The sequence below is a fragment of the Electrona antarctica genome (assembly GCF_951216825.1).
Source record: "Electrona antarctica genome assembly, chromosome: 1".
NCBI lineage: Eukaryota > Metazoa > Chordata > Actinopteri > Myctophiformes > Myctophidae > Electrona > Electrona antarctica.
The window spans coordinates 41774806-41839543 of NC_136806.1; the positions used below are offsets into that span (position 1 = coordinate 41774806).

At 43.7% G+C, this 64738-nt stretch overlaps 1 protein-coding gene across 4 annotated transcripts; it reads right to left on the minus strand.

Annotated features, from left to right (window-relative positions):
* Window positions 1-827: 827 nt before the first annotated feature.
* Window positions 828-20068, minus strand: synpo (synaptopodin). Of its 4 annotated transcripts, none has more exons than XM_079509847.1 (4): window positions 20056-20068; window positions 14433-15905; window positions 7380-9508; window positions 828-4106 (listed from the first exon to the last, which is right to left on the minus strand). In XM_079509847.1, exons 2-4 carry the CDS (start codon window positions 14626-14628, stop codon window positions 3276-3278), a joined length of 3156 nt encoding a protein of 1051 aa, XP_079365973.1. In that variant the 5' UTR covers window positions 14629-15905; window positions 20056-20068; the 3' UTR covers window positions 828-3275. The 4 variants fall into 4 exon arrangements, 3 of the variants coding, with proteins under 3 accessions (XP_079365973.1, XP_079365974.1, XP_079365972.1); XM_079509848.1 differs by lacking the exon at window positions 20056-20068 and adding an exon at window positions 16375-16442 and having other exon boundaries at window positions 828-4103; XM_079509846.1 differs by lacking the exon at window positions 20056-20068 and adding an exon at window positions 16375-16442.
* Window positions 20069-64738: the final 44670 nt, after the last annotated feature.

Consider the following 64738-nt stretch of genomic DNA (forward strand, 5'->3'; position numbering starts at 1 on the left):
AGGGTTACACAGATGCAGGAGTACATATCTACTATACACATTATGACATATGAAGACCCCAGGGTCGTAATACAAGCATAATCTAAGTCGATTTCATCATGAAGGACCAATTTGCAAATCATAATTGGTCATGGGCTGGACTTCACAAGAAAAGGATATGAGTAAATATGAATTTTGTAAAAAAACAAACAACCATTATATGTATTAGTATTCTATAATTTAAGGTACAGAATTACCACATTACAAATTAGTATTGACTAATCATATTTGTTTCACACTAAGCCAGTTACATTTCTATATCAGAATAATGTATCTCATCACACTTTGGAAAGGAACGGACGAAGAGAACAAAATCAGTATCACCATCTTGAGTTTGTTTTGCAATAGGTATGGCAGAGGTTATGATGGTGGCCCCTGACAAGGTCAATTATTCATTCAACAGGTTAATATATGGTTTTAGAATATAATTATATTGAATTCACATGCCGGATGATTTTAAATTTTAGTTCTGTTTGTTTTAAATTGTCCGTTATACAGGCTTGCAGTGGCACAGAATAGAGGGTATGCACGTGACATCATCATCATACCCAGAAGTTATGCGGGAACGTACTGAGTGGCAAATAAATACTTTCTGGCCTCACTTTATGCATGCGCATATATCTCTATATAATCCAACTACAAGAGATTGGAAGCTGCTCACTAGTTGCAAGCTGCTTATTGCAAACTTTTATTAGTGCTCTACTCCAATCTCTTGTAATTTGTCCTGTGTTTAAAACATCACAAGAGAAAATAAAGTAACAAACCACAGCCACTACAAGTCATTTTAATTAGTGTGTCATCACTTTCTTTTTTATTTAGTGTTCAGATTCTGGCATCACACAGTTATGATTTGGTACAGAGTTGGGGCATGCAGTATCCAATACTAACTAACATGATCTCCTTCAGATAGGTCAGCTGATCACCGACCACAACATAACCCAGTTTGAAACCAATCCATGACAGTGACAGGGTTATTCCTGCACAAGGTACAAACTGAACACAGTCCATGCAGCGGGTGTCCTTGTCACTCAAAACATGCATACATGTAAATACAATTCTGCTGATGCCTTTAGTCGTGTCAAAGAACAGGTGAATGGTGCTGCATTGTGGGAAATGGAGCTGGTGCAAAATGACCTTCAGTGAACCTTTACTTAAAACAGAAAGTTATCTGTACATTTGGAGGCAGCTCAGTCACGTTCGTGGCTATCACCTTTATGTCAACATGCTAGCATTGCATTCTGCTGAATGTGTGGTCTGATGTCTAGTAGGATTTCTATATTGGACCCAGCCTAGTGAATGACACCTATTTTTGGTTGTTCAGGTCAGAAACAATGCTTAGTTTGCCACAAAAAAATGAATGAAAAGTGCAAATCAAGTAAAAATAATAAAAAAGTAATACGTTTAGGAGCATGTGCATGTGCATTACAGATACTGTATGTAAGTATGTGATATACATACCGTCCTTACAAACTTTCCCCATTTTATACCATCCTTAAAGCTTTAGCTATCTTTAACAACATTCTGCTGACCTCCTTGCTAAACGTTCTCTAACACTCTACATCTAAAACTAATCCAACACAGTAAAATGAAATCCCAAAATCCAAATGGACCCACCCGTTCCACTTGTATACTCTTTAAAGTTAAATTAACACTAAGGATTTTTACTGTGAAGCTCACATTTCAAAATGCTGTACTGGTGTAGCCTACAGTACACAATCCTTGTTAATACGTCATTGGTGCAAGACATTAGCAATATTTTAAGCAAACACTGTTCAACTTCAGCAAAGCTATGTTGAAGCACAGTTCAGTGCACAGTATGAATATCCGAATCAATTTGCAATTTAGATTTCATCTTTTGACCCACAAAACAATTACAATTGTATAGCGATTGCATTACAATACCGTCAGGTTTTCTCCTGAAACCTTGGTACAGTGTTTAATTGAATAGATGACTTTACTCATTTTCTCATTCATCTCCCCTCTTCTCAACCAACTTCTATCTTTCTCTAAAGCAATACATTCATTAGAACCAAATGCAGTACATAAACAACATATATACATTGTGATTATTGGATTATTGCACTGTGATATTAGGCATCAGAAGCCCCCCCCCCCCTCCTCATTGATTAAAAAGAATAAAACTGTGATGAATGTTTTAACTATTTATGATATCACCAATTATGGCCGTTCAACACCAGGAATTAAAAAGGTTAAGGAATGTGAAAGTAAATCGTACTCTATTCTAAGTCATCTTTCATTATGAATGCACCACATACTCTGTTCTCATCTACTAATACAGTACTATGTCAATTTACAAAAGAATAACTTTATGAAAGCACAGTCCAGTAAGCTATGTATTTACACAGCCCTAATTCCCTTACAGGCATCATAATTAATAATCTCTTACCCATTTTGACTTGTGTCAGTCCAGCAAACATCTTGTCAATTTCTGACCTTTTCTAAAAATTAAAAAAGCAAAACTCCGCTATCTGAATAAAATAATTGAAGAAGTGACTGTGACAGTCAGCTCACTATGGGGTAAAAAAAGAAAATCTAACACTGTTGTCGAAGAAAGTAATTAAAATATCTTTGGTACTGGTACATTTCTTTTTGGTATGTTAAGAAGCCTAAAAGCTACGGCAACTGCATTATATAGAACTGCTTGTCTTAATAGGTCTATGAGAGAAACAAAATGACTGCCGAAGCAGAAAACCCGCAACACTCCAATATAGAAGGGTGAATTCTTGTAGGTGCAAGGCTCAAAGATACTCAATTAAAAGAAGGAATGCCAGCACTCATTGAATGTCCTTTTTCACATGTTTATTTACCTCTGGCGAGCCAACGTACGCGTTTCGGCCAGATGGGCCTTCCTCAACGCTGAGGAAGGCCGAAACGCATACGTTGGCTCGTCAGAGGTAAATAAACATGTGAAAAAGGACATTCAATGAGTGCTGGCAATTGGCATTCCTTCCATACAATTAATATAATATATCAAATTCTGTTATTCACAAGGTTATCAAAAGTTACAGACAGGCATTTTGATACCTTATAATCCCTTAATTTCCTTTCATGTGATCGAAAGTAGTTTAAAATATAATTCTTATCAAATTCCGTCTGTGTTTTGGTTTTTGGTCCGATATCCCCCCATATACATTTCTTAGGGGTGTACAAACCCAAAGATCATCTTTTCATTTGTTTGCCTTTCGACTTTGGTCAGTGAGGGCTGAACTTCTTTCCTACAAGTCTGTAGAGACGCTGCCCCTCTTCACCCTCAAGCTGCCGCCCCACGCGCGAGGACAAGTGTTGTAGGTGCGCAGGCTGGGTGACCTCAGGCCCGAGTCCTCAGATTCCACAGAGGCGTCAGAATCGGTAAGGGAGCGGGTGTTGTAGAGCCTCACTGGGGAACAGATTCTCTGTGTCGGGGTGGGGGGCGGGCTGGTGAAAGTCGGCGATTGGGCCCCCAAGGCCCGTGACTGAAAGGGGCTGATGGATGACTTGTTGTAGTCATAGCCGTGGTGGGAGCTGCCAAGAGGTGAGATGGGCAAACTGTGCCCGCTAAGAGCACCAGGGGAAGGGCTGTTTTTGCGCTTGGCTGCGTTGATGATGTTCTTGGCCAGGAGGCGATGGTTGGCCTTTGAGTTCAGGTTACTAACGATGGGGGACATGCAGCGACTCTCCCTGACCGGAGAGACAGGGGAGGCAGCAGTGGATGTATACAGGGGTTTAGTGGGGGAAAACGGCTGGTTTGTTTGGCAGACCATGGGGGACTGGCACCGTGAACCCCAGGGAGGAGAGACAGGGGAGGCCGTTGTAAATGTTTTGGACGAGACAGTGGAAGGCTGGGTGGTCTGGCTAATCATCGGGGACTGACATCTTGAACCCCAGGGAGGGGACAAAGGGGATGTGACAGAGGGTTTAGAGGGGGGCTGGTTGGTCTGCAGGCTGGGGGACCAGGTACCAGGGGTGGAGCCCTCTGGGGTGCTGAAACGCCTGGTGAGACTGGGCATCCTGGTTGGTGTGGGAGTCTGGTTGGCAGGTGCAGTAGGAGAGAGCTCCTTTTTCATCTGCTGGGAAATGACAAAATATTGTGCATTTAGTCTTTTGTCCTATCCAAGACAGAGTTATGGTATTGTTTGTAAAGCAGTGCTCCAAAAATAAGTTTAAAGCACAGAATATCATCATATTAGAATAGAAAAACCTTAACATAGCATGTTTCTTTCTGTTGTTAGTGTGTTGTTGACTCTTGATAACCTGAGTGGAGCCTTTTCACAGCAGCCATATTTATGCAGAAATAGTTGAAGGTAATAACTTTAATTGAAGGTGTTTCATTTAGGTGTGCACAGTATGTGAGCCTGAAGCATGAAGTTACAGCACTCAGTAGCACATAATGACAGCTGAGCTACACCAGGATTTTCAAAGCGCGTTTGCGCGTAAATGCACAAACACACACACACACACTTATAGATCCATCTTCAAGTGTGCGTATGCGGGGCTTGCGTGTGCACGTTTTACGCGCACACGCTTGGTGTAGCTCGGCCTTTAAACACATTCAATATTAACGGTGGTATGTATCTGTCGAACGGTTATGTTAAAAAGGAAAAAAGAAAAGGTCCACCCCATGCCATAATGTAAATCTTAATTTCAATTTCACCCAACATAATATTCAAAATTGCATGCATAGTGACTAGCAGTGGACAACCAGGTCATCCCTATGTGAACCCCCCACCTCCCTCCTATCTGTGCTTCTTCAACGAGTCTGGACATCTCTAGACAGGTCTGGTCTTCAGTCCATCTTAAGTTACGGTCATTTGGTCTGACTGGGATGACTAACCTTTACAGGGATATGAGGTTACGCTGCGAAGGCCTTTCACCTCAGGCATGTATTACTTCAGGCATGTACTACTTATGAAAAACAACATTACCTCTGATAATGCTAAAGCCAAGGTTATACTACTGTATACAGAGAACCGTTTTTTTGTAGTTGACATAATTGTACGTTCAGTAGAGATACATATTTTACTCATTATTGATTTCTTATATTGTATACTATTGGTTACATCACAAAGAAGCAGACATTCCCTTGATAAATCAGGGCCAGGTCAAGGGCCAACCCATTTGTCTGAAAGTCTGAGCCCCTAGGGCCCCTTGAGTAAAACCAAGACTATTCCTGTAAAGGGGAATGTCTGAAAGTACAACACACAAGATATTTTTGTCAAACCTAAGCAGAAATCGGTACTTGTCACATAGGCTATATTATATAAAGAGTAAGACTAATTTCTTGTTTCATGCTTCCAATTTACTTGGCAGAGGCTTAAAACTAAGCTGTTACTGTTCCAGTGAAATGAAATGTGTGAGTGCAGACTGCAGATTTCAGAAAGGCAAGAGTGAAACATGAAAACACAGGACAGGCAAGGAGACGCAAGGAATCAAATTAGCAACAGGGCAGCCAAGAGTAGATAGGAGGTCACAGCAGGGTGTAAGGATAAAGCTTTAATCAGATGAAAGACATATAATCAAACCCAACACCTCAACCAACAGAGAGGCACAATCAGCAGTGAAAAGTGCATCAGCATACATGAAAAGAGAAAGAGACAGATACCCTGTGATCGTAAGCAGAGATTTGATGCTAGCTTTTGATGTCTTGCCGTGTAAGAGCTAGATGTTCAGTTACATGAATTTATAGAAAAAGGAAAAAAATTAAGCATCAAAGAATCCAAGCACAAGCTATATATTTTAGTAGAAGATGTTGGTAAATTACCCTGAAGAAAAGGAGTCATAAAAGGAGTTATTTCACTGCAACTTTCATGTCTGGTGAGCTCATATTAAATTTCAAATCATAGATCATAAAACAGACGCCAGAACATCTGCTAAAGTGCTTTGAAAGCAGCATTATTCTGATGCCCACAGGATTTGGAGAAAATACTGGAAAAAAGTGTGAATCTCTTCTTCATCTCTACTGACAGTAAATGTTTTATAACGGACATAAAATGTAGGTTGACACTATTGTAATGGCCCTGTTGAGTTGGACATAGACGGACTACATACAAGAAAACATCCACCTTACTTCAAGTCACATTTATACACTGATACAGTGATGCCAATAGCCTGCATCCGGCATCCTTAGACTCACTAAATTGAGAAAGGACGCAATCATGTCACCCTTCGGGGTCCAAGGATGCAATACTGTACTGAGTACTGTACTCTAACGTTGTTGAAGTAGGACTCATAAAATGTCCCTGGGACCTATCTAAAAGACCATTACATTGAAAACCTATTTATATCACTGCTGATATTAAATCAATGTGGGATTTCAAAGCATTACTTTATAATACTTGAAAATAAAAATGTGCATATTCAGTAAACATGTAGTGACCATACTTCCTTAACCACATTAACCCTTATTAACCCGTATTTTAGGCAATTAAAAAAAAGAGCTTAAGTGGTCGAATAATTTAATCTAATAATTTTGATATATTATATATTTAGATTTTTTATTTTTATTTTTTTTCATCAAACTGTTCCCACACATAAATCCTAAACTGCAAACCTCTCAAATCAAACTGGCCCAGGTGGGTCTTACACCCAGAACTCACCCTATAGCTCATTATGCTAGGGTGGGATGGCTCAGGGTAGAGGACATAGTAAAGTTACTTGCAATGGGCCTGGTCTTCAAGATACATGAGAAAACAAGGATACCCATGTACCTGTCTGACTAGACTACTTCAATAGCATAAAATACACACACAGGCACAACACCAGAAGGAGCCCCAGTGATCTCACTGAACCCAGTTTCCGCACAAAAATGAGGTCAAATTCGTTCTAATGCTATTCCGCCAGAATCATAAAAAAGTGTGACTCCTTAACCTCCTTCAGATCCGCTCTAAAATAGCACCTACAAGTGGCTGCAAATTGTAACTGGCCCTGTAACAAGTAACCCCCCCAAAAAAGCGAACAGAAACAAGCTCTGAGAGCTTATCTGGGTTATCCTTTTAGCATTCTTTTGTATAAATTTGTGCCACCGCACATCTTTTTGCATTTTTGCAGAGCAACACGATCATATGATAAAATATAAATTAGCCCTATGAACCATTTGATGTCAATCCAAGGACTCCTTAAAATTACATTTAAATAATATGCAACTGTCTAATTACAAATACACTACAGGCACAAACAACATAAACAGGATAAAGTGCAGTATATTCTAAATGCTAGGCCCACTAAAAGAAGTTACTTTTTATGTGAGTATGTTTATACACATTTTCAGTAAGATATGTTGACTCTGACGAGCCCTGTTGATGTAAACAGATGATTTAATAGTAGTAGAAAGAGGGCCTCCACACCTGGGGTTCAATCCCTGCCCTTTTAGCAGAAAACGTGGGTCTTGGTGCTTGAACTCCTGACCGTGGAGAGGCAACCCGTTCTGGAGAGAAGGCCGACACTGGAGAAGTAATCCTGTGCTGTCCCATGGCTGAGGCTGACCTGTAGCTTGTAGGAGAATCCATTCTTCCTATAGGGCTGAGTGGGGGCTGGGAAGACATGCATTGGGCCGGCCTGTAGCTGGCAAAGGAACTGAATTGGCCTGGGCCATTAGGCAAAGAGGTCTGTCTGGAGTAAGACTGCGATGAGACCACAGGCTTGGGAGGTGGTGCTCCTCTGGGTAAGGAGTTAATAGGATCCTTGATAGGGTTCAAGATGAAGAGGGAAGCGTTTAGTTGATATGGCTGGTGCCTGGAGAGGTCCATCTCTATTTTGGTGCAGCCGTTCTCCAGGGGAGGTGGTTCTGGTAGGTTAGGTGGTTCTGGCGGAGCCTTCTTAACAGGCTTTCTCTGGACAGACTGCTGGGCCTTCAGGTTCTGCGAGAGCTGAGCACACACGTCAGAGTTTTTAGCGATGGCTTTGACCCTGCCAGGCATATTTGATGGGAACACCCAAGATGGCGGCAGAGACATGGTGGGAGATGGGGACCGCATCTTTTCTGCTTTGTGAATCTCAAACTGTTCCATCCTTGACTGACGCTTAGCAAACAGCTCTGCACCCTTCCCTGAGGCGTTGGTAAGTGACTGCTCCGGTTTATGATCGACCCTCGCTCGGGTCCTGGAGGTCTTCAGGCAGGAGGCCCACTCTGGAGATGTCGCCTGCTCCGTCTTCTCCTCTTCAGCCAGGAAGTTGGAGGCTTCGGCCCCAAGAGCTAGAAGCTCCTCCTCAGACACCGGCTCGGGCACAGATCTATGTCCGTGTTTCTTCCTCTCATCTGCCCCCTGAACCAGGGATAGCAGCTCAGGGTTGGGGGATACAACTGTCTTCTCTTTGAATGTGAACATAGCCTTTCTGTTTGAACGTCTGGCAGCGCCCTCTTCAAGTATTCCTGTTTTGATTGGCATTTTAGGCTTGTCCTCTTCAACAGGCCGAGGAACAAATTTGGAGGGTCTAGGGGCTGTCGGTGGGCCGTAATGGGGCACTGGTGGGTTGGGGGGACTTTGATGGGACATATGTGAAACTGTACTGGGGAACTGGGACAACAGAGGTGGAGATGCAGGGGACATGATAGGAGACATAGGAGGTGGACTGGAGTAGCCCTGCGGGGGCTGATTGGTGAAGGCTGGTAGAGGAGGGGTGGGGTATGACGGAGGAGGCGGTGGGGGTGAGAACGCCACAGGTCGAGGGGCTGTGAATGTTGGGAGAGGTGGGGTGGAGTAGTTAGTGACTGGAGGAACCTCCATGACCGGACTGACAAGCTCCGGAGACTGCACCGCTGCAGGAGCGAAGAATGGCCGGGCGGTTCTGTTGGCGATGGCAGCTGCCGGCTTGGAAATAGACACAGAGACCTTCTCAGGGCTGACACTACTGTAGCAACCGTTAAGAAGCGTTCCATTAGGAACTGGCTCGGTGTGCACCTCCTCTAACCCAGCCGGAACACAGTTTGCACTTTCAGGAGTAATCTCATCCCGAACTGTGTCCTCCAGATCTCTGAGGGCTTCTTGTCTTTCTTCCTCCATTCTTGCCTTCATCATCTCCTCCTCATCCTCATCCTCCAACTCCTCTTTCTCACTGACAGGTTGGAAATGTCTCTCCTGGATGACTTGGTCATCAAGGTCATCCACCGTGTGGAAGTGCTCAGCTGGTTCCTCCATGATGTCACCTCCCTGTGTTCTCCCAGTGGGCGACCAGAGAGCCTTGGTTGCAATGTTCTTACAGTTCAGTTCTCTGTCCTTGTCCTCACTGCTCTTCTCTGCCCATGTCAGTTTATTGGAGGAAGGGCTGGCTTTCACATTCTCTGCTTTATCCTTGCCTGACCCCTCTCTGCAGCTTTCTAGCGTAAAGGCGTTGACTCTCTGCTTGCGTCGGTTAAAGAGCTGGACGCCTCTGGAGTTGGAGTTGGAAGGAATGGTGAGTTGAGCTGCAATGATCTGACTCCTGACACGAGCCTCCTTTAGTTCCTTCTCAGACAAACTGGCGCTTCTGGTCAAACCTAAAGTGCAACACAGAGAAAGAGAGGAAATCCTTGTGAGTTAAATGTCCTCGTCCACTGTGTTTATGACAAAATAGCGAATAATGCATTATGGGAATTGTAGAAACCCCAATATGCTGGAACAGACTGAACATGTCCCGTTCATGTGGGTTGTGTCGATAACATTGTCATATTGAATGTCAACAGCATGATTGTGCTAGCCTGGCTAATAAGCCAGACCGAATCAGCCGTTGGCAAAAGTGTGATTTGAGTCTGGCTTATTAGCCAGGCTATGATTGTGCACCTTTAAAGGAGTGTACAAGATATCAGAGCTTCTAAATACTTTTTCCCTGTCTTTCATTCTGTGGAGGAGATTTTACCGAATTATATTTATTATAAATATATATATAGAGCTTATGCACTATATCCTTTTAAATAAAGGACCCTCAACATATCCTAAAAGAGCTCAGCACACAATGCCTCATTGCCTGTAAATGTACAAACAGTGTGAACCAACAAGGACAAATTCTTAACAAGTCTGGGAAGGAATATGCTGTTTAAAAACCCACATAATCGGTTCTGCACCATATGTTTTTGATTGTTCCTTCCTGTGCTGTACATATTCCACCCAGCGAGAAAGAATACAGCTTGCTTACACATTTTATTCAGCAGACCAGAGAAGTAGACAAAGACATATTTCTAGACTAGACTGAGCGCCGTTTTCAAATAAACATTTTCGGAAGTGAACATAAAAAAAATATCTAAAAGAAAATAGAGCAGTTTGACTAATGCTGACTAATACAAGAGACTGAACCAGTCTACTTCTATCATTTTTGGTCAAATGCAATGTTGACTTTGCAATTTTGCTCATCATTTCAAAAGTATGTGATAAAACAAACACATTTCTGTTGAAAATGACTATAGCTTATTGTACGTGCTTCTGGGATCCATTCTAGAAAGCAGAAGTATTTCCTTCCATCTGCACTGCTCCCTCCCAGAGCATTCCTCAACTGCCGAGAAAATTCCCTGCTTGAGTTTCCAACATGCCTTTGGTAATGTCTTCAAGGCTGCAGCTCAGCTCCTTAATAATGAAGGCTTTATCACAATCTACACAGTGTCCAAAAGGCACATCTGTTGACAGCCCAACGCCACTGAAATACAGTCAAGAAATACTTCCAACTGTAAACAATAAAACAGTTTCCAAGACGGTTTCAAATTTTGTAAACTGCATCTGATTAATAACTCATTCATGTCATGCCCTGGCATACTGCTCATCAGCGAGACATGGTCAGTGAGCTTTGTGAAAGGTATTTCAGTTTGTCACAGAGCAACTGATTGAAGTGACGGTTACATCTGACAGCTGAGCTATAGTTACAGGAGTACTGTTCTGGGAGCGAAGGATAAGAATAAAAAGAGTCCAGGGTGTCTTTGTATAGTAACTCAAATACATCTCTCTGATTGGCTCAGGCATTATTCCCTTTACATTTATGATAATCCAGACTACTAGATTGTATGTAATTGTGTGGCAATGAAAACTAATTGCAGGTAAATCAATCACTTGTAAGGCTTTCCCATTGTGAACACGATGAGAGCAGATTTTCCTGGCTCTCTGTCGTTGCGCTAAGCATGATCACTGCTCCAGCCAACCTGGAATAATGTGCATCTGTCTTTCATTATACAGGCAAAATCTCCCCTTAATTGAATTAACTCACAGAAAGGTGGCCTCCTGTCTGTGGTTGAGAGTTACATCTATTCAGAGCCACACAGTACAAGCAGCTTTTGTTTATTTTTTCATCTTTAACTTAGTAGATGGCTAAAGAGGGATAAAGCCATGCTGATTTTATAAACATCCAGAATGTAACTCAAGCAAAGAATTAGACCACATTTTGGGTAATCAGGGTCGCATGTCCGAGGAAATGCATCAATGTCAACTGGTACCCACCATGCCAAATGAATCAGTCCCTGAATAACTTTCTGAGTCTATCTGAGATCTGCCTGGCCTCTCACTCACTCATGCACTCATCACACTGTCACACACGCACGCACGCGTACGCACGCGCACACACACACACACACACACACACACACACACACACACACACACACACACACACAGAATAGGAACGTTCACAAGCAACAAAAAAACCTAGTTGACAAGCAATCTGAAAACATTGAAAGACATTTTATCATATTTATGGGGTATTACCTCTCAACACTTTTAGCAACGCGCGCGCTACCTGCGGGTTCCCAGAGTAAAAGTCTTTTGTTTGATATTTTTTCCCTGAGTGAGAGCTATAACATTCCTGTATGTGCAGTCCTGGAATAACACTTAGCCTATATGACATGTCATCAGAACTATGTTTACTGTAACCGCTACCTCTTCTGGATGCCAGATGACATCTTATCAGGTATCATGCCTGTGCTGCACATACATTCCTTCATCGATTAATATCACTATGACTGAAAAAGTGAGAACAGCAGTCGCAGTCAAAACCGGTTTTCAATTAACCAGTTCTTTTTTTTTTCTTTAGCATTATTAATTCGAAGAAGTCATACTTTAACTTGAAGATAACACGGTTCGTCACAGAAGCAACCGAGTTGGCACTGCGCGTTTAAAAGTTGTGGCTAAAAGCTGATAGGCTATTAAAAAATGTGTAGGTAGAGAAATATTGAAAAATGTGTCGTCCTTATTTTTCCATAATATCCCAGGCAAACCTAGCATTTTTAAGATGATAAAAACGTTCAAGTTTAAGTTATGCACGTTCCACGGCGTCCTGCATTCCTTACCTTTCTTTTCTTTCTCTCTTTTTCTTTTTTTAATTCGGACATTTCTGAGCTCCTCTCTTTTGTAGCTGTTCCGCTAACTTTTCCAATTTAACTGCGTGTGATACCGACCCTCCACACCCCCTTCTGTAGCCAGAGACAGGATCGGATTTCTTTTTCCTTGCAAAATACTGGTCCACAAGTTCACAACCCGCGCATTGAGCGCAAACGCAACTCCAGTCGAAAGCTCGGCGGCGCAGGGATGGTGGGTGAGTGTCCAGTCAGTGTAGGCTACAACTTCATTTCACTTTTAAGAACTAATCCAACTCCAGTAGAGATCCCCGCCTCTTAATGTCTGCATTGATGTGTCAGCAGTTGCACACAGCGCAGGGATTCTAGCGCTATGTTTTCACAGTGCTGGACCTGCTGTAGCCTACAGTACATGTAGGCTACAATCAAAGGATAATATTATTGACCGACCCATAACGGGAAACCCAGACAGGTCTACTCAAACTTATGCAAAACCTTATGGATTAATGTCGTCTCAAGAGACCTAGCACCTGACCCCTTGTCTGGACGTCAATGTCAGTATGTGTGTGTGTGTGTGTGTGTGTGTGTGTGTGTGTGTGTGTGTGTGTGTGTGTGTGAGTCAGTGTGTGTGTGTGTGTGTGTGTGTGTGTGTGTGTGTATGTGTGTGTGTGTGTGTGTGTGTGTGCACTTGCTGTGAATGCATGCTTGTGGCCATGTGCATGGCTGTGTGTGTGTGTGTGTGTGTGTGCGCGCGTGTGTGCGCGCGTGTGGTTAGCTTCGGGCCAAGTGATGCTGCCTCTGCTCTGCCCCCTGTGAACCCCAGGGGAAGGGGGCTCTAACCCGCCAGGGAAGCGCAGGCATTTCCTGTCCTCCAGCAGAGACATAACCTGGTGAAATTGATGCAAGAGGCTCTGAATCAATCACTCCCCCCCCCCATCCCCCCCGACCCCATTCGCTTGCCCCTCCCTGGATCAGACGCTGACTGAGCCCCCGCCCTCCCCTCCCCCCACACCTCTGCCTTCCAAAACAGGAGGGTTGAGTCAGGGGCCAGCCTTCGCATTTGTATATCAAAGGTCAGATTACCACGTCGGATGTTATCTTTCTCTGTGACGGCAGCGAGATGACAGTGCGGCCCCCGTGGGTGATGTGTGAAGCGGTATGGAAAGAGGGGGATTAACAGAGGTCCTGGGGGTCTTGCTGGATTGAAAGTGACCTAACCTCCCTCTGAATCCCATGGGGGAAACCATAAACCAGCTCAGGGGCTTAAATGAAGCTTTTTCTCATGCTGTCAGCTCTATGTCTCACTTTACTTTTGGAAACGGTGTAGTCATGGGACCACAATGTTTAGAGTTTTTATTCGTATTGTTCTCTATATTTCACCAAGAGTTGGCTCCTGACCCATATCAATTAAAATTGTTTTGCTATTTTTTTATTATTTATTTTTTGTTTTGCAAACAGTTTACCGGTTGCGACAGACGACCATAACAATTATTTTATGGGTCTGAGCTTTCTTTCTATGCAGCACAATGTCTTGTTAGTCTCTTTGATTAGCACATATGTTCTGACAGTATTTTCTCAGCCCCGGGGTTAATTGTCTTGCCAGTTTATTGTTTTATGTTTTTTTTTCCACATTAGAATTTAACAGTCTAACAACGTGCAGCCTGTTAACTCCACTTTTTCATATTTAAGGACTGACAGCTGTGAAAGTACAGAGAAGGATCTGAAGGACTTATTATGGATTCTTTCCTATAGTAGCTTTTCCCACAAGTTAGTCCATTATGGTCAGTGGCTATGTTGCATATGGAGATTGCCCTTTAAGTATGGTACATGATTGCATTTCCATCTATGTTGGGGAGAGCCAGCGTTTTTTACAGCACGGAAACAGATGTCTGAAGTTGCTCTGAAAAGCCAGGAATGTCTGTTTTCTCTATTTGTTGTCCACTTGGTTTCTCCCCTATTTCAATAATATTTTTTCAAGCATGATGATATACTACCAATACAGTAGGCCAATGAAGCAGCAGTGCTCAAAATAGCCATTTGGAAGTCTCCCTATTATGACTATGTCATCCTGTTAAACAACAATACAGTAGCAGTCAGATTCTTCAAATAAAGAAAACTATCATGAAGACCAATAACCAAACAGCACACTTACTTGTTTTGCGACCAATGTGATTGGTGCTCGATAAAACAGTTGGTTGCCCCTTCAGTCCCTTATTCTCCCATGATGCATTGCACTGCACGCTGGGGGTATCCATGTCCTGCGTTGCCTGGAGAGGCTTTCTCACCCCTCCTGGACTCCAGCTCATGCCCCTCCTGACAGACACATGTCCCTTTTCCACAACATCCATCTCTGGTACGAGTACAGTTTCCTCTGAGTCCGGAGTCTGGATGAATCAACAGCACTCCAACAGTGGGTTCTGGAGTCCGAGGTCTGGGAGGAATCAACAGCACCTCACCAGTGGGTTCTGGAGCTTTAGTTCCAATGAGCTCAATCCTCTTCTCTGCTGATCAAATGAAAACCTCCCCATGCACCCAGCTGAAGCAGGGGGTGGTCGTGTGCTGCACTTACAGTCCTCACAGGCAGGGATCGAATAACTTGGGACGTACAAGAAAATACACACGAAACAAAGTCTTTCAGCTTTCCCGCTTGCTGCTTCCGGTCATGGCTCTCGTTTCAGCAGTAATCCCTCCAAACGTTATTCCGGAGTGAGTCCAGGGTTGAAGAGAGAAGTTCACTTTTACTTTTGGTCTTCGCAGAGTATTATTCACAATTTAACAGGACCTCCCAGGAGAGGCAGCTCCAAAAAAGCTCCCTGGATGAGTTCCCATGGACATTTGCCAAGAAAATTTCACAATTGCGTCGTGCTCTGCTGCAGATCCCAGAAAAGGAGGCTGAAGAATCCTCCAGTTCTTCCTACTTCTAGCTCTTTCTTTCTTTCCAGCCCAGACGTTGCTCTTCCTTTTCTTCTATTTCCGTCCTCAAAACATGTCTGTTGTCTGCATCACAATCTCTCTCCCTCACACATAATCTTTCTATTGGAGGAGCTCTGCTCTTTATCTTGGGAGGCCATAACTCTACAGCGCTGCAGAGGAGGGCGCTTGTATTTGGTGGCTTCCTGCTGCAAAGGCCGACGCAACAAATAACATTTCACTCTGAAAAGGTCATTTCTGAGACTTTTTTGTATTCAGAGCTCCAATTAGATTTGCTTTATTATTTTTTCGTCTACGCCTTTATACATGTCTCGGCCAGATGGTTTCCTGTGCATTTTAATGTAAATGAAGGCCAGAAACTCCCCCAGTCAACACCTTGATGAATGTCTTTCTTAGATTTGATAAGATGTTGAGATATTGCCCTAATGTCAGCCTATTGGAACAGAGTCCCCCTAGTCCACTTCATTATTCCTCATTCAACCACTCCTCAAGTCAAGCTGTCAGTCTGTTTGTTTTGGTATTGCAGTGATGGATTTGATGCCTGTGTTATAGCAAGTACATTGTACAGTATAGCAAGTCTGCCAGATGGTTCTTTCAGCTCATTGGGAGTGTGTAGGATGTAGATAACAGGACTACAGATGTAGAAGATAATATTATGACTACAGATCCCACAAGGTGTCCTGTCCACAGCCACCTGAAACACAACAAGGAAAAACTAATTAGGACAAGAAATAAGTCAATGAAAAAAAGAATCTCGTACATTTTATGGACTTTATTTACCAAAATGTGGCCTTTACCAAAACAGGAGCATTTTCATATTTCTAAACCCACATCTTTGGCAAGCCACTAGAGCAAGAATCCTCCTGATTTTCCCATGATTTTCCTGTTGTGTAACACCATAATAACTTTAAAACCATTGCTTTGTACAGGATTAAAAGTATTACCAATGATATTCCCAAGGAAGCTGTCTAAAGTAGCATGACGTTAATGCTAAAACAAAGCCAGCCTTTTTATTTATTTATTTTTGCCACAGTTTAGGAGTGGACGCGTCTCTTTGGGGACAATGGGTTTAAAGGTCCTTGTTGATATATTGTGCTCTGCCGAACTAATGTCTTTTAATGAGAGAATGTGTTTGCTGCCAAATACCGTAAATCTCAACCTACTTCCATATTTTGCAGACCCACGCTCTGTCTTCAGAGCTGATGTACTGCGTTCTCACATTGAGCTGCCACCAGGCTAAAGGGGCGTGGAAGGAAACCAACAGAACAGACGCCTTCATAAAATGTCTGAACATGATAAACTCTGTGTTCTTTTCAGAGGGGGAAGGAAGGTCACAATTCATTAAGCGGTACACGTCGGAAATCTCTCTTAAACCTGCCAAAAATCGGCTTCATCTCTGCCTCAGGGCCTGTATGTGATACATTGCATCCAAGAGCTGGCAAACTGATAGTTAGATTAAAGATTTCCGTGATGTATAGAGTTAAAAAAATAACAATATAGAGATTTCCAACTCTTAATTACAGTACCGTGCACTGTATCCATCACACCCTCTGTCTCATCCACCCATAAAGCATCTACTGACATTAAAGCCCACCGGCGCTGGTCTGTAATGATAAACCAACGTTAATGCATCCGCGTCCGTGATCAGACTTGTCTTTCCTTGACACCGATCAGGGTCGTGTTTGCTGTGAGTGACTCACCTAAACAGTTCTCAGCAGAGGGAGGGATCTGCAGGGAACTCCCAAAAACACACTATTAAAGGGGAACGTTGGCAATTTTAGACATCACAATCTGTTCACCTGTCATGTGATGAGTGTTACATAGCGTGTGGAAAAACGTTTATTTTTGTGCTGTAAGTGTTCTGTGTCGAAGCGCGAATGGTGGAAAGTCTGAGGAAATTACCTGAGTGACATCACTCGAAAACATTGGTTCTTTTCAAGCGCTTACCGGACGCAAAAGCTGAGTCATGGCAATATACAGAACTACTGTTAGTGACCCCCACTGACCCTGCAAGCAGACAATCAGCCCAAACAAACAACACTGCCCCCAACGCACGCACTCACGCATTTTGGCCTACTGGTACGATCCTGCCTAGTGGAGAAGAAATGAAGGCCACCATTGTTTAGACACGCTGACAAGGGTGCTTTGATTTCCCCAGATGTGTGAAAAACAGCTATGCTGGGGTAAGTCTGGATCAGATTTTGTAATTTATGGCGCGTTTCTTAGATTGAGTTTGGGACTTCGCTGTGTAGCTCATTCTGACAGCTACAGCAGTTTCTGATTGGTAGTTCTGTTTTATTTCCCGCCATATTGATTCGATTTCCTCAGTCCTCAGTCAGTTTTTGTGTAAATATGGAATGTGAGCAGAGGTGAACACATGCTGAGAGCATGTTGGGACTGCAACACAATGATCTGTTTTTGGTCTGATTAGCATCTTTGATCTAGTCTGTAAATATGTTGTAATTGCTCAGACAAAGAACATGTGTAGCCTGTCCTAAAATTGACATCAGCAGAGCAACGGACCCGAATCTGGTTCTGAGCTCAACACAGACCCAGGGAACCCTTGAATCCATCATCTGCCAACATCAATCTCCTTCTTATTCATCCCAGGTTGTTGCAACCCAGTCTGGACATCTTTCTTGTATCTCACTGATTCCATCCTATACCTGATGCTCTCTCTCGCTCGCTCTCTCTCTCTCTCTCTCTCTCTCTCTCTCTCTCTCTCTCTCTCTCTCTCTCTCTCGTACCTGAGATCTGATGTCATCCACCCACCTTCTCTTCTGCTCTCCAATTACCTCCAAGTATAAAAGAATCAAGGTATTCTACTGTACCCATCTGTGTGACCCCCCCCGCCCCCCAGCCCAGCTCCTCCACACACCCACCATACACACTTTTAGTTTTCCTGTGACACCCATTGACCTCCATGACTGGAGTCAAGCCTATCATTTACAGTCTGCCCCTTAGCACTATGTCAGCATGTAATCACACAGTTCCTGGTGCATCTTCAACCAAAAACGGATTTATGGCTAAGCAGAACATCTGTCCATCAGGTCTCTGTCTGCACTGGATCTGCGGTGGTGTACACTTACAAAAGAACAGGCATTCGGCTGCGTGTGTCTGTCAAACTGTGTCTGCAATCACTCCCGTGTCCCTGGTGGCTGTTCTCTTGCTACACTTTACGAGACGTCTGTGTCAATAGAAGGCGTGTAGAAAGCATGTCAGCCCCCTAATAACGCATAAATCTCATGCCGCCTTTAGTCGGGGTGCATTTTTGCCGACAGTCACATTCAGGGAGCGTACATGTGTCGAGGAATGCCAGATGTGCGACCGTCAGGTGAGTGCGCATTCCTCTTGGGATTTCAAGTGTATCAGTTACCTATAGCCTATAATGAGGCGTCTGGTGAGGAGGACACTGACGGACACGTCTTTTTGACAGCACCCCTCAGGGCAGAACCACGCTGTGTCTATAATCTCCAGCCCTCACCTGGATCCATTACAGTAGGACTTGCACAAATCATTCAGGCACAAACGCAGACAGCCTTTGGTGGGGCCTTGATCTCACTCACTCACTCACTCAACTCAGTCGCTCACCCAGACAAAAGGACCATTCAAAGGCCCTTTGAGCATTCCAAAATAATTTTGGGTAGTGCTCTGAAATTGACATTCCTGCTCCATAATTCTTTAGCAGGCTGATAGTCAGCATGCCTTGGCTTGAGCCGGGTGAGGACTGACATCCTAAGCATCGTCAGTCAATGACTCCTGCAAAAGCCAGTAATGTCCCAATGTCCCTCCCTCCTTCCCTATCCCTCTCTCCACTTCCTTCTTTTCTTCAGGTTCTCTCTGGTTGTTCAAAACCCTGCATCATAAATGATAAATGATGCAGAAGAAAACCTTCTAATGGTCACTTGTGAGCTCATACACACATGATCAGATTTACAGGTTAAAGACAAATACCATTAATAGATGTGGATAAACCACCAAGAGGGAGGAACTTCTTAAAACACTTAGACACATCTGTCTATCAAATGATTTGCAAAAAAGTCTCAGTAACATAATTATTTTAACATTAAACCATTACATTAAACAGGGTCCGGCATACAGTTTCAAAGCAATCTTCAGTTACACCAAAACGAAGGCAGTATCATTGACTAATTTATGGGGTACCATATGGCTGAACAAAACCCACCGCCGTCCCCCTGTAAAACAGTTAATGGACCTCACCTGTTGTGTTAACAGGAAGCAATTACTTATATATGTAAGTCAATACAGACTCGAGCCGGGCCTTTCACTGGATACACCTTCTAAAGTTACAGTGTGCAGTTCAAGTCCTCACCCAGGTTACACATAGACAGCATGCTCTGCACAGCTCAGGACAATAGGCTGCTAGGCTACCAGTGACCACTAATGTAGTACTGTAGCAGTCAACCCTATTCAGCAAGTCTGCAACTTCCACTGAGGTACAAGAAAAAACCCTCAAAATAAACAACAGCTATAGATGTTTGTCATCCACTCAAACAAAAGAGTTTCTCTCTCAAAGTTGCCTTCCTCTTCCGTTTCAAATCCACCGCATCCCCGGCTCCCCCCAAACAAAGATAAAGTACTGTACCCCGCACAGATAGATAAGATAATTAACTGCAGGTGAGAGAGAGAGACTGGGACAGTAACAGGCTAACAGCATCAAACAAACCTTCACTCGTCTGCTCGTGTGTGTGTGTGTGTGTGTGTGTGTGTGTGTGTGTGTGTGTGTGTGTGTGTGTGTGTGTGCGTTCATGCATGCGTGCGTGGCGTGCGTGTGTGTTTACGGTATGTATGTATTTGTGTGTTAGTATGGTCATGCTGCTCACCTGGACTCTGGTGGGGAAGGCTGTGTGAGGCAGTTAGTTTGCACTGCCCCTTTTCACTTCCTCAGGCTCTGGACCCACCTCCCCCTTCTACCTCTCTCTCTCTCTCTCCCTTAGTCCCTTCCTCTCTCTCTCGCTCTCTCTCTCTCTCTCTCTCCTTTCCTCTCTCTCTAGTCTCTCTCTCTCTCTGCCTGAATTGAAGCAGACAGGGTGGGTGGGGGGAGTGGCGGGGGGGTTGAGAACAGGGTAACTGCTGCAGTTGGAACACAAGGCTCTTTGTCTGGGACCTTTCATATGGTTTCCTTCAAGCTTGCATACTGAACGCATTATTCTATAATATATTTTCATATTCAACACAGGGATGTCGGAGGACCTGTGGGCCAATCTCCCTGCAACCAAACCCCCACCCCACCATCCCCCAACCCTTTTTCTTCTCTTCCTCGACCTGTTTTCCCGCCGTGCACACGGGGGCAGACAAATCCAAACAAAGTGTGAGATATATGCAGGAAAATGACACTAGTGGGCCAGAGCCGAGACTATTTGTTTATGCTGAGCCTGTGCCTGACTGTTATGAGTTATAAAACAAACCAAGGAGAACAGAACAGCATTTCCTCTTGAGATTTAGGACAAGGAAACGTAAAACTGGGGACATAAAGACCCTGCAGAACATTTTAGCAGGATTGGAGGGGACAGTAACTCATATGTATGCAGTGCAATAGGGGAACTACTGTACCACTTCCTCCATATCTCTGAGCCTCGACTTATTCATAACCTCCCATACATGGACGGTATATTTTGGATACCTTATTAGTCAAATGGGGGGAATTCGGTTTCATCTTCATCCAATTGCTGGCTGCTCAGATGGTTATTCATTTAAGTTATTTATTCTCAAAATTACACTGAGTAATTAAACAAATTTTCAGTGTCGTCGAGTAATACAATATCATATAAAAAAAACATCTCAATACATCAGAAGATCAGGAAAAGGAAAACAAAAGGTATACATGTGAATTACATAGGTTACAAATAGAAGCTAAGACAAATTTCAAAACGATCTAAAAACAGTTACATATTGTGGGGATCTGTATGCTCATTGCTCACCAAGGTTTTAAAACGACTCAGGGGTACCAATGTGGTCAATTTTAATGTAGTTTGCAGGTCATTAACTTTAACTAAGAGTTAACTTTTGGTACCTTGAATTTGGGAAAATGACTTGATCTGGTGTGGTAGGGTTCAGATCGAGTCCCATTTCAGAAATGATGAGATGTATTTAGGACAATCTCCAAGCATGGCTTTATACAAGAACAGGTGCCAATGCAGTTGGCGTCTCTATGGCAGGGAGGACCATCCAACCTTGTTATATAAGATACAATGGGGAGTACCATAGCTATTACCCGTAATAAATCAAATCGATGAGTGATAAACAGAGTCTAGGGATTTAAGAGTGGATACTGCTGCATGTCTATAGATTATGTCCCCATAAAAGTTATGATCTTGTCCATTCGGTATAAGAGCAATTGTCCAAATCTTCACCAGTTTCAAACCTTTAACAGAGAAGTGTTAGGGACACTGCACAATTCCAATGATTTAAGAATAAAACATTCTTTTAAAATCCCTTCAACTGGATCCTGAAGGCCCTCAGTGAGATGGAGGCTGACAGTTTGGCTTGGTCCGCCCGGGTACAGGCATATGTTCCGACATACTAACAGTCCGACAGTCATTAGTCCGACACGCTACCCCTAACCCAACCCTAACCGCAAACACGACGCATCCTGGTTGACAATGCATGCGGACAAACTTGCTCTGCTAATTTGGCTCCAGAAATAAGTTATTTCTTTGGCTTAAAAAATAAATAAAAGTGAAAATCTTATGTCTGCCATGCAAGAACAACATTTTATTCACCATGGGTAGGATAAGTTCACTTTACTCAACGCTGCATTTCTCCAGCTTGTGGTAGACTACTCTGCACGGGAGATGTAAGTCACACAAAGTTTAACCAAAAGCCCAACAATGCCTCTCCGATTCCCTCCAGAAGGAGAACATTTGAACATTTTCCCTCAGGATATGACAAACTACCAAGAAATGAAGGTGGCGGTGATGTTTTGGTGTGGCGTCAAATGTTGTCAAAACCACTCAGCGCCATACTTCACCTGACCGATGTAATGGTCCTGCCAAGCTGCCGCAATGATCCATTACGAGCTGCTTTAAGTACCTCCACCCTCCCCCACGCCTATCTTATGCCTCTTCCTCCACCCTCCACATCTCCCTACTCCCTTCTCCTGCTATAACTCTCCCTCTCTCTTTTCTTTCATCACTCGCTCACCCTCCCTCCTTCCACGTACTCTCTCACACCTTGCGTCCCCCCACACACAGTCACACCCCACATGCCCGAAGGTCTCTCCATCTATGCCTCCATGTTTATTCTCCTCATCATCCCCCTTTATTCCATTCCGCCCCCCATCTCTCAAGCCCCCCCCTTCCCACGCCCCCACACCTCCACCCCATCGCTCTGTGTTCTGTCCTTTGAGACCCAACCTCTCCTGATGTTTGGATGTGTAGGACCCCATGCAGCTGGGAGAACTCTCTCTCTCTCTCTCTCTCTCTCTCTGTCTCTGTCTCTTTCTGTGTGTGTGTGCGTGCGCGTGCGTGCGTGCATGCGTGCGTGGGTGCATGTGCGTGGGTGAGCGCATGTGCGTGGGTGCGACCGTGCGTGCATATGTGTGCGTGTGTGTGCATGCATTTGTGTGTATGTGGAGGGAGGCGGGGAAACGTTTGTGCACATTCCTTCAGATTTTTTTGACGCTGCAGAGAGTGGCGTGGAATTTCCTAAGTGATCTGGTTTGCATTCCGTCTCCAGTCAGACCCATGGACTCTGTACTGGGAGACGTTATTAGAGAGTGCTTTGCTTTTATTTTTTTGCAATGGCTGGGCCCTGAACCGATTAGACCGAAACACAGGCACACATATCCCCACTGTATGTAATAAGATACAGCCATGGGACTGTTCAAAGACAACGTCTTAGTATAAACAGAAAGAGGGATAGATTGAAGGAATGAGTGAAAGAGAGAGTGACAGAAAGGGGGTGGGACGAGCGCCTAGGAGAGGGATGTTTTGATGTCCCTCGCCACTGATATGAAGGAGCACTCCAGGCCAATTACCTTCACGTCTAACGGTGCTCCTCAAAACTGTATAGCTCCGAACCAAGTAAACTTGAAAACCGGTGTCTGTGTATAGGGCACAACGTCGTTCCGCACAGACTAATTTGATCAAAACTCACCCAAGTTTGAAACGTTTTGCCTCTGTTTATTTTGGGTTGGCCTTGGTCTTCTGTATTTCACTTGAGCTGTCTCAGAGAGGGCAGTGCGGTCAGCAGCGGAGATGTCTGGGCCATGGTGAAGTCAGGGTGTGTCCGCCCATGGTCAGATGATGTACAGTAAGTAGACGAAGGCCTCCCGCCCGCATCGCAGCACTGGCGCTGAAAATAGACGGATGGATCTACAGAAGACGAACACTTTGAGGAATAATATGGTGAGGAGGAATAATATGGTGAGGTGGACAGCTCTGACATTTCCATTTTGAATGCTATGCCAAACGCGGCTGCTGACGACCTACAGTATAAAGCCTGGTAATGTACTAAATCTGACCAAAAGGTTTTGCCAAATCCAATATACACTCAATGGCACAAATCCCAGTATGACAGGGCTTTGTGGTCTAAATTGCTTTCACAGACTAGGCAGGGCATGGAGCCTTCTGGAGGGGCCAGGGGATTTCTTAAAGTGTGTGTGTGTCTGAGTATGTGTGTGCAGTCTCTGTGTGCATGTCTCTGTGTGCGTGTGCTTGCGCGCGCGTGCGTGTTTGTGTGTGTGTGTGTGTGTGTGTGTGTGTATGTGTTTGTGTGTGCATGTGATATGTGTGTGTGTGTGTGTGTGTGTGTGTGTGTGTGTGTGTGTGTATGTGTTTGTGTGTGCATGTGATATGTGCGTGCGTGCGTGCGTGCGTGTGTGCGTGCGTGCGTGCATCTATATCCGTGTGAAATACATAGATAGAATGTGTGTGTGTGTGTGTGTGTGTGTGTGTGTGTGTGTGTGTCCACACATTTTCGTGGGTACATCCTGTGCGTGACGTCACTGACATGTATGTGTGTTTTACTGTACGTTCTTGTACACGTGTGTGTGCGTGCGTGCGTGCGTGCGTGCGTGCGTGCGTGCGTGCGTGCGTGCGTGCGTGCGTGCGTGCGTGCTTGCGTGCGTGCGTGCGGTGGGGACATTTACAGGAACGCTGCAGGAAAGATGCGCCTGCAGGGGAGTAGAACGCTCATCACTAACCACGCTGGCTGAATCCATGGATCCGCAGTCAACCAAAAATCTCCCTGTTTCACATGGCAAAACAACAGCAATAGCCATTGCTGTTAAATTATCCACGATAAAGACACATAATTATTTTACACAGTCATCTCTATGTGAATGCGACAGAATCAATATTACCCCCCACACCCTGGCTGCAACGGTAACTCACACATGAATCAGCGTGAACTGAAGAAATTGATCTCACGGGACACTGCCTGCTGGACATAATCATAATCACCATTCCTTTCACTGTCAGCTGCTCTGTGTAGCCTTTTTTTTATTTTTATAATGAACGATCTCCTGCACTTTCCAGTTTATAATCACACAGAACAATGCTCATACAGACCAGGTGGCCAACACAAACAAACTCCGGATGTCAGCAACAACATTACTAAAGACATTTGGTCATTAGTCTTAGTTTATTAACATCAAAGCTTTAGGGTCCTTTTTCAGTCTGTCCTAATATGGAAAATGTTCTAAAGATGAATGCATGAACAGAGTTGTACTGGGTGAAAATGACATGCACACATGGTCAGCAGTGGTTTCTCACGTTTCTGGGTGCGGTGTGAAAGCTACCGTCCTGCGAGGTCTTCCACTCTGACTGTACAGGACATTACTTGCTTCAGAGGAATGTTAAGGCAGCACCGTATCGCTCCTTATAACTTCTACTGCTGTGTCAAATGTTAGAGAATGAAGGGAAATGGGTGGGAGCTTAAATACCCATGGCCTCGCTACTTAACTCCATCTACACTTAGTTTAACCCATTGGAACTTTTATTTTTGTTTCAAATCACATCTGGTTTAAACATTGAAATAATGAATGTGGTAAGAGGTAAATTAAGTGGTACTGACATCACACAGTTTATCCAGGAAATGGGCACGTAGCTATTGATAAATGACATTCCATTTTGTTGGCCCAGTTTGTGTTCGGCCCATTTCCACCCTTGTGTCTTTTCTCTGGGTCGACAGGGCCTCCCTGCTCATGAAGGAACAAGGAGGGAATTATTCTCCCAACAAGAGCCTCTCTCTGTTTGTTTGGATCAACTCTTCCCTAGAACGTAATCAAACATTATACCACAAGAGACAAAAACAAAATACCAAACGTTGATCTGGTTCACTGCCACACAAGTTAGTGACTTAATCTGTGTCACACACTGGTTCTGAACAAAAATATTTATTCCTGTCCTCCTACAAATGACATTAGTGCATGAATCAAAAATATCTCACCTCATGCACACACACTGCTGTGTGTGCATGAGGTGGCATTCCTGGAAATCAGAGGCCCTGAGGTGTGAATGTGTGGTGTCATGAGCACCTTGGTACTTAACTCTCCATACTCCTGTCTCATCAGTGTAGTAGGAGTTTGGACACGCACGCACGCACGCACGCACGCACGCACGCACGCACGCACGCACGCACGCACGCACGCACGCACGCACGCACACACACACACACACACACACACACACACACACACACACACACACACACACACACACACACACACACACACACATCATCACTCCCCATCAATGATGCAAACCAGACATGATAACACAAAGGGTAGAAGAAGACCTTTGTACAAAGTCACAGTCCCTCGTCAATACAATTCACCGATGTCATCCCAATGGTCTCTTGAGGACCCAGGCCTTACGAAGCAGCGTGCATGAAACAAATACTATTTGTTGGGGGCTTAGGGCTTTCTTTTGTCTCGCTTTGCGTATGCTAACAAGTTTCTCTTTCGATTGACCCGATGTCCATGGGCTGACCTGTGACCCGGCCGGTGTGCACTTTGATTTGTGCCAGTGATAATAAAACAATGCATAGCACATTAAAAACAATGGAATCAGACCTGCGGGTGAGGTCAGTCGCTGCTATAATGAAGATTACAGGATGGATAATTTCACGATTCTTGCCTCGTCCAAAGGTAATTGGACCCGTTCAGACGTGCTGTAGTAATAACATTGGTCTCCATCAGAAGTCTCTCAGGATGTATGTGTAGCTACAGTACCCAGTAACCTGTGCTGCTTCCATCATGTCTGGGAACCATTACAATCATACCTCCTGACATCTGGAATCTGGGATTTTCACATTTTTACTCTCTGAATTAACACACCAGAATCGGTCTATTTTCCATTCAGAGGCTCAAGGTATTTTTATACTCTGGACATTGGATCTTTTTTCCATTATTTTTCTCCACCTTTCTTGGTAAAACATTTTTAAAGAAAGGAAAGTTGTCCCCGGGAGCGAATTTCAAACTCCCATCTGGGATTAAATTAACAAGATTGAATGAGTTAATGTGGAAATGATTCCATGATAAAAAAAGAAAATATTCCTGTGTAGTTGAATCACGGTTGAATTGTTAATTTAATCGCGAGACCTTACACACTAGTGATTTCATGCCTTTTGCAGAATCGAGTTTCCTGTGACTACTCACATCCTATTACCAGAGAAATATGATCAAAGGGCAGAAAATGAAATGGAAAAGTTCAAAAGCAGAGTGAAACCAAAGCACAATGTCATTTCAACTGCAAGGTAATGTGCCTCAATGTTAGCCAGGTGACTCACATTTAGTCCACTCTGGCTCTGCTTATTGAGTCATCGCTGTCACTTCCCTCTACTGGAGGAGACCCAGGACCACTGTCCACTCCAATTTAACGCTCTGCACTGGATCCCAGTGCACCGAGCTGAGTGGAGAGAGATACTGGCAAGCCCATGAGTTTTCCATTAAGGTCATGGCGCTACAAACAGCCTGAGCAGTGTGAGCACGCAGGTCTGTGGAGGGAGGCCACTCGCAGTGAGGGTGGACAGTGTTATTTATGCTCTGTGTCCACTCTCCAGAGATGATGGGAGGTAAGGCAATGCTGAAGAGGACCCCTGTGAGCTGTCCAGCAGCTGCCTGACAGATGGGGGACCAGCAGTCTCCTGTAATCTGCCTGGAAAAGACATGAAGAAGCACCAGAAAATGGATACCAACGTGTTGCTCCCCCTCTCCCCAGGTCCTACATAAACATTATATAAACACTGAGTGCTAAACGCTGCGATGGGTTTCATAGATTCACCTCTAGGCCATAGCAAGGGTTAGGATGAATGAGTATTGGCAAAGGAAAGACATATAGGAATCCATTCATATTAAACATGCTTTCTCGAACCATGACTCTTAACACCGCCCCTATTTTTTATAATATCTATGCTAGTAACACCCTGAGTAAAGCCCACCAGAGGCTTCACTTCCTGCGTCTCTCAAAGAAGTTTGGTGTGACTGGAGGCGTTGGTTCACTTCTATAGAGAGTTACCTCCCATCTACACCACTCGCACCAAGCGTAGGATGCAGGTGGTGATTGCCGACCCCTCCCACCCTGCCAGCTCTCTTTTTGCACCCCTGCCCTCAGGTAAGAGACTTGTCTCTAAAGTGCAATACGCCCCGCTTTAAGAACAGCACTTATCCCGAGGCTGTTCGCCTCCTGAATGCTGACCCTCTTTTAACTCACACTTTACAGCGTGAAGCTGCTTTGTAAGAACGATGAACTGCGATTAATTGCTATTTATATAACATGAACGTTTTGCATTCTTCTTATTTATTGGTCCCTCTCATATGATGTTTTATGTGATGTGAATATGTGTCTATTTGTATGTCTGTTTGTAGAGCACTGAAACAAATTCCAATCAACTCTGTTGACACATGGCAATAAAGTATTGAATCTTAAATCTTATCTATAACAACTGTCATAATATTCAATGTTTTCGGTGGTTGAAAAAATGGCACATAGGCCTACTGAAATTTCATATGTGATTGCAAGTCTAATGCACATAAATATCAATGTAATGGATGAACATAACACCCTTTATGTGCATTTGAATCATCTCAAAGACCTGTGGAAATGACCCAAGAGCTGTGGGGGCTTGGTAAATCTTGTCATTTTATGGCCTTCAGCTATTGGTCTGTGGAACCGCAGTGACTTGTACAATAGTGGTTTAGGCCAGTAAAAGAGACTCAAATTCCCCTAGTCTAACCCCCACAAAATCTTAGGAAAGAATGTACTGTGTGAAAATTACAAGCAACTTGATAACAGTTGTACGCAAAGGGAAAGTGCTGACATTTATGGGATGGGACTTGGGAGGCAACACAATGTTCATCTATACGAAAAAGTATAGATGAACGAGAAAAAGTATAGTGATTTATACACAACTCAAACTTACTGTACAATTTAGGCATTTAGCAGACGCTCTTAATCCAGAGCGATTTACATTAAGCAGGAACCAAAAGAAAGCATGGCATACATCAAAAGAACAAAAAAAGCATGGCAATACATCATGTACATACAAAGTAGTTATCATGAATCATACGTAAGCTAAGAACGTAACAGTGGGATATCTATATAATAAGCTTATATATACTGTATAGTGCTATGTTTACATAAAATGCTATAAGTCTACATAAACTGCTATCTACAGTAAGTCTACATAAAATTATATCTACTGTAAGAAGTAAGATACATACTGTAAGTTGAGCCTTTGCATACGCCTGTGGGAGGTCGAGGCTAGGGCAAATACTATGGCAAGTGCTATGGGCTAAGATGGAGTCTGAAGAGGTGCGTTTTCAGACTGCGGCGGAAGATTGGGAGTGAATCTGTAGTTCTGATTGCAATGGGAAGTGCATTCCATAGTTTTGGAGCCAGAAGGGAGAAGAGTTTGGGACGTGCATGTGGAGCATTGTCGCAGCGTTTTTAGCGAGGGTACTTCCAGCTTCCCTGCGTCGGCTGATCTGAGCGCTCTGGCGGGCGGGTTTGTAGGGTGCGATCAGACTTGCAAGATATGGCGGTGCCATACCTTTGGTTGCTTTGAATGCCAGCATCAGAGTTTTGTACTCTCTGCGGGCAGCGACCGGGAGCCAATGGCAATGGAGGGAGCGGAGAAGGGGAGTGACATGTGAGAATTTTGGCTGGCGACCAGGCGAGCTGCAGCATTTTGAATCATACTGTTGTGACGAAAAGAGAGTTGAGCCAGAAGGCAAATCTCTCTGTCTACCGAGCAATCTTCGTTCCTACTCTCACCTATGGTCATGAAGTGTGGGTCATGACCGAAAGAATAAGGTTGCGAATACAAGCGGCCGAAATTAGTTTTCTTCAACTTCTCACCCTATCTCTAAGGGAGATGCCCCCTTAGAGATAGGGTGAGAAGTTCAGTCACACGAGAGAGACTCGGAGTAGAGTCGCTGCTTCTTCATCTGGAAAGGAGCCAGCTAAGGTGGTTCAGGCATCTGGTTAGGATGCCTCTCGGGCATCTCCCTAGACAGCAGGCGCGGAAAGTTCTTATTACGGCAGTGGGTGCCCTCCCGCCCTGCCCCCCCAGTGCGGGAGCGCACTCGCCTATTAGTTTGCATTGCACAGTGCCCTCAGTGCGCTATTTTGAACACGCCCATTGTGTCAGTGGGTGCTTCAGCCTCAAGCACCCCCGGACATGATGCCGCTGCTAGGGGGGTCCGCGAGGCACGTCCCACTGGGAGGAGACCCCGGGGCAGACCAAAGCTCAGTTGGAGGAAACACATCGGTCACTGGCTTTGAAACGGCTCGGGATCCCCCAGGAGGAAGTCACTAATGTTGCTCTGGAGAGGGAGGTCTGGAACATTCTGGTGGAGCTGTTGCCCCCGCGACCCGACTACGGATAAGCAGTTGAAGATGGATGGATGGATGGGTGTGTGTGCACACAAAGACACCATTGTGGATGCACATGCAACCACCTGGATTCGAACTCTGGTCTCGCATGGGAAACAAATCTATCGCTCGTCTATCGCTCATCCAAAAGGGAATACATTCATGCCCCTCCCCCCCCCCCCCCCCCCCCCCCCCCCCCATTACAAGGAAAGTTGAGGAGGAGACCCCAATGTTAGCACCTGGATTCGAACACATGTGGGAATCAAACATCTTTCCACTGAAGCCCCCATCCCCTTCATTTAGCAGGAGAGATATATAGTCTGCTGGTCTTCAAATAAGGACTATTCTGCGCTACACACAGAGAGAGAGAGAGAGAGAGAGAGAGAGAGAGAGAGAGAGAGAGAGAGAGAGAGAGAGAGAGGCAGTCTCCAAGGCCTTATTAAGTTCATGTAGTCACACAATAGAGGAATAGCGGATACCATTAAGGAAGAGGGTGGGTGTCTACAGTGGGTGGAGGCCCCTGTCAACAAGCGCTAGCCATCAGTCTGGGAGTTTGAGTGTGTAGAACATATCCGTGAGTTTCCCTCCGTCTTCCTGTGACGCGCTCGGGCCGATCGTCCTGAAGAGGCATTTCCTTTCTCTCGGGAGGAAGGTGCAGTTCAAGTGGGCGGAGGAGGGGGGGGGGGGGTTGCTGAGCTAGTGCTTTGACTTCTTGGAAGACACATGCAGTGGTCAGCCAGGCCAGGGCGCATCGTGAAAGGGACAACTCATCCAGAAAACACTCTTATGAGACCCTGTGGGGATGAGCGTGTAGCCGTGTACAGTAGACCAGTCCAATCAGAATGAACACTTTAAAATTTTGCTTTTGGCTTTTGGCTAACTCTGGTCCATTTACATGGATTTGAAAAATGACGTGTTTATTAATGTGCATTGTCCCTGTCAAATAACTAAATAAATAAACAAACACTTTCGACCTGGTGTCCCTATTATGGGTATCTCATTAGACACACATTTTCAAAAATATATATGTTCAAAAATAGTGAATAAGCGCTCACAACACATCACTGCATGTTGTGGGCTTGTAGATCGCGTATTCACTATTCATCATCATGTAGGAGTTGTTCACCCAGAAATGACTTATTTTCTATCAACATGCCATGAAGCCTTTTAATTCATGGAGATTTTGATGTTTTTTGTCGCATTCCTAAGCCAATAATTGGAGGACCTGCTCAGTAGGAGACTCAACAGTGTCCTTCTGGATTCTCATCAGCGGTCATCAAACTATCTTGATTGATTGAAAAATGTATTAACAGTTTGCAGAATTACAGTACATTTCAAGCACAAACTCAATACAAAGGCTGTTAACTGTGAGTGGACGACCCAATTAAGCATTACACTTGTTTACAACAGGGTCCACCATGTTCAATTCATCAAAACATTTAGAGACGTACAAATAGACACTTCTATATAGACAAAGAACAGAACAGGAATTCATCATAAATCTGCTTAGGAATGAGAATTCAAGGCTTCATGAGGTGTGTAATTGTTAGGAAATAAGTAATTTGCTGGGTGAAATACTCCTTTAGGTGTTTTAATTGAAAGGTCATACCACTGACAACACGTTATTGTCCATCTATCATACACAACATATAACGTTGTTTTCAGATTTAATTTCATTTGTTTACAATTTTCTCAAAAGTCATTCAAATGTTATAGAACTTATCTGAAAAATGTAGTCAATATAGTGGGTAAATATCACAAAAAGACATTTGAACTGCATATGTAAATCAATGTTTTGTCCATTTTTAGCTCAATTTTTTAACTCAATCCACAACGATAAAGAAACTCTTGCAGATTAAATAGTGAAATTTAGCATGTTGGATTATCTATCTCAGGCACATTTCAAGCCTCTGCAAATGGATTTTCACACTGAACTGAAATGAATGGAAACATTGGCTTCCTCGAAGACTAAAACAAACCACAATATGCTTTGGAAAATGGTTGACAGTAATGTTCAGTGTTACGGTGAGTCATAATCAATAAGCTCCTTTAACCTTGAAGAGACATACTTTAATGTCCACAGCAGAGGGGAATAATGGTGAACTATATAGGTCTATTTCAGTTTGTATCTGTTGGCTAACAGGCTATTATTTGATCAGATTAGATGGTTAATATAATGTATTAGATTGGCTAACAAGGTTTACATGCTTAAATGTTTTGGGAGGTATTTTTACATTTAGTCTGAGAGAGCAAATAGCAACTATAGATGTTTGGCATCCTCTCTAGACTAGTGAATGTCAGTCAGTGGTTCACTGCCAAAACACTGTTCTTATTAAAGAGACAATGCACAATAATTGTGAATATGACTTTCTAAATTCAAGATTTATTCAATATATGTTTGTTTGATTGGGAATTGCACCGTATCTCACAATGGTGACTTATACAAAAAGAATAGTGTCAGTCAATAAAGGCATTGAAATTGTCTCCAGACTTAATTACTAAAATGACTATGATGTCGTGATGAAGGTTTTGCAATTCAAACATCATGTGGATCTCATGATCCACATGAGAACAGCGTGGCTCCACTGTGGAATCTGTGGATATCAGACTTCATGTAGGCAGCCTGTCATCTCAGACCCTCTTGAAAACCAGTTGCTGCAACTCAAGGGGCTTATGCCGCTAGTGAAATTTAAAAAATAAATAAAATCTACTGTATGACATAACTACAGTATGATATGCAGTGAGTGCCTATACTCATTCTGGTGGATTTCATGCAGATTTTGTGTTTGTAATGACTTTAAACTTTTCGCAATTTCAGCCCGATCAGACTTACATTACAAATTAAAGTTAAATATATAAATTAAAACATAATGTTTTTTTACTATTCTGTTAGGTACTTCTGCGGCCTACTGTCAGTTTGCATAAGAAAGTTGTCTAGTCTAGCAGTTTGCAAGACTATAGCTCCGGACACACAGTCACACAGACCCTCTTCTAGAGAGCTATGCTATACTCCTTATTCCTAAACGCCAATCTACATGGACACGTTGTGAGCTTGTAGATCGGCTATTTGAACTATTCAAAAATGTTTTTTCAAAATAGTAAAAAAAAAAAAGGGCAAATAAGTTTAGGGATAAGGGGTATATCACTGGCAGAAATATGGCCCCTAGAGAGCCTAGACTCCTGCAGAGCCATGCTGTAAAAAATAAATAAGTGCTTTTATCAGCAAATGTCTTATTGATGGGAATATTATATAAATGCAGTTACACAAGCAGCAGACCAGTGCCTCGTGTACCATTAATTATTTAACGAGTCAGCTGATCACTGCCATCAGCTTCAAACTGGCCAAACATCTTCATATGTTATGCCAAACCCCCATAAGATGGCTCCAAAATTTCAATAATGTCAGACGTGGGTATTAACTATTGTGACAGGAATGGAATAGAACCCACAAAGCACTTTAAGCAATTTTGAGAGAATTAGACACTATTAGTTCATTGGTAGAAAGCCTCGATTGGTCCCAGCTACAAGTGGTCTGGGATATTATGGTCCTGATGGCTGACATTATAAAGCCCCATTATGTGAAACATGGCCACAACTGTTAACCACTCAAACCCTATATGCTTCATTGTGCATGCAGCAAATAGCGAGTATAGCCAATCTACAAGCCCACACAACACGTTGCGATGTGGCCACCTTGTAGAATGGCAATTTTTCCAACTTTCTTCTAAATCTTTGGCATGCCCAAAATAGGGGCAATAGGAAATTACATTGAACGTTGTCCTCGACTAAAGGAATTCTAAGTTGACTAATTTGTTTGACTTATTGATCAGTTGATTTAATCAACAATTCTGTAAAATTGTGTTTGTTGCATACAGTCATTTAGAGACCATTTAGAGACCCTCACCAACCTAACTGAACATTCTAATGTTGATTTCACAATGGCTACTAGTTATAAAAATGTATAGAGCATTAAAAAAAGCATGAATAACCACTAATTAACTAACAAAGTCTTGGTTGACCAAACCGACTGATTCTATGAGGGGATAGGCCTACACTGTTCTGTTGTGTCACATGAGGATAGCTTAGAATCAACTGGCTTTTACAACAAGCATGGCTAGCAAACCTTGCAGTGACTAACACAAATAGTGTTAGTCAAAACTCAAAAGCATGGCATATGTCTGTCAACAGGACACTGAGCACTATATGTTAATGAGTAATGATTAAAGTAATCTTGGTGCCTACAGCCTGAAGTTCATAAGTGCAATAGACAGTATTCCCTGGCCAGATTGGGTTTCCATTGTGAAGAGGTGTGTGTGTGTGTGTGTGTGTGTGTGTGTGTGTGTGTGTGTGTGTGTGTGTGTGTGTGTGTGTGTGTGTGTGTGTGTGTGTGTGTGTGTGTGCACACGCTGATGACACCTAACTCGAAAAGAGCTTGTTGCTTAAGAACCAGAGGGTACTGAAAACATTCTTTATACCGCAGTTGAGTGATTCACACAATAAAAACAAAATAAAAAAACGAAACATTCTTCCCATAGCTGGAACATCTTCAAGTGGTTCTTTGAACTTGTTCCACACCGTTACCTTCTAGTCGGCTGATTCAGAGGAGGCCTACAGCTGCACTGCGTGGGTGTGTCCAGACACACACCTGGAGAGTGTGTGTGTGTGTGTGTGTGTGTGTGTGTGTGTGTGTGTGTGTGTGTGTGTGTGTGTGCGTACACAATATGTCCCTTCGTGCATGCATATAGACACGCATGTTGACCCTATAGGAGGGCTTTGTCAGCCACACTCTCTCAAGACAGACTGTTGATTCAAGGAAAAGAGGGGGCTTTTTTGACGATGCATGGGTTCTCAGATTGGCCACACTCTTAAACAGAGGCAGCATCCCGCCGCCCTGTAGACGTTGCTTCACCCTGGATGTCTGGAGAAGATGCCTGCCCGATGACATCATTGTCTTCTCCTGTACAATGTTCCACACTCTCATCACTCGCTGTCCTGCACCTGACCCCCGAGAGGCCCTTAGCAAAGCAGGCCAATGTGGGATCAATATTAAAGTTATTCAGATGCCGCGTGGGAAGGAAGTTCCCCCGTGAAATTTGGACTGAACTGATTTGTTATTACAAAGAGAGGTTTATAAGGTGAAGCCATCCACACCGTTTACACTGAACGGTATAATTAACTGTGAATGGCGATTATAGCTTTACGGTTCTGAGCTCATCTGCTCGGCATATGGGCTTAAAAGGAAAAGTTCTATGTGCTTTACGGCGCGTAATTAAGGGAACGTGTTTTTTTTTCTTCTCTCTCATCACACAGTTTGTAATGGAAAAGCTGTCTAACCCTGTCGAAATCCCCTCATCCACTACTGATGAAGCCACCCACCTGGATGATAATACGATAAGCAGTCGACTAAATAAAGGAAACAACAGAATCAAGGTTTGGGTTACTGCTTGTGACCCGCTGGTTTGACCAGGGGAGAAATGTAGCACGTAATGAATGATCAGATCAATGACCAGGGTGTAACGGCTTTTAAACGGGGGCCAAACACACGACTCCCAACATTATTGCTGCTCTGCTGAAACTCAGGCATTCCAAACATCAGCCATGACTGTGTCATAAACAGACAACATGCTTCAACAGGCTTCCTGTACCAAGTCGCTTCTTTTTTGGAACACTATATTTGTTGCTTTCCCTTTCTTTCTCACCGAAAAAGGGAAAGCAATTTCCCTGTGCGAGAAATTCTCTTGCACTTCTTTTCTTGCTTTCTCATACACACTCCACCCACTTTATTAGGTCTTCTAAGACCACAGATATTCGGACTTAACCACGCCAGTGCAGTTCAGAAAATAAGAGCGCGGCGAAAAAATGTCCTTCCACAGCAGAGCCAAGTCTTTAACAGACCTATAACAGAACCTCTGCAGTCACAGAGGAGCTGAACGCTCCGGCCTGCTATCCACCCTCCCCCCTCTCTCCACAGCATCTCCGGTGGGTTTGTGTCAGAGGGGTTATTGAATGAGAGCCCTCTCAGAGCTCTGCGGTCGGCCTATGTGCCTGCGAGTCGGGGACATGAGCAAAGTTTCAGAAACAGTAAAAGTCACCGCAGAAAGAGGGTCCTCATCAACTGGCAGATGAGTAACAAATCACATATGCAGCACTTTCCGTGGTAAAGTTTGGCATGTGGCATAATTTGTGTGCGTGTATGTGTCAGTGTGTGCTGGTCTGCTGCTTGTTTGTCTGTCTGCGGATGTATGTATGTGCACATGCGAGCATCTGTTATCAAATGCCTGTCCACATCTGTGCATGCGTCTGTAGATGTGCGGTCATGATTGAATGTGTGCGCCCATATGCATGCATACTGTGTGTGTGTGTGTGTGTGTGTGTGTGTGTGTGTGTGTGTGTGTGTGCGTGCGTGTGCGTGTGCGTGTGTGTGTGTGTGTGTGTGTGTGTGTTTAGTCTATGTGCAGTAGAAGAGAGGCCTGTGGTTTGACAGAGACAAAGTGCTCTCCGGTGAAGAGAGAATCTCCGGATGACATCATCTCCTTTCACTGGCTGGCTGCGTTGAGCTCAGAGTGCCCAGGTGCTTAAACATACTGTACAGGACACATCATATCCTCATCATCATCACACAGCATGTTGATTCTGATGCGGCCACACCTGCACCTTCACGCCCTTCTTCTGTCGAAATACAGCATGCCTTTTGGGGAAATGCCCAAATTCGTCACATTTGTCGAATGATGAACCAGTGACTTGTGTGATGTGGTCACAACTCGAAAGGCGGAGGCGGAGGCAGTTTACTGCACTGGTTGAGGGAGGTTGTAAAAACGAGCTGTTTTTTGTGTGGATTTACTCTGTCTTGGAATATTTATCCTCCATAGAATAGAGTCATCACCAGTGGGAAGGGGTTGAAGGGGTGAAAGGGGTGGTTGAGAGAGAGAGAGAGCGAGACAGACACCCAGAGAGAGAGCGAGAGGGAGGGGGAGACATGCAGTGGAAACAGGGTGGGGGAGAAAGAAAGAGGCAGTGGGTGATTAGGCTAGTGGTATGCCATTGTCAGACAGTAGAGCAGGCTTGCCTGTTGGCATTATCAGAGTATTAACTGCATCTGCTACTGCAGCACAAAATTATGCTGAGCAACAGTCCTGTTGCTACCATGGCGATCGGATCAGAACATCCCAATGACAACAGACAACCGGATATGATGACAGATAACCAATGTCGTATAGGTGGTTGAATTAACCACTTTAACAGTGGCGTCTGTATTTAGGCGAAATGTTATTGCGACGCCGTCGTTCAATGAAGAATACAGTAGGGCTGAAGTCGTTCAAACCCGCAGTGAACTTTACTTGAGCATCCAATTATTCCACTACATTTATTTGAAAACTTAGCTACTAGTTACTATCATACCTGATTTGATGATTGAAGCAATAAAAGAACCATCTTTAATAATAACCACTAATTACTCAAAAGTCTCTTTATAATTGCATTCAATTACAATTTAGATACATGAGTGTATGTGTACACTGTATCTGAGTTTATCCAGACATAATACATAAAGCGAGACTAAAAAAAGAACATTCCCACTGTCTCATTGATGAGTTTTGACCAGGTTGACCATGCAAAAAGGGTGAAATTCCCCAAACACAGCTGAAACACAGGAGAAATTCTGGCACAGGAGCAACGCAGGAGGTCAAATAAAAGGAGTCTCCTGCAAAACGTGGGAGGGTTGGCAGGTATGAGTTACTTTGTAGATTTAGATTAGTATTATTACAAAACATTACCCACATCAGCCCTATATACATTTCGGCCTGTGGAAATAGCCAATCTACAAGCTCACAATGCTTCGCTTGTGGATCTGCTATTTTCAAATGATTTTTATACATTTGAAAACTTTTATAGACTTTCTGCATAATGAGTACTTTCTACTTATGTTACATAGAACCCATTCAGGACGGGAACCCCTTTTGGCGTTTCACCCCTTCAGGACGGGAACCCGTTTTGGGGTTCTTGTTGCTATGTACAGTATATTATATTATTTTTTTTTTTCAATTTACGTTTTATTGAATTTTAATCAAACATAACGACTGACAATTGACAATACATACATACAACCAAAAACAAAACAAGACAATATACGTACAATACACACAATACACACAAGGGGAGATGTCTGCCTCTCTTCTCATCGATGATCATTCATAATACATAAGCACTATACAAAATCAGGTCTTATGGTAGAAACATGAGCAATCCATCTAAACCAGTTATCTGTGAAGACTTCAACCTGACCTCTGAAGCTGAATGTAATTCTCTCCATAATAAATATACTATAGATTAAATCAATCCATTCATTTATAGTTGGTATTACAGTAGTATATTATATTATTAGCAGCATAACATCTTTGTAATTTTTGAATTAACATTCAATTTTTTTCAGAAAACTTAGTTCAGTATTTAGAAGGCGTTTTTAATGAATGGATTAAGTACATTTTTATACCAATACTTTTGTACTTTTACTCAAGTACATTTAAAATTCCTGATATTTACTTGTAACAGAGTATTTCTATATTACAGTATTGATACTTTTACTTAAGTAAAACATTTGAGTACTTTTTCCACCACTGCAAACCCGAGGCTGTAGCATCAGTACAAACTGTGGACTGCTTATTCCGCTGCGGTCAGTCAAACACCAGCGCTGTCATAAGTTCATCACAGACACAGAAAGAGCTTTTTTCCCATAGGATATCAGAGCCCTGAACAGGGACCAAACTGCCAGGTCAAACCTATTCTATCTGTAAACACGCTATTGCTCACAACAGAGCACAAACAGTTTAAATTCTTTTTCAGTTTTGGGGTTCAAATCTCCTGCACGTATGGAACAAAGTGACAAGTCCCAACAACATTTAGCTTAGCTGCTTGTACTTGTAGTATTATTTAATGACAAATAAAACCTTCTTGATTCATGTATTGTATTATTCACATACTTTTCACTATATTATTAACACATTAACACATCATATTCTGTACACTCTTTATTGCAGCTAAAGGTTTAACTTTTAAAAGTTGTGATATACTATATATATCTTGTTTGTACACATATTGTTAGTACAGTCTGCAGAGCATGTCCCACCAACATTTCAATGCACATACGTGTATGATTAAATGGCAAATAAAACCTCTTTGAGCCTTTGAAACTGTATCTCTGTTGGTTGCATTATACTCTCCCCTTTACTTCCCAAAGCAAATGATGCCATTCAGTGAATTAAAATTGTACACAACCCAAACATTCTGTCATGGTTGTTGGTTGCCATGCTAACGTTTATTTACACAATATGTAAATCCAATGAAAACAGATGTGTGCACACCACACCCCTGGTTTATAAGTCTGCCGTTACTCCCACAGAGTGCAGCTGATCATAAATGGTAGCTAACTCTATTGTATGAGAAACCACACCAAAACCAGCCGCAGGATCACAATGAATTCACTGGCTGGCGCTGTGGAGCAGCATTGTAATTTGTTACCGCTGTTTTGAGTCTTATCACAGTTTCCGCGGTCCCATCGCTCTCTTTACTTGGGATCCGTAACATTTCCCGCCATATTCCTTTGATTAAAGCCACATCTGACTCCCATTAAAACTTCCACTCACAGATCCAGGGGCTGTTTCGGAACTGGATGGAAAGTGCTCCCCCGCCCACCCCTTTCCTCTTTGGCGTTTTTTTACATTCATCTATCCAGAGGCCAAGTTGAAACTTTTATACCAACACAGGGAGAGCCGTATCTGCCTGTGAGTGAAGTCTTAGGACACAGGAATCAAGACAAGCATCACATCGTCAGTCAGGTGTGAATGACTATCACATCACCGTATTGACACAAGAACTCAAGTGACCTTTGCCCCTACAAAGAACAAACAGTTTTCTTCTTATAATTTAACTTAACTTTTACTCTTGAAGCTTAGCTGTATCTCTCTGCATCCGCCCTGTGTTTCCTACTGCAGTGTTACTATGACAACTGAATGTCCCCTGCTACGAGATAAGAGTATGTCTGTCTGTCTGTCTGTCTATCCAAAAGTATCTATTTATCAATCTAGCATCTATCCATCCATCACACACTGCTTTCATTGCTGCTATACAGCACAACAATATAACCAATCAAGGCATGATAATGATCTTGAAATCAACTTGTGAGAGCATTCACACCCTCACAAGGAAAAAAAGAAAAAGAAAAAAGGAGATAACATGCGAAGACCATTTCTGTTTGAGCGTAATGGATAGAACAGATGTGTGGACGAGTGTTTCTGAGTGTCGCACCACCAAAACACCACAAAGATATGAACTGGTCCAAATGGACCTCTGGTTGGCAGGACAACAGGAAGCAACATGACTAATCTGTGGGTCCCAGGGAGGAAGTGGAAAGGCTTGGAGTCCTTGGATCCCACGGAACATCAGGCCAAGAACATCACAGTAAAATCATCAGGCCAAAAATAAATTCAAATAAATGAAACACGCTACGAGAGTTGCGCTGTGAGGTTGTAGATCGCCTATTTTCGGCACGTAACTCTATCATACTATGAAGCATAAATATAGATTGAGCTGTATTCTGATTCATTTTGGCCGGCCTGTCAGTCTGACAGCAGCAAGGCGTGAAATATAAATGAGATGATTAACTGTGATGAACAGGAAGGGAGAATGACAACACATCCTCTCCACTGAGCAGTCGTCTCTGACACCCTCCCTGCTGGGAACTACTGATGGTATTACAAATGAGTAAGTTGGCAATTGGCAGTATGTTAACAGCTGTGACTGTGTGTGTGTGTGTGTGTGTGTGTGTGTGTGTGTGTGTGTGTGTGTGTGTGTGTGTGTGTGTGTGTGTGTGTGTGTGTGTGTGTGTGTGTGTGTGTGCGTGCTCATGCGCGCGCACACACCTGAGTACTTGCAAATACTGTACAATGCATGCATAAGAAGTCTATTCATGTATTGTACTGAGTCTGCAAATTGTACATCCACGCTCGATAAAAGTGGTGCATCAAAGTGATTTAAACAGAAGTCTTGAAACATTTTGACTTCTCTCTGGATTGATCAAAGCACATTACACCATATGGAATATATTACCGCAGACGCCTTGTTTCCATTGACCTATACCACCCCTGCTATATCATACTACATTAACGGTAATGACAGACCAGCTATTTCAGGTCATTCACCCCTGCCACAACAACCCAAGCATGTTGTAATTTGAACCCATTGCCAAGAATTAATTGTCTGGCTTGTGCCAGAAAGCATAAATCTGCTGCTCGCATCCTTTAGAGTGTCAGCAAGGCTGCACAGAAACAGACGACTTGCTGACTATTTAGCGGCATGGCGGCTGAGCCTGTGCACTCATGAAAACTAACGAGTATCAATTGTCAAATGCCACGGTGGGCTACAACAAACCATGAAATTAGCCATTCGGGACGCTTGGACAACAGATGCCAAGGGAGCAAAGGTGGTGTCCAAAACATTCACATTTAGAGCAGATAAAATCACAAGGGCACAGGGTAAAATGGATGGAAAATGATTTAAAATGTAAGGAGCAAAAGGCAACGGGTTCAACTACACTGACATCTCACTATGGGTTTGCGTAACTCTCAGCGATAATCAATCTTCTTTTGTTGTTAGAGTTAACGTCAAAACTCACGCAATATGAAAATAAAGCATGTGATAATATCTAGACAAATAATCAATAGCGACATATTTCTAATGAACGATCATCACACAATAACAACGGACTGGACTACATGCTTGTTTTCACAAGTCCATATTTCCTGCATGTCTGGTTCTTTGCGAGGTATTAGCTAAGTGTTCCTCGGGTCCAACTAAAATAAAGATGACGTTGGTAGCTTGAGTACAGCCTTAAACCACCTTCCAATCTATCTGCTGATCTCAGCTCAGATCCTGTCCAGACAATACCCCACTTCCCTCTCTGAACCAATCCAAACACATACCATTACAGGGCAGCCAGGAGAGAGGCAGGGAGATAAAACAAAACAAAACTGAAAAAGAAAAAACTGAGAAGAGGGAAGGTGACAGAGAGTGAAGGCAGTGTGTGTGTGTGTGTGTGTGTGTGTGTGTGTGTGTGTGTGTGTGTGTGTGTGTGTGTGTGTGTGTGTGTGTGTGTGCGTGCGTGCGTGCGTGCGTGCGTGCGTGCGTGCGTGCGTGCGTGCGTGCGTGCGTGCGTGCGTGCGCATTGGAATGGGATGTCCCACAGAGAAGAACGTTTTTTTGTATAGTCTATTCCAACCACTTTCTTCACTGTGTTTAGTCTTGCTTTATAGAACTTTATCCCCCATGACTCTGAGGGGCTGTTGCTCACTGCACTGCTCTCAGAGAAAAACCCTTTTCCACTGGAAGGAGGAATAGCATCCAAGTCCCCTGGTGCTCTCGTCTCCAGACCAGTGCCCTGCGTGTCTGCTGCCCCCAGCAGACACGGAGCCGCTGGGTCAAGGGGAGGACTCAATCCTGCTTCTCTGGTGCCCTCTGACAGCCTCTAATCCAGTTATAGGACCACGTCTTGGCAGAGTAGCTGATGCCTGACAAAGCCCAGCTCTGTCTGTCTCTGATCCAGCCCACTGAGCTCTCTAAGCTCTTACAGATGTGTGAGGGAGAGTGGGCATGGAGCAGAGCCCGGGCCGGCCCAGGGAAGGCTCCGGATGGGACGGTGGACTGACTGTATGCAGGGTGTGAAATGTCTTTCAACAACAGACTGATGAGCCCTTGTCTGTGTCTCAGCTCACATTCCCTCTCACATTTTTAAAAGCCGGGGCCTCTTGGGCATCACAAGTGACAAGTGACAGAGTTCATTTTGTAATTAGAGCAATCAGGATGAGTTCCCCAGAGGATGCAGGCCTACAGAAGTCTGTAAGCTAGACAGATAAGGCAGGTTCCGGACGTGAGGATATCTGAGCCCTATTGTTTGGGCTATACAGGGCAGGCAGCCAAGGGGTTTTATCTGCTATGATGCTGTCGTCCTTAAAGTCTCTAAACTGCTGATCTTCAAAAGCAGACAAGAAACAGTCTGGCAAGAAATGCAACTTCTTTTGACTTTTGAGTTCATGAGTGACTGTCATGCTTTTTTATCATCAAACAAACCACTGGAAAATCTGGAAAAATGTAACATCACCGCGATCATCTCTCAGATCGGCATACAAGCCATGGCAGCCATTAGAGCAGAAACCAACAGCGGGACTTCAAAGCAGACAGATAATGCAATTGACTTTGATGACGGGGAGTACATCTAGATTATGTCATGGGGGGTTTGGGGGGTTGGCTGGATACAAAAAGATTTATTCAGTACGATACTAAGACATATGTCAGCAATATGTGCTGTTGCCTTCTTCAGTCAAGAAAGGTGTGTGCGTGCGTGTGTTGTGTGTGTGTTTGTTGTGTGTGTGTGTGTGTGTGTGTGTGTGTGTGTGTGTGTGTGTTTGTTGTGTGTGTGTGTGTGTGTGTGTGTGTGTGTGTGTGTGGGGGGGGGGATGCCCAGCTCCCACCTCCATGCCTCCCAGCTGCCCCATTAACACTCATACATGCTTTGATTCCATTTTCTGCACCTCTGAACGATGCCAACGCAGAGCGCAAGGAGAACATAGTGAATCCATTAGAGGGAAGAGGACGCTGGTTCTCGTTCCTACCTCCTCTTGACAGCTCCGACATATGGAAGCCTACAGTAGAAGGTTAGCAGGTGTTGTACCAAGAGAGACAGAGAGACAGACAGAGACAGACAGAGAGAGAGAGATGCCACGTCGCAGCGTTTATTTAACCCCTGAGCAGTGCTATTCTGCCAACAAGCCCATGTGCCAAGATATACAGACCTGTACAATGGTGGATGTGGCTGTGACGGATGGGTTGTGAGGATGAGGGGGAGGTCAGGTGGATGGATGGATGACATAGCAGGATGAATAGAGGGTGGAGGAGTTAAAAACCAGGATGAATGACAGTGTCTGTGTGTGGAGATGGAGGATGTTGTGGTGGCTAACAATGGGTAGACGTACGTGAGGTGCGATTGCAGAGGTTTGCTCCCATCTTTCCCTAGTCAGCTATTCACCTACAGTAGTGACACACACTCATAGTAGGTGAATGGTGGTGTGTGTGTGCGTGCGTGTGTGCATGCCGGTACTATCGATCCAAATGTCCCAAGTATAGTAGAATTGAGAAATAGACATTGTGGTGACAATTTTCCTGGTCCGACTCCTCACAAGAGAGTGACAGTGAGCTATAGAGTGAGCTATTTTCAGTAGTAATACACAGTGTGTGTGTGTGTGTGTGTGTGTGTGTGTGTGTGTGTGTGTGTGTGTGTGTGTGTGTGTGTGTGTGTTTCACACACACACACACACGCATGAAAGCACACACGCATACACCTCCTGTCTCTGACTCATTGCAGTTTGCCATTGGCTGGGTCAGGCTCCATTAGAGAAGAACAGTGACCCATGCAAGTCATTCTGCCAAACGCTTCCTGAGAAAGGAACCACGGATTGAATGCTGTGAGGCCTGTAGTATATTTATAGACTGTCAGCTGTGTCTGCTGTGTTTGTTACAACGTCCCGGACTAATATTTCAGGCGTGCCATGCATGAGTTAGGTGGCGAATGAATGTTGACGAAGTCTCTGTCGAAGGCCAGGCATTGAAGAAACCATTGAAGAATTGGTTTGATCCCGAGAGGGAAGCACAGATGCACGCCAGCCTCTTTTTTGAAACAATTCTGATGCTCTTTCGTGCAAAAAGGGATTTCCGAGCCTCGCAAGTGACAAAAACCAAACCACATGAAGTCAAAGCAAGCAATCAAGTCAATACAAAAGGGGAAAGCCATACCAGCAGTGCAACAATGTTATTATTGTCCTCAGAATCAAAGCAAAGGAGAGGATATTTAGTTTGGGATTAAATCCAAACCAGCATTTTGCTTCCTAAATCTGAGTCAGTAACCATCATGTACGCTCTCCAACGGCAAGTGTAATTACTGGCTGCAGCCAGGGTTAATAGTCCAGGGGCTTAGTGTACTTTTTTAGGAGAATAGTGCACTTGCGGATAAAAGCGCCAAATTTAGTATGAGGCTTCTTTACGTCATGCTAAAGGATTTTAGCCTAGGAGCCCTTGTCAAATATCTATTTTAAATATCAAATTGCAAGACTATCAATATCAATGAAATATGTGAAATATGTGAAAATCCGCCTAGTATTTTTCAGACTATATACATCATAAAATGATCAGATTACTTCCAAATGTGATAAAGTTGACTTCTTTTGAGATTATTAAAGTCACAGAACATGAAATATCATCAATAACACCTTTATTGCAATGAAGAATACAAATTAATATGCATCATAGTGCGAAACATGTTATAGAGCTGTGCGCATTCTGCCTAGCTGTCACAATTGCATTTGCAAAGTGGGGAAATGCATTGCTGCATTTGCAGGTATACATCACCTTTACAGGTGCATCTGATCAGCTCTCGGCAAGCTCTGGAAACCTTTGGAATGGTCAGTCAAACTAGCACCCATGACCCTTCTTCCTTGGCCCACCCATAGTTTTGTGGAGAAGGAATCATTTGATGGCTTTGTGTGCTGGTGGCCCAGATGCCCGCTTGGTAAACTGCCCGTTTCACATGTGAGTGCACCCTGGGTGGGAGGTCATTTCTCTATCGTTCGATTTTGTTCACAGAAGAGTTATTTTCTTTTTTCGTTGATGGAGCTCAAAGGACTGAATTTGTCGTACAAAATTACTGTCAGTCTTTCAAGCTCCCGGAAGTGCTGGCAGTCAACATCTAGTTGCTGGAAGGGATGCTTTGCCAGATTGACGAATGTTTCTGTCGCAGCATCATAGGCTTGCCAGGTCCGCCAAGCTGACTTCTTACCCTTTCCATTAATAGCCAGGGAGCGGGAATAGAGATTAACCTGTGATGTCATGACATACTTTTTATTTGTGTTTTTTCTATTCACTTGGTCATTAAGGAACACAGAATGAGAGGTCTGCTCTGACCAAATAGAATAGGAAAAAAAACACAAATAAAAAGTATGTCATGACATCACAGGTCCTCTCAAATTTTGGGTGACTGGCTCCCCGGCTATTAAGGCATATGTTGTGTCACAACCGGAATATGCGTGAAACATAGGCAGGGCTCGAGATTTGGGTTCCCCTAGGCTATTGCAGTCTACCAAGCGGGCATCTGGGCCACCAGCACACGAAGCCACCAACTGCACCAAGTGCAGGTGACTGTAGTGTAGTACCTGAAAATGCAGTAATGCAAATTTGGACTGTTCCCCACTTTGCAAATGCAATTGTGACAGCTAGGCAGAAAGCACAGCTCTATAACATGTTTCACACTATGATGCATATCCTTGTACTATAATGGAAAGGGGGAGCAAACCAATATGTTTATCTGTCCGGCTTCTCCTACGAAACCTGGCAATTCTGCTCAGCAAGCCATCCTGGGAAGCAGTATAGGGGAAGGCCTCTCGGAGGACATGAACACCCTTTCTTCATACCTGAAGGACTGCCGCCTCAAGCTCAGTGTTGAGAAGACTGTAGCAACAATGTTCCACCTCTACAAAAGGGAAGCAACTCGCCAAATCAACATCATGGTCGACGGTGCCCGGCTACAGTCCCAGTCCTCACCGACATACCTTGGAGTGAAGCCCGACAGAACACTGTCCTTTAAACAACACCTGGACAGTGTTACGGGAAAGACCACCGCCCGTGCCGCACTGATACGGCATCTAGCTGGCACGACGTGGGGAGTCACCACAAAGACATTGCGCATCTCCACCGAGGCCCTAGTTTTCCCTGCCGCTGAATACTGTGCCTCAGCCTGGAGCCGTAGCCCCCAAAAGCTGGGCATGGTCTCTGGATGCCTACGAGCCACGCCAACCAACCAACTGCCAGTCCTTGCTGGAATCGCCCCAGCAGAGGACAGGCGAGAAGCAGCCACACTGGCCCTCACTCGGAAGGCACAGTTGAGCAAATCTCACCTCCTCCACAAGGTCGTCACGGAGACACCACAGCGTACGTGTCTCAAGTCCCGGCGGCCCTTTGCCACACAGGCCCAGGAACTGCTCGGCACAACACCAGCCGACACCTCCTAGGCTTCCTGAGTGAAGGCAAGATGGAGGGACCAGTGGAAGGCAGCAGATCCTTCCAGGCTTCACTACTACATCGAGGATCTCACAGATGTTCCTGGCCAGCACCTCCCCCGCAGGGAGTGGACAACCCTCAACCGCCTGAGGACGGGTGTGGGACGCTTTGGTGCATCCATGCAGAAGTGAGGTCTCACAGAAAGTGCCCACTGCGAATGTGGGGATCCATATACAGACTGTGGAATACGTGCTGACCAGCTGCCCCACCTACCGACCACCAAATGGTGATCAAGGCTTAATTGACCTAGACAATGACACACTGGACTGGCTTGCTGCTATAGAGGGTATGCGCGTGACATCATCATCAAACCAGGAAGTTATGCAAAAAACTACTTTCTGGCCTTGACAGCCCATACATCCACACAGAAAAGTCATATCTGATTGCATTAAACAACATTAAACAATGTTAAACTCACTTTGCCTGTTGCTTTGCCACTCGGACATATACGACAGAAGAAGCACAACAAAATTCTACATGCCACAGGAATCCATCTGCACTACATTGCCTCCGCTCACCTGTCATATGTATTGTACAAATATTGCTTTTGTGTCCATACTGCGACGCAAATTATATCACAATTTCCACATTCACCGACCCCTCCCTTTTTCACTTCACACACACACACACACACACACACACACACACACAGCAGCACGGTATGGTACAGTACGGTACAGTAACATACAGTATGGTACAGTAACATACAGTATGGTACATTGCAGTACAGTACAGTACAGTACAGTACAGTACAGAACAGTACAGTCTGGTGCATTACAGTGCAGTATTGTACAGTACGGTAAAGTATGGTACCGTACAGTACGCTACAGTATGGTTCAGTATCGCACCCAAAATGTAGTCTGACTGAACAAGTGGGCACCCTGCACAAGTGGCCACCCGGACAACTGGCCACCTGGATGGTGTGGCGCGAGACCGTCCAATGGCCAGTCAAGTTCTAGTTAATTTGTATTCTTCATTGCAATAAAGGTGTTATTGATGATATTTCATGTTCTGTGACTTTAATAATGTCAAAATAAGTCAACTTTATCACATTTGGAAATAATCTGATCATTTTATGATGTATATAGTCTGAAAAATACTAGGCGGATTTTCACATATTTCACATATTTCATTGATAATAATAGTAGTTACAATTTGATATTTAAAATAGATATTTGACAAGGGCTCCTAGGCTAAAATTCAATAACTGACCCTAACGAACCATCATGCAAAGAATTACGCTTTTATCCGCAATTGCACTATCCTTTCACTAAGCCTCCGGACTATAACTAACAGTTTGGGTTTCTCTGATATTTCCCCTCATAAACCTTTAGCAATGTAAGGCAAGGCTAAACATCCCATTAGAATCAACAGGGAAAGAAACGAAACAAATGCAGTGTCGAGACAACACAAACATCTGTGGCTAACAAGGGCATAGGTTATGAAGTTCAAGGGAGTCAATCAATTCAATGAAAAACACCAGCGCAAAGAAACAACTCCAATTGTCTGTGGCTAGAAGGGCTTCATTCTCACAAAAACATGGACGATAAACTCACACCAGGATGAAAGGTTGAAAGGCCTAGAGAAGGAAATAGTACTGCAGCATGCTTGCTTCATCATGGGGTATGTGAACAAAGAAAAACAATTTGATTGACAGGCTGTATCAGACCATCAGAATCCCTTAAGCTACATTCACATCAGCACACAATAAGCCTATCTGTAGTTATGTCTAGTACAATATTCCCAGAGTGCATGAGCAAGCATAACAATATCTTACAAAAATGAACATCCTTATGTAACATCATACGCGATGTTTGTACACTGGGTATTGATAGAACAGAAATGTCAGTTATACAAGAATCCCTGGAGACACACCCAAAATGCAGAAAGCCTGAAATAAATGCTTGCCAATCAGATCCAGCAGCAGCCATCTGGACCTATCCGATTGCAAGGCTGAATAAGAGACTGAAAAAATAAATAGCTAGTCGGTGCCAGGTTCCTGTTAAGGCTGAGGGAAGAAAACCACAGTGAAATCCCTGTTCCAACCCACAGGTGATCAACCCGGCGTAAAAGCCTGCTAATGAATTCAGCGCTACAGTCCCTGAGGTGTCTGGGTTTTGGGGGTGGCGTGGTCAGGTAATGCCTGACCCTATGGCTGGGCTCTCTGGGTTAAGGCCTGGAGCTCCCCCCCTGCAGGCCTGCACTGAGAGCTGTCATAGGGGCTAGGTTACCACTGGGTTTTAGTTTCCTGAATCCTGACCCACTTAAAGGCTACGTGCTGACAAACGTAGCGGTGAGGTTCTCGTCTGGAAGCTAACCTGGTTCTCTCCCCTTCTGGCCTCCGAGCTTTAGCAGCTTAGTAACTCCACTCTTATTTTGGACTCTTCTCTAATTAGGGCGCAAGCTGGACTGAGAGGGGGGGGGGGGGGGGGGGATAGGACAACCAATAAGAGAAAGTGGAGAGGAATGGGCAAACAGATGTGCATAGGACGTATATGATGGATATGTGACATTTGATGTTTAATCTATCATATATCGATTCTGCACATTCCCTGTTAGTGCCCTCTTCTTTCATTTGTTATTTTATTTCATACGTACCGGACTGGAGGCTATATTGTATAGACTATAGAGGGTATGCGTGTGACATCATCATCAAACCAGGAAGTTATGCAGGAACGCCTACTGAGTGGCAAAACACTACTTTCTGGCCTTGACAGCCCATACATCCACACAGAAAAGTCTTATCTGATTGCATTAAACAACATTAAACAATGTTAAACTCACTTTGCCTGTTGCTTTGCCACTCGATTTGCCACTCGATGTGCCATTCACTTTAAGCATGCGCATACTCTCTATAGATGGCGTTGCACGGTCTTGCGGTGCATGTCTATATTGTATTGATGACGTTGCGGTCTTGCGGTGCATGTCTATATTGTATTGATGGCGTTGCACGGTCTTGTGGTGCATGTCTATATTGTATTGATGACGTTGCGGTCTTGCGGTGCATGTCTATATTGTATTGATGACGTTGCACGGTCTTGCGGTGCATGTCTATATTGTATTGATGACGTTGCACGGTCTTGCGGTGCATGTCTATATTGTATTGATGACGTTGCACGGTCTTGCGGTGCATGTCTATATTGTATTGATGACGTTGCACGGTCTTGCGGTGCATGTCTATATTGTATTGATGACGTTGCGGTCTTGCGGTGCATGTCTATATTGTATTGATGACGTTGCACGGTCTTGCGATGCATGTCTATATTGTATTGATGACGTTGCACGGTCTTGCGGTGCATGTCCCACCAACATTTTGCTGCTTGTACCTGTGTGAGTGACTGAGCACTTCTTGATTCTTGAAACATAAGCAGTGAAAGAGAGTAAAACGCATGAACATTTTGTCTGATGGGAGGGTGTGTGTGTGTGTGTGTGTGTGTGTGTGTGTGTGTGTGTGTGTGTGTGTGTGTGGGAGGGGGGGCGCACATGAAAAAGCAAATGAGAAGGTGGAGACTCCTATTCTGAATACCTTCCTAAGGAGAAGGAATGCTTTGTTTGGCTTTTTCATAAGGTCGTGTTATGATAACCCCGGCACAAAAATATTTATGAACTCAGCAGAGCGGGGAAGAGAAGGGCCCTTAATAACAGAGAAGAGAAGAGAAGAGGGAAGAGAAGGGCCCTTAATAACAGAGAAGGGCCCTTAATAACAGAGAGAAGGGCCCTTAATAACAGAGAAGGGCCCTTAATAACAGAGAGAAGGGCCCTTAATAACAGAGAGAAGGGCCCTTAATAACAGAGAGAAGGGCCCTTAATAACAGAGAAGGGAAGAGAAGGGCCCTTAATAACAGAGAAGAGAAGGGCCCTTAATAACAGAGAAGGGAAGAGAAGGGCCCTTAATAACAGAGAAGAGAAGGGCCCTTAATAACAGAGAAGAGAAGGGCCCTTAATAACAGAGCACGCAGCAGAGCGGGGAAGAGAAGGGCCCTTAATAACAGAGCGGGGAAGAGAAGGGCCCTTAATAACAGAGGAAGAGAAGGGCCCTTAATAACAGAGGAAGAGAAGGGCCCTTAATAACAGAGAAGGGCCCTTAATAACAGAGGAAGAGAAGGGCCCTTAATAACAGAGAAGGGCCCTTAATAACAGAGGAAGAGAAGGGCCCTTAATAACAGAGAAGGGCCCTTAATAACAGAGGAAGAGAAGGGCCCTTAATAACAGAGCAGAGCGGGGAAGAGAAGGGCCCTTAATAACAGAGAAGGGCCCTTAATAACAGAGCGGGGAAGAGAAGGGCCCTTAATAACAGAGCACGCTGGACATTCGCTGGTATGAGATCCCGTTAACAATGTTGTTACATCAGGAACATTAAGTAATTTAAATCCCCGGGCTTAGAACCACACTTAAACCTACACACGCCCACATTCAATACACGTTCAGTTTTTGTTGTTTATTATTCTCTCCAGTTTCAAATAAAAAATCCCTTTAAAAATGTCTTTCATTTCTATGAAACAACGCCTCCCCAAGGTGGTCTGTCTTTTCACCACCCGACAAATTGAAAGTCTCTCAAAGACTTTGAACGTGCTGGCTCCAACAGCTAACGTGTCCCAGAGGAATGGAGAAAGGAATGGTGCTCCTTGGGGGGAGAGGGGGGCTTGTTCATGCTCCAGGCAGACCAAGGTCAAGCACTTTAGGGTCAAACTCATCCATCTATCCACCAGTAAATGGAAAGATGTCAAGAATGTATTACTACGGCTGGGTAATCAAATGAAAATGTATCAAAACCGACATTCAGAAACTTTCAGTGACTTAAAGGGCCATTTCACCCCTTTTGCAACCAGATCTTATTTTAATGATGTTTGGGAGACAAGAAACACTTAACTGGGGTTTTTATGTGGGTAATTTGTGTTTTTAGATATTTCAGTATTTCAAAGTGTCCATGGACTCATGGACATGGACACTGGGCTCACTTCCTTCCTGGACTACAATTCCAATAATGCTCTGGTGCACTGCTCCTCTTTGTGGATAGGGGGAGAGCTGTCTTACATGTAGTCCATGAAGGAAGTGAGCCCAGTGTCCTTGACACCATGGAGTCCATGGACACTTTGAAATACTGAAATATCTAAAAACACATATTACCCACATAAAAACCCCAGGAAAGTGTTTCTTGTCTCCCAAACATAATTCAAATAAGATCTGGTTGCAAAAGGGGTGAAGTGGCCCTTTAATGTTGTTCATGTTTATGTAACGTACAACAGTAGTGGAAAAAAGTGTTTTGAAAATTGATTATTTTATTAAAATGTATTAAATCAATTAGTTTGATTAACTGTCAGAGAACTACGGTGGCAGTGTAAAAACCATCAGATAAAATCATTCATTCATAAATCGTAATCAATTTTTTTTGATGATTTGATTCACTACATTCCTAGTGAGGAATTCACTGGATAACAGAGTCTTTCATCTATCCTCTCCATGTTTATTTGAGATTCGGTCATGTGTTTCATTTGAACCAGTATTAAAATACATGTGTGCCTGTTGTTTGTGTGTGTGTGCATGTGCATGGGCGTGCGTGTGCATGCCTGTATGTGCCAAGAACAAGTATTGTAGGGTGTACTTTTGAGTTTTGACTACCGTCTGGAAAAAGCATTCCATGCCAAGAAAGATCTTAAAGTACCAACTGCTCAAAAAGTGAGGTTTTACAACTTGGGTACAAGATTGTGTTTATATTTGGAAGCCTAGGTAATGTCCACAGTTGTGAGGGGTCTAAAGATGGGAGGAATGCCCAAGTCAAAAACTGAGGCAGTGGCAAGATCCTGCTCCATATCCGTTGTAATTGGCAGTCATCCACATATGAAGAAGGCAGTGTTTTATGTATTCATAGGTGGGTCCTTACTGACTCTTGCTCTAGATTTTCCACCATATATTCATGTACTAATAACTAAAATAAAAGTATTAAAATGTGTGTGACTCATAAGTGTGAGTGCACACATACGGTCTTTATGAGTCTGAGGTCGCTGCAGAACTGGTGTTTGTCCAGTATTCCATTATCATGCATTAATACAATGATAGCTTGCAGATGAGTGCCTTGCATCTGAGGCACCACATGTAAAGAACAAGACGCATCCAAACTGACCGGTGTGGTCGAGGTGAGGCATGATACATATGAGACCATGCTACACAGGAAGTGGGTGGAACTGGAAGACATCTCAAATTGGTCCCAGACCCAAAATACTCCTATATTTCGGCAGACATGATTTCTCCCTTCTTTATCCAGGAACTCTCTCCCTGTCCCTCTACCGCTTCTTTTCCTCCCTGTGACCTACTTCTAATCCATGGAACCGATACACTGCACTGCACTGCACTGCACTGCACCATCATTATATTAACCGATACACTGCACTGCACCATCATTATATTAACCGATACACTGCACTGCACCATCATTATATTAACCGATACACTGCACTGCACCATCATTATATTTCAGGTCCAAATTGGAAATGGCAGATAATTTGTTTCCTGTTGTAGGTTCTATTACCGTATATCTATATAAATCAAAGGAGTAATCTATCAACAATAGATATTGTTTATATACAACATACAATTATATAAACAATGCATTCAAGTGTGATATTAACCACATACACATGAACCCTCTGTGTGGGGGGTTGAGTTTCTCTCCCTGGTTGATACACTGATGATGACAAAATGATGTTACTCTCATAGGCAGGAAATCAAATCTGAGTCACCTCAACAGGAAATTAAAGAGAACAACATGGGTTTAGACAAAGGCCCACAAACCCCAGTCTAACCACACTCTCCCAGCAACCCCGACAAGGGACATTGTCTGGCAAGGGTGTTGAACCAGTCAAACACTCCAACAGTCTGTCTGACAGGGCTGCATGCACCAGATATGCTTTGGTAAATAATATTAATTTGGAAAACATGGCCTCCAGCCATTGCAGTTCAAACTGCACAAGACAACGTTAGGCTTATGGCTGTTTTTAAAATCCTGATTTGTAAAAATCACCTTGCCAATTTTAATAGCAGGAAATGAATGGAGAATGGCTGTGGAGCCAAGAAACTGTAAAGCCTGTTTATTATGCTCCACTGGGGAAATCTAAATTCAAGGCAAACTCTTGTCACGGAGCCCTTTGAACCTTTGGTTGTTTTGCGTTCTATTAATACCAGTACGTTGGCGAAGACATCAGTCCACAGCTGTATTCTCTCTAGCATCTTGGATGGTCAGTTCGTTTATGAGGGGCGTGAACTGCCACCCACAGGGAGAACTAGCCAACAAGATGGAGAAATATAAAATACAAAATACAGTGTTTGGAATGGTAATAGTAGTACCACTATATCTGTTTTGAATGAAAGTTTGAGCTAAATAGAGAAGCTCTGTGATTTGTCCATCATTATCAGAAACACATTGTCGGGTACCAAGTTCATTCAAGGAAATCACATCGCTTCCAACATATTCACTGCAGGAGTGCAGAAAAGTGCATGGATTTACAGGACTCATTAGTGGAACACTGCTTTCAGACAGTACACTATAGACAAGGAGTGATGAAGCGGTGAATGGACTTTCACAATCAACTGCACATCCTTGCATCCTTGGAGTTTGTTGGGTCATACCCCTGATTTACACTTGGTTGCGCACAGTGTCACGCAGATAGCTGATCTACAAGCTCACAAAGACACGTGAGCTTGTATAAGTAAGTATAAATCAAGGCAATGCAGTGTTGTAGTGTCTGCAACCAAGACCATCTCAGAACAGCTAATCTCGTCAATAAAAAGTAATTGCATGCTGCCATGTGAACTTTATTTCCAGTTCCTTGTCATTTCATGTCTTTTAGCACAGATGAACAACATCCTTCCCTAAAACATTAAGGCAAAGTATAATCTCTGTGAGATTCCTTGGGCATGACGATGAGATTTCTAACTTCTGCCCTATATTCTCTGCCGACCACAGTCCTTGTGGGATCTTGAGTCTGACTCCTCTTCCACGACTAATTGCTAGCTTTGAGCTGTTCAAATAAGTATCTACAACCCAGTCTAACTGGCAACTACAAAATAGGGATGTTGTCTTTATCCCCATGGGCATAGTCTTACGGTATGTCCTATGCAAGTGGCAATCACAAACACGTTGGTCTTATAAAGGCACTGAATCAAAACTCTGATCTATGCATCCACGGCTAATTTGGTTCCCAGGTGACTCAGTTGAGCTTAATGGTTCCTGGTCATAGTCATAGTTTTATAGTCTTAATGGTTACTGTCTGTTTTGGTTTCCTTCTGACTTCTCACGCAGACTCTTCCAGCACACTATTCTGTTCCTTTTAACCAATCAGTTTTGAGGGTTAAGAGTCTCATGCCTTTCCGGGAATCAACCATCAAATTGGCTGCTATGCTGAATATGCAGTTCTCTTGTGTCCTTCAGTGAGATTACATTTACTGTCTCTCATTTACTGTCCAACAGTACATTTGGCATTGATATGGTGAGGACCTTTGGTGTCTGACTCTTTGATAGAGCTCTCTTCCACGTGAAAAATGTTTTAGAGGCTATAAGCGATTCACTTATTTTCGGTGTTTCCCCGCGTGCTGTGTGAAAGTGCGTCAAAGCAGAGCATCTGTGAAATGTAACGGGTAAAGTTGTTTATGGGGGCGTAAGCGTGCTTGTGGTGCGGTGGTGGGCTGTTCTGGGCTGGGCCCTAGGCGGCAGAAGGTTTTGGACGCCTGCCTCGAGGAGGCTGTACAACACAAGGCATCTCAGCTTGAAGCATCCCTCTACACACCCGCAGCAGCCAGCGCTCTTTCAGCAGAGCCTAATGGACCATGGCCTTATGAAAAGCCCCTGGCTCCACTGTGCAGCAGAACAACAATAGGTTGTCTAGAACAAGTGCTTCCCTAATGAAAAGTGTCTATTTTATTTATTGAACTTCCATTATTGCTGGAGTGTGGCTGAAATTCTTTGAGACATGTACTTCATTTCACCCACTGATGAACCTTGTCTGGGTGACTACATGTGGACCTCGCAGGATAATCGTGGTCTGGTCTGGCCCCCATTCAAATGAGCTCTCAGGGCTCTTTTCCACCAGGCTCAAAAATAGACACTAAGTCGATTTGCTCAGACACTATGACATACAATTCTTCATTCATTGTCAATGGGAATTTAATTTTTTGTACTTTGTGTAGGACGAAAATAGACACTAAACCGATTTGCTAAGATGCATATGGCGTAAATTCTCCATTCATTGTCAATTGGAATTTAATGGCCGCGAAAATCTACACTAATAGCTGAATATAGGAGGGACTAGCGCCCCTCAAAAATAAAGAAATAGTTATCACCATGAAAATGATAATGGCCATTTTTACGTCATTGTCCCAACACAAATATTAAATGCCATTGATAATAAATGGCCAGTTTTGAGTCTTTGTTGTAAACATTAAAGCGGCCACATCAAACACGAGGTGGATGCTGGCAAATACTGCGGCATGGTCATGCTGGACCTCCAAAAGGCTTTTGACACCGTGAACCACTCTATATTGGTTAACAAGCTAAAAGCAATTGGTTTTGATAGCATGTCAGTGAGCTGGATGCAATCCTACTAGTACAGGAAATCTATGGAAAATACAGGATCAACCTCTAACTAATTGCAAAAAAAACGAACTCAGCTGATTTTGCATCTTCAATATATCCTGAATAACAGAAAAAAAGTTGCCTGGAATTGTCTGAGGGGAAAGTGTTGAAAATAGCCTGTACAGTATGGCCACCATTGACATCCTATTATAAGGCAATATTTTCTAAATTTCCTTATGCTTTAAGTAGCATGTGACATATCAAACTAGGGGGTTTTCATGATGCTGAATCCATTCCAAGCATTAGTTTTGCATAAAAACACTCATTGGGCTAAATTTGGCCATAGCAACTTGCCCAAATGTGCTGACCTCATTACATTTTGGCAAGTTGCTATGGCCAAATTTAGCCCAATGAGTGTTTTTATGCAAAACTAATGCTTGGAATGGCTTCAGCATCATGACAACAACCTAGTTTGATATGTCACATGCTACTTAAAGCATAAGGAAATTTAGAAAATATTGCCTTATAATAGGATGTCAATGGTGGCCATACTGTACAGGCCATTTTCAACACTTTCCCCTCAGACAATTCCAGGCAACTTTCTTTCTGTTATTCAGGATATATTGAAGATGCAAAATCAGTTGAGTTTGGGTTTTTTGCAATTAGTTAGAGGTCAAATTACATTATTACTGGACTATACCTGGAGGGGAGAGAACAGATGGTGGAGGTGAACGGAACACTGTCGTCCCCCCCCTCCTAGTGAGCTGTGGCGTTCCACAAGGAAGCATAGTAGGGCCTTTACTGTTCCTTATATATGTAAACGACATGACATCAGCTTGTGACTGCAACTTGTTCCTGTTCGCAGATGACTCAGCACTGCTGGTCTCGGACAGAAACAATCTGCAGGTTGAAAAGGCCCTCAGCTCTGAACTCGGTAGAATCTGCACCTGGCTCGCTGATAACAAACTACTTTACACCTGGGAAAAACTGAATCCATTCTCTTTGGATCAAACAGTAATCTGAGCAAGGCAGATGGCTTCTTGGTTAGAGTGGGTGACAATATTATCACACAAAAAGATTATCATTAAATAGTTTTTATTGTTTTTTTCCGACACACAAGACATACGAAATTACCTACCTAGGTTCCATCCTGGAGGCAAATCTTTCCGGTGATAAAATGGCCACCAACGTAATCAAAAAAGTCAACCAAAGAACAAGATTCCTATACAGGATCTCCTCACTGGTCAACAAAAACACCTTGAAGACCCTAACAGGAGCCCTCGTACAAGGTTTCTTCGACTATGCATGCACCTCTTGGTACCACAGCACCTCAAATGCCCTTAAAACAAGGCTCCAGACTTCCCAAAACAAACTGGTCAGGCTACTACTCCGAACCCACCTAACCCCTGCCCACTTTGACAGGCTGGAATGGCTTAGGTTTGAGTACAGCATGAAAAGGGTGGACCCATATTGTAAACCATTCTAATGCTTTATGGTGTCGTCCACAGTTAACAGTTTTTATATTGCGTTGTGCTTGAAATGTACTGCAATTCCCCAAACTGTTAATAAATACATAAATCAATCAAAAACTGGACATAGGATGTAATTGGCCGGAATGAGATGCATGATGTATGATGATAAGAGCGCCCCTCACTTCACACAGGTGTGATTGTTTTATATACAGCTTTTGTCCACACACGTCTCAATATTTGCCATTGACAATAAAATGTGAAATTTGGTCAAATGTCCGCCAAATATGACATCAATTCGTGGCAACACAAACATTAAATGCCATTGACAATGAAGGGAAAATGTACGCCATATGTAGACGAGCAAATCCGCTAAACAATCACATGAATTCAGTTGTTCATGAGATGTATAATGATAAGTTACTCACTTCACACAGGTGTGATTTTTTTCATCCTATTCACCTATCATACAGTATAGGTGAACATAACATGTGTGATATGCTACTTTATATTAATTTACTTATATTGACCCTATAAACAATTTAATAGGTATGGTTTTGCACAGTTGTAATTAACGTTCCAATTTTGGGGCTCTGTCTCATGGACTAAGAACGGACCCGGTTCAACCCTGGTGGAAAGCAGGAGCCTCAGTGTGGCCAGTTCAGAGAGATCTGAGTTCATTGTAAATATGTCTGAGAGACTGTGGTTATCTAGTGTGTTTGCTTAATGCTAATATGAGTAAACAGCACGGTGTCATTCTTATTCAGAGGCCAAAGTTTCCCTCAACATCAACTTTGCATCAGACAGTGACTTATATGGGGGCACGGTGGCACAGTTGGTAGTGCTGTCGCCTCACAGCTAAAAGGTCCTGGGTTCGATTACCGCTCGGGATGCTGTGGGTGCTGGCGGTGTGTTTCCTCCTCCGCGTCATCAGTGCCCATACCCGAGGCGGGGTTGGCGAAAGGGCCTTTCTGTGTGGAGTTTGCATGTTCTCCCCGTGTCCCCTAGGTACCCTCACAAAAAACATGCACAGGGTAGGTACCCTCACAAAAAACATGCAGTAATCCTGGTCTCTAAACTGCCTCCCCCTGGCCAGCCGGGGCGCCTGATGGAGGGGAAAGGAACTGGTTGGAATAACGTGTTCCTTCCACGTGCTACGTCCAACCAGGGAAACTCCCCCCTGTCAGGTGTAAAGGAGCAACTTGAACACTCAGGCATGAAGGAAGCATGAGTTCAAGTCCGTTGCTCTCCCCATGTCCCCCATATATGGGGACTAGGTTGGCGGAGGGTGTGTAGAGCCCAGGATCACATTAGATAATCGACACACAGGTGAAAAATGGGTTACAAAATCCCGGGATAAAAAAATATATTAAAAAAGACTTATGACATTAATGTGATGTTGAGCATGGGAGGAGCACTGCGGTTATATAGCTATCTGGGCATAATACTGTATGAGTCCAAGTCTTGTCCATAATCCTTCCTTTCACTCAAATTGCACAGAAAACCAGTAAACACACCTTTAGCACATAAACAAATGCAAACAAAGTATATGAAACCAGTTGGTGCTTTCCCCTTTCCCCCACCCTGGCTACTGGTAGTGGTCAGCAGGAGGGTGAAATCACCCCTCAATATCCCTATAGTGCATGGGCATCATTCATGCTACAGCAATATTGGGGACCTATTGCTTTCTGTGCCACTAGACAACTTCTGTCAAGGGTGATATAACATGAGTATACAGCCATAGCTTTCCCAAAACTAAGCACCAGGGCTAGTTTTGTATTAGAGTCTGCTATGTTTGAGTTTGTTCATGTTCATTGCTTCACTATGCAGTCAAGAGTGTATGAAATCGCTACTTCCGGCTTCTCCATAAGAGCATAGATAAAAACAATCGAGTGCCTACTTGCGTGTTGCACACAAGTGCAACTAGTGCGCAAGCAGAGCGCGCAAGTACTGTCGACCGCTACGAACTTTCAAATCTCAGCCTCTCTGTAAAACATTGGAATTAAATACTAAAGTCAGGTTATAACTGGCCGTCAATGGTGACGTAATTATGATATGTTTCAATATTGGTTGGGTAACAGGTAACGTATGTATACATGTATGTAAATTGTAAGTTGAAAAGTAGTATATTGTGGTCACTTGGGTTGTTTTATGCGTATGCCGTGGTATACATACTGATCTCGAGTGTGACGTAATGAAGATATGTATCAATGACGGGATATAACTGGCTTTCGATGGTGACGTAATAAAGGTAGGTTTCAGATTACATACATGTATACATAGAGGCATTACCTTTAATCCACCCGGCATTGATACATATCTTCATTACGTCACTCTCTAAATCAGTATATGTACCACGGCATACGCATCAAAGCGCCGGATAAACCACCTTACTTGCGCGCTCTGCTTGCGCAAGTAATTAAAGGACATCTTGCCCAGGTAACTGTACAACCCAAGGTTCTACCAACAGTTCTACCAACATCAGAGAGCTCCACCTTAACACTCAGACTCAACTCCACCCAGGCCTGGCGTTCAACCTGTGTTGAACATCACACCTTATAAAGACATTCCAGAGGATTCCTCCTTTGGTTCACACTATTCCAGACACTTCTCAGGTCCACTCCAGTCTTTCCATTGAGGAACGTCTGGTAGCCCCTGGGCCGGAGGCGACCGTACTGGAGTATGAAAACAGACTCTTTGCCCTCCAGGCTCCAATAGCTCCCACGAGGCCCCTCTCTGCACTGGCCTCGGATCAGTTTGCTGACACAGTTGCGCCTGCATACACGTAATGCACCCGGTGAGCGATTGAGCAAATAAGAAGTAAAAACACACAGAGCGGGCTGTAGTCTGGGCCCGTGACAGCCTCGGTGCATGCACGGGGGGAGGGGGATCTGCTTTCTCAGAGTGTTCTTTTTCACTCCAGCCTCCAAAATCAACATTCCATCTAGCCTCTAGCCTTCAGGACCCAACGCGAATGAAACGGAGAGGGGGGGTGGATGACAGGAAAGAGAAACAGTAGAGGAGTGGGCTAAGGTTTCGCCAGGTTTGGCTCTTCCTGCTCTGGAGGCACACATGCCTACAGGTTATTAATCTGAGCAGACACCATCAATTACACCTAATTAACCAGATGATGGTCCGGTGAGCAGAAAATGAAGGTGGTGATTAATCAGTGGGATTAGCTCAAAGTCCAGCGCTAGACCCGAGGGCTTCAGAGTGAAGAAAGGAGCTTTTCTCATCTTCTGAAAACCATTACTTTATTGCACATCCAAACTATTGTGATGCACAAACAGTCCAAGATAGGCCTATAGACTCCTGCTAAGGGTTAAATCAGGAATATACACTCACCTGACAGACCTGATACATTTCATTAATGGAGAAAGCCTACCCGTTTCCACATGTACAGACATGTGACAAATGAGTGGAAAGAACACCATAAAGTGTCTTTGTAAAGTGTTGGGCCACCGCATGCCATCAGAACAGGTTCAGTGTTCCTTGGCATAGGTTAAGTTATACAAGTCTCTGGAATTCTACTAGAGGGATGGAACACCAGTCTAACTAAGTCTAACAAAACATATTGGAGAGAGCTGACTATTATGTCAGTCCAAAATCTCCCATAGTTCAATTGGATTGAGTTCTGGTGACTGTGAAGGCTACAGCATATATTTCACATCATTCTTTATACTCATCAAGCCATTCAATGAATGACCCAGTAGATGGGGACATTATCATCCCAAAAGAGACTACTCCCATCTAGCCTGGCTAATAAGCCAGACTAATATCACACAACACTGTCGCGGTATATCAGTCTGGGCTGGCTCCACTTGGATTTCATTTCCCGGGGAACATTTTCTCTTTGACGCAATTGGTCAGAGCTACTGTCAGTCAAAAGTCTCAAGCATTGAACGTCACTGTACCAAAGCCCGCCTATATTGCATACCGTGTCCCGATTGGTCCGACCTGTTCTCTGCTGTAGGAAAGAGGCGTGCTACTGAGCCTCGCCAGACCGTAATCCGCTGGTAGGCAACTTTTTTTTGCCAACGGCTGATTCGGTCTGGTTTATTAACCAGGCTAACTCCCATCAGCTAAGGAATACAAGAGACTACTCCCATCTTAGGAAAGTTTATTCATAGGATAAAGAACATCACTCACAATAACTTTGTATTGATTTGCAGTGACCCTTCCCACCAAGTGTACCCAAACAGGAAAATGCCCACCACGACCCACACTGAAGGGGTCAGGCCTGTACCGTTCTCTTGGTATACACCACACTTGCGGCGCATATGGTGAAGGATGACTCATCTGACACTATCACTTTTTTCCATTGCTGTAGACCAGTATTTACACCACTAAAACTCTCAAATGTGTTTTATTCATCTTTGTAATGAAGGGTTTATGCACTGCAACCAATACTACTCTCTTTGTAGTTGTCGATGGATCGACAGTTTGTACACATGCTGTATTGACATTCTCAGTCACCTGAGTTACTCTTGTTTTTCCGTACATAACCCCACTAATGCATGAATGCCATCTGTGTCCCATAAATTAACCCTCTTTCATAGTGACTAAGATCTTTTTCTCTTGTCATCTTGATCCAAAATTGAGGTCAATTAGTCCAGCTCAGCATTCGTAAACATGCAACAGCGCGATATGTTAATTGCTTAATTATTTTGCTTGTGACTTGTATCATCGGTATGGAATCAGATGCATTTATTATGTTTCTCCACTCAGTTATTTTTCCATTAATTTGTATATCCATGCTGTATATTTGATTTGTTAACAAAGGGGTAAACGACACTCATATCTTTTGTACAGGCTGGTAGAATCCATCTGTTATTAGACAGACTAGAGTTATTGCCTCTGTAGAGGTGTAGCTTTTTCTGCTGTTTTCCTCGTATGTTATGCAGAGACTGGGTTGAGTTACTGGCGACTGGGGGATGACATCACTGTGGAAAGGACCGAGTGCAGTCAAACTGGTAGTTCAGTAAGAAATGACTGGGCTGTCTTTATAAATAAAGATGTGAGGAGAGGAGAGGAGGAGAGGAGAGGAAAAATAGGTTGAGAGGAAAGGAAGGGAGGGGGAGAGAAATGATTAGAGGGAAATAGAGGACATGGAAGGAAAGGCTTTAGCTATTTACTAAATATCACAACATCTTTAAAACTGATCGTCAATACCTTCAAAATAAACTTGGAGGTTTCTGCAAAGGAGAGTGAAGCATGCATGAAATTAGTCTAATCTTGATCCAGGAAAATACAATCCTGGCCTGAAGAAAGCTCTGCTGTACACGGGTCAATGTAAGGTCAGTTCTACAGTACATCACGGTTCCTACCAATCTCTCTAGATCAGAGTTATACAGTACAGAGTTCTACAGTACATCACGGTTCCTACCAATCTCTCTAGATCAGAGTTATACAGTACAGAGTTATACAGTACATCACGGTTCCTACCAATCTCTCTAGATCAGAGTTATACAGTACAGAGTTATACAGTACATCACGGTTCCTACCAATCTCTCTAGATCAGTTCTACAGTACATCACGGTTCCTACCAATCTCTCTAGATCAGTTCTACAGTACATCACGGTTCCTACCAATCTCTCTAGATCAGTTATACAGTACATCACGGTTCCTACCAATCTCTCTAGATCAGAGTTATACAGTACAGAGTTATACAGTACATCACGGTTCCTACCAATCTCTCTAGATCAGTTCTACAGTACATCACGGTTCCTACCAATCTCTCTAGATCAGTTCTACAGTACATCACGGTTCCTACCAATCTCTCTAGATCAGTTATACAGTACATCACGGTTCCTACCAATCTCTCTAGATCAGAATGCTCTTCATCTGCACAAGTTAAAATATGCCAGTGTGACCGTGACTAAAATAAGTCTATGATTATGAAGATAAGAGCACCCGACATTGACAGCAAATTATTTTCATTAAATGAAATGCATCCACATCCAGCAATCCCAAATGTCCCCATGGCACGGTAAGAGTTCATCATCTATTTAGCGTAGACATGGCTGTATTCCCATGTGGGTTACAATGACACTGCACCAGTGCAGGTGTATATGCATACTGTGTTGCTGCTATACTCCAGCAGCCAGATACTGCTGCAACAGGGAGTCAGTGCCATCATGCTTCAGAATTGGTATGGCCTCCCTGCATGTGTTCTTTATTACCTCATCTTCAGAGCTGATTTATGACTCTCACACAGGCCCCTCTTCTGAGCTGTTTATATCTGCCCAAGATAAAAGAAAATCCGGGCTTTATTACTGAGGCAGCGAGGGTCTGTTTACACAGCAGAAGGCCTCATTGGGGAAACTGCAGCCCGGCTTGCACCAGCTATCTGCTGGGATGCCAATAAACTATTCCATATGTAGGCATATGTAGTCTTTGTATACAGTAGCATACGACCACCAATAAGAATTGCACAAGTTACCCAATTAACCCATATACGCACTGTGTGAGACAAATGAGACAAGGCTGTAGATTGGCTTTT

Coding starts and splice junctions, on each gene's coding strand:
- synpo (XM_079509847.1), bottom strand. CDS start 14,628: ATGGATGTTGTGGAAAAGGGACATGTGTCTGTCAGGAGGGGCATGAGC. Junction 9,509..14,432: donor TCACATTGGTCGCAAAACAA/GTAAGTGTGCTG, acceptor GTTGCACTTTAG/GTTTGACCAGAAGCGCCAGT. Junction 4,107..7,379: donor GGGCAGGGATTGAACCCCAG/GTGTGGAGGCCC, acceptor GTCATTTCCCAG/CAGATGAAAAAGGAGCTCTC.